General features: G+C 43.0%; 1 protein-coding gene across 1 annotated transcript; it reads right to left on the bottom strand.

Annotated features, from left to right (window-relative positions):
* Positions 1-2458: 2458 nt before the first annotated feature.
* Positions 2459-29318, bottom strand: TTL (tubulin tyrosine ligase). Its single transcript, XM_090281730.1, has 7 exons — positions 29018-29318; positions 25821-25899; positions 20086-20318; positions 17381-17516; positions 16176-16445; positions 7712-7855; positions 2459-5654 (listed from the first exon to the last, which is right to left on the bottom strand). The coding sequence occupies exons 1-7, from the start codon at positions 29172-29174 to the stop codon at positions 5540-5542; spliced, it is 1134 nt and encodes a 377-aa protein (XP_090137856.1). The 5' UTR covers positions 29175-29318; the 3' UTR covers positions 2459-5539.
* Between the last annotated feature and the right edge of the window lie 42771 nt (positions 29319-72089).

Genomic DNA, 72089 nt, shown 5'->3' on the forward strand with positions numbered 1-72089 from the left:
ATGGGCCTGGAGAGCATTATGCTGAGTGAAATAAGCCAGTCAGAGAAAGACAAATGCCACATGATTTCACTCATATGTGGAATCTAATGAACAAACTGAACTAACAAGCAAAGTAGAGACAGACTCAGAGAGAGCAGGTTAACTGTTCTTGGGGGGTGAGGCTAGGTGGGGTGGTGGTGGAGGGATTGAGCCAAAAAGAGAAAGAAAAAATGCATAGACACAGACAACAGCATGGTGATTGCCATAGGGAGGGGGTAGAGGGAAGTGGAGGAGGATATCAGGGGATAAATGGTGAATGACGAAGACTTGACTTGGGGTGGTGAACACACAATACAGTGTACAGGAGATGTGTTGTAGAATTGTGCACCTGAAACTTGTATAATTTTGTTAACCAGTGTCACTCCAATAAGCTCAATAAAAAGGAAATTTAAAAAAAATGTCTTCTGCCTGTAGTAGCAACTTTGTTTCTTAAAGCCTATTTTGTCTAATGTTACTATGGACACTCAAGCTCTCTTTGAGTTACTATTTGCACAGTACATCTTTTTCCATCCTTTTACTTTCACCTATTTGTCTTTAGTAGATTGCATAGAGGTAGATCATGGTAGTTTTGCTTTTCTTTTTTAATCCATTTTACCATCCGTGCCTTTTTCCCCTCTCACCAGAGGACATTCTTCCATTGCTTTTTAGAGAGATGAAGGGAGAGAGAGAGGCACTGATGTGAGAGAAACATCGATCAGTTGCCATCCATATATGCTCCAACCCAAGATTGAACCTGCAACCTAGGTATGTGCCCCAACTGAAAATCAAATCCATGACCTATTGGTGTATGTGACGATGCTCCAACCAAGCCACACTGGCCAGGGTGTCATCTGCGCCTTTTGATGGAAGTGTTTAATCCATTTACATTTAATGAAACTACTGATAAGGTAGGATTTTTATCTGCCATTTTGATATTTGTTTTCTATTTGTCTTTATCTCCCCTCATTTCTTCATTACTGCTTTCACTTTTGTTAAAGTTATTTCCTAGTGTAGCATTTTAGTTCCCATGTCTTTTTTACTATACATATTGAAGTGATTTTCTTAGTGATTATTGTATATTGGTGTGGATCTCTTTGAGCATATCCTACTTAGTTTGCTGGATTTCTCACATGCATTTTAAATGTTTTTCATCAAAGTGGGTAACTTTTTGGCCACTATTTCTTCCAATGTTTCCTTCCCCTACTTTTCTAGGACCCCCTGTTATGTATATGTGGGTATACATACATGCCTCTGGACAGATCTATGTTCTTCTCCTCCTCCTCCTCCCCTTCCTTCTTCTTTTTGTTCCAGACTGGATACTCTCAACTAACTTCAGATTCACTGATTCCTTCTTTTGCCGGCTCAAACCTGCTTTTGAACACCTCTACGGAATTTTTCATTTGTATCATTGTACTTTCAGTACCAAAATTTCTACTTGGTTCTATTTAAAACACGACTTCTATTTCTTTAATGATATTCTATCTTTGGTGACACATCATTCTCAGTCTTGTTTAGTTCTTTAAACACATGTCAAATAGCTGAGTTAAAGTGTTTGTGTAATAACTCCAATGCCTGGACTTCCTCAGGTGCCATTTCGATTGACTGCCTTTCCCCTCATGGGCCATACTTTCTTTTTCCTTTGCACACCCCATAATTTGTGTTGAAACTGGAAAATTTTAACAATATAAGGGGGCAACTTTGGAAACCACATACTCCCTCCTCTCCAGGACTTATTGTTGTAGCTCTAACTAATCCTGTAAAATGTGTATTCTTTGTTATGTGTGGCCACTGAAGTCTCTGCTCAGTTAACTTAGTGGTCATTTGATTTAATAGAGATTTCCTTAAATGCCTGGAACCACTAAGTCCCCTAGTCTTTGCCAAGAGACTGTGTGTGTGTGTGTGTGTGCACGCACGCACATGTGTGTGGCATGGCTTCATGCTCAGGAAGGAGGTTACAGCTAGCTCTGCCTTAGTCTTCACTTCTTGCTTGTGAAGATCCTCCTGGTCAGACAGAGGTGAAAGCTGAGGGAATTCAGGTCTTCCCTGAGCACACACAGAGCCCTACACGTGTGGCCTTCTATATTCTTAAGCAATATGTTGAAGGTTTTCAAAAACCTATGTACGTCTTAGTCATGAGGGAACCTCTATGGCTTCCATATTGGATGACACGCTGGATTCAGCCAACAATGGCCACACATCTGGCCTATTTTTGTATAGCTTTTGAGCTAAGAATGTTTTATATATTTCTTGAGTTGGGGGAAAAAAAGAAGAAAATGCATCTAAGACCCTTTATGGCTTGCAGAGCCTAGAATATTTACTATCTGGCCCTTTACAGAAAGTTTGCCTACCTCTGGGTAACCGAATCATGGATTCAGACAGCCAGTGATATCCTAGGACAGCCAACACCAACAATAAGATGATAGAACCAAAGGGGACAAAAACATTTGAAATACTATTACTTTACTTTAATGCTCCAGGCATTTTAAATATTCATAAAATCATCTCATTTCAGAAGTCATTTCCTCTTCAGTACAGAGTCTGTGTCTGGGATCAGAGACAAGAATATCACTGAATTTTCTTTACAGCATCCACATGCTGTAGGAATCATTCTGGTGTCTTGTCTTCTCTAGTAGTCCCCACCACATGCACAGCAAGGCTGGACCTACCCCACCTGCCACAACCTCAATGGTTAAACACATTCCGTAGCTTCACTGCCCCGTGGGTTCTATGGATCCCATACCTTTCCAGCACTGCTTCCTACTCCAGGTCTGTGATAAATGTCTACGGTGCTAGGGAAACATCATGTCAGTTGCAAGCAGGCTGGCACCTGCTCTGCCAAACCATGAAGACATGGAGGCACTTGAATGTTCTGGTTAAAACTGAGTTTCTAAATAGCACAGGAGTTAAGTGTGAGGAAAGGGGCTTTTCTCTCAATAATTAATTAATTACCTTAATGCATATTTAGCAGATCTATAAATTCCTGTCTGTTTACACTTGTTGCTAAGGCTTCACAAACAGTTTCAGTAGATGAAGTCATGTTAGACAAGAAGCAAAGAGAGAACCTGCTTAGACGCCACTTACCTGTAGCATGAATATGCACATCAACACCTGGTCATTCTTAAATAAATGCCTATTTTTCCAAAAGGAAGTTTTTAAAAGCCCTAGGCTTTGATTTTTCCAAGGTAATAATAATGTGTTTATCCTTTCTTCTCAAGCAGTGGTTCACAGCACTGCAAGCACACTGCTGTCTGAGGCTCTGATTCAGTTGTCAGGGGTGGAGAGGGGGGACCATGTGGACCCCAACACTGAGAAGCTTCCCAAGTGGTTCCAGCATACAGCCAGCTTTGGGAATCTTGGTACTGAAGGCTCTTGAGTCTTCCTAATCTCAGTTGTCCTCCGCTAAAGCCTGTGAGGTAGTCCTGGGTCAGGCAACAATCTCTTCTGTGAGGCAAGAAACTAAGGCACAGAGGGGTTATGGCTCATCTGACCCTGAGCAGCCAACGACAGAGCCAGGACTGGAGTGGACATCTCCAATGAATAACACCTCCTCCCCAGCAAGCAGCGACACAGACATGGACACATGTAGGAAGACTGACCGTCTGTGCAAGGGGAGCATGGACAAGCATGGAACAGTTCTGAGCCAACCACCCCCTCATTGGAAATAAACACATAAAATAGATATTTATTGAAAACACGTGAGGAAGGAGGGATCACTTTCTTTATAGAGCCTCACTTCCCTCGCATATATAGTATTGACTCAGGTTTGTTAGAAAATCTATCAAGATATACAGAGTTGCTAACATCTGAATTCTTAATTCTGTCACTGTGGCATCTGGAAAACCCTCAAACATTCCTGTGATTTATTTAGGTCTGAAAATTCATTACACATCTTGTTTGTGTGGGTTAGCCCTATGAACACCTCCATGCCTTCCCCTTTACCAGCCCCCCAAGACATCCTAAGGACCCAGTACCCTACACTTTCTAAATCAGTGTGCACCCAGCCATGGTCTGGTAAGTCCCCAAATAGCAACCCAGCAGCTATACTGGTCTCCAGGAGCGACTTTAGTCACTGACAGTTTTGCTGTGCTCTGCACAACGTCCCCATCTGTACTCTGGGCCACCAGGACTTTACTTTGTAATTCCAGATGCCCATCCATGCAAGCCAACCCAGCTGGGCCTTTCTCCACTTCACCTGACACCACACCTTCACATCCTATTCCCACATTTAAGCTCCCACATTTCAACATATCTCAGGAACTGTTGCTTCTTCCTCTCTTTTTGAAAAGTCTCCCCAACTGCAGCACTGTCCTTTTTGTTCAAGGAGAATGACTAATGGATACACACATCACGGGCTACGTGGTCGATGGAACTACTCTGAAAAGGGCCTGTTCACTCAGCTCACTGAACTCAAATGGATCTCGTTCTTGGAGGCCTACTGAAAAGTCTGCAGAATATTCACTGATCCAGTAAGCGAAAACCACACATAACAGGACACATCTGTTGACCTCCAAGATGCTGTGTGAAGCTCTAAAACCACATCTCTCTCGTTTGGGAAGACTCTTATTCAGGTGAGACACTCACTGAGAGTCTCTCCCTGAGACAGATGCTCCTCTATGGAACAAAATCTGCCTCTCCAGCTCCCACAGCAGGTGCTTGGAGAGAACCCTGTGTTGGGGCAAGGCCACCTGGGGGAGGGGCCTTCTACCTTCTGCTTACTCCCAGAGGGATTTTCACAAAGGTGAAAACCAAAAAAAGAGTGAACAGCAGGGAACTTTGCACAAGTGAATAAAGAATTCTGGTTAAAACAGATAACAGAGTCATCATATTTTAAGGATACCCAAGTATTAAGTAAAGCAAGACATCATCTTTTCTCTCTCTCATGCTTATTTGATGCTTACAAGTTTGTGACAAACTTGCTGCTCGGTTTCTAAAACATGCAAGGAGCAGACTGAGAGCAGCGTTTGGTGTGTTGGTGCCCAGCCCACACCAACCCTGACAAGTGACCTACCCAGTGCCATCAGGACCTGGAGAGGGACGGCGCCCGGCCCTGTGAGGTGGCGGAGAGCATGAAACTGAGGGCCGCCAGTGCGTGCCTGCCCACCCAGATTCCACAGGCAGAGTGTCATGGGGGGACGAGGAGGGACACATGGCAACCTCTAACATCCAATCCTCGTGCAGACAGAGGTTGCAGCTGGGCACAGGGCTAAGGCACAAAGGCTGCAGCACATGGAGACACCAAGCAGAGGTCCAGTGGTCCCCGGGGAGAAGAGGCGCTGCGTACAACACTACCTTAGGATAAAAATCCGACCCTTAGAAGAACATTCTGCTCTCCTCTTGGGGAATTTGCTGCAGTTTTCAAATCTCTGCAGTAGTGCAGAGAGCTCCACCTGGAAGCTCCGTGGGGAGTCAGTCACCTTTGCTCATCACATTTTTGTGAACTGCCTCTTTCTCATTTTCGTGTCACGTGGAGCGATCAGATGTCTTTCCTTCCCCTGGAGCAGGACCCCAAGCTTCTCCCTCCTCACAGCTTGATGAACGCCAGTGGCTGGCTCTGCTGTGACTCGGTGTTGGGGAGCGGGAAGACGCTGGATATGGCTATGTCCACGATACCTTGGCACAGTTCTGCGTACAGCTTCCTAAAACATGTTTAAAAATATGTTATCGAAGAAATTCATCAAAGTGCAAGCAAGAAACCAAAAGTTTTTCACCAGGATCTGCTGTAGAAAGTCCATCCCATGACCACATTTATACAACTGGCTTCTGCTGTCTATGCAAATACCGCAGGAGGCCCAGTGGGAAGATGAAGCGTCTCCTTAACACATGTCTCTGGAAGGCCTCGCAGGTCAAAAGAGAACACCTGCTCTGACATGAACTGAAGGGAAAATGGGCAACTCCAGTAGACCACCCTGGTATCTGTAGTAGGAACATATAGACGGGCAGACCTCCCCACAGAAAGCACTCACTCTGTGTGGTTGAGGGGACTTTAGGCAAGACTCCCTGTGAGTGACAGCTAAGCTGAGGCCAGGGGAATGAATGAAGTCAGACAGAGAATGGAGGACAGTGCAGAAAAGAGGAAGAAGGAGAGCAAAGACAGACACAAAGACAACAAAGGACGGAGGCAGGGAGAGAGCGAGTGAGTTGGGGAGGGGAGAACAGGGAAGCACAATGAAAGGGAAGTGGATCAGTGCAGGCTGAGGCTGCAGACAAGGCACCAGCCTGGCCACGTAGAGCCCAGACAATGGAGGCATGAAAGCAGAAAGGCTAAGGAGGAAAACTTCCCATCTAGTATCTTCAGAAGAGCCACACGGCCCTCCATCTCCCATGGCCACTCTTCCCTGTAAAATTTCTTCCTGTTTCCTGGGGCAACTCATGGGACCCAAGACTTCCCCTCAGGACTGACTCCAGTGCAAGGTAAAACCAGAGATGTGTGGTCCAGAGAACAAACCCACACCTAGTTTATGCGCTGGGCCACCCACCCGATGTGCTCAATGCACGTTTGGAATCCAGGTGGCTGGAACCAAAGGCAAGTGCCCAGGCCACCCCAATCTCGAAAAACAGAGGTTTTACTGCCCTGCTTTCCAATCCGGTTCCCACCCTCCCAGTGCAATGGCAGATCCCTGTTGTCACCCTCCCCATCACAGGACCTTCTCCCCCATCCCTACCCAGCCCCCAAGTCCCTTTTTACTGCCCTGAGGCTGGTGCTTCCATGTTTTAAACCACTCAGTCTCCCACTTATAAGGGCCGTTGACAGGAGGCCGTGAGGCAGTGTGGATGGTGACTAAAACTGGGACTTAGCTCACCAACTGCCCCTTGCCTCTCAGTTGGCCCAGGTCCCTCTTGCCTTTCTAGGCCACCTCACTGTAAGCTCCCCACCCAGTCCAGAAGTCCTCCCCTCTCAAAATCATATACCTGAAACAGAATCTATTTTCTTAGATTTGTAACAGCATGAGTCATACAATAATTAAGCAGGCCATGATCTGTGTGTCTCCTCCAGCGGACCTCCTTGAGGATGCTCATCTTTATGCTACTTCCTCCTAAGTTTCTCCAGGATGTGGTTATGGAAAAAAAGGCGAAAGTGAATCTCAGGAGAATCAGCAGCCTTGAAGGATCCTTCCTCCTTCATACTGATACCAGGCAGCAGGCAGGTTTCTCCCAAGAGGAGCAGAAGCTCCCTGAGGGTGGGCAGGTTCTGCTCACCTGTGCTCCTTGAAAAGCCTGACAATGAGCAAGGTCCCACTGGATGCTGTGTTCCCTTCCTGAAAGCTCTCCCGCCTCCCCCAGCCCCTGTCCCACTCCTCTCACGTCCCAGCTCCAGCTTTACTGCATCTCTGATGCCTCTCAGACCACTTCCTGCCCACGGAGCCCTGACCACTTTGGTCATCACTGTCTCCCTACTCCAGGACCCTGCTCAGTCAACTCATCACACACGAGCATCTCCTCTGGCAGTTACTAGCTTTGTTTGAAACTCTCACAGCAACAACCACCAACCTAAGTGGTCTCACTGCTCAACACACATGGGAAAGGAAACGCCTCAGCAAAGCCCCTGCTAGCAGGTCCTCTCCCAGGACTCCTGTCCTATCACTTCCTCTCTGACAGCGTTTAGAGTCACATGAGTGCACCACCTTGTTGAGACAGGTCATTCCAACTGTGGAACCAGCTTCCACTTGTTACAACCCAGTGGCGTTAGGCTTACTGAGCACAAGCAGGGGCGCCGTTGACCTCAATAAGCCAGACCTTCAACTCCTCATCCACCATGAAGTCAAAGCCAAAGAGCTGGAAGCTCTGGTAAGGGAGGTGCCGGGTGCTGATGGCGGGCTCCACGCTCATGAGGCAGCTCCTGCAGGGCAGAGGGGAGAGTGAGCTGAGAGCGGGGTGCGAGGGAGGAAAAGCACAGGAGAGGGGCCTGGATGACCGTACATCCAAGGGGCTAACATAAATCAGCCTTGACTTAATTCTCTCTTTTAAAGTTATTACCAATAGATTATTCAAGACAAGGCTCCTTATTAAGCAACTTGTTAGAAGACTCAGCAGCCATGCATGTCTTCAGAAGTAGAGGCTGCTTTCCCAACTCAGCGCTGTCACCGTGGCCCCATAAAGGCAGGTCCCACCCACAGGACGGCTGCTGCCACATTTGTTTGTAATAAATAAAACAGTTCCGTGTATTTTTTACATATACAAGAAATGGATCACCAATCAGTGAGGAGCAGGATTTGCACTAAGAATATTGGCCTCATTCACCTCTTTTGCTTATTCTTGTTCTATTGCCAAATTGTTACTAATTAAAAGATTGAAGAGCTACATATATTGAAACTAAACGTTGAACCAGAATAATTATTAACATCAACTATTGTTTGGAAAACATGGAAAAACACAGAAAAATTGACAATGCAATACATAAAAACTTGAAAAACAAAATATAAAAGTTGAATCTCAGAAACACAGTGATAAGTAAGCGAGGTCAAAGGTCAGACTGCTGAGGCCAGAATCTTGATTAGTGTTTTAACCTCTTTGAGCCAAGCTTTGATTTCCATTAAGTTGAGGGTAAAATAATACCTACTTTTGGTGCTGAGATGGCTCAATGAGGTACTTATATAAGGAATTTATGAATAATAAATCACTGTTCTCTAGTACAGCCATCCCACAATACTTAGGCCATTTCTGTTTTATGAAGATTTTCCCTGATTTTTCCCTAACAGAGTGTTGGGGCAAATACCTATCTTAGTAATAAAATATGTTATGATGACTCTAAGATTATCAGAGATAGCTGTCCTTCTATTCAACTGTACTGTTAGAAGGAAAAATATGCAGGCTTCCATGTGACTAACTCTAGGACGTGTCCATGTAAGTAGATTTCGACTCATGAGTTTAAAGACCTGCAACCTCTGTGAATATGAGGCCAGTATATTGCTCTTCCAAGCTCTCTCCACCACTCCTCTCACTCCAAATATCAATTTCCTTTATTCATTTTTTAAAAAATTTTAAATCTTCATCTGAGGATATGTTTATTGATTTTAGAGAGAAAGGAGGGGTGGGGGGAGAAAGAGAAAGAGAGAAAGAGAGAGAGTGAGAGTTGGAACCCATAACCCTTTGGTGCATGAGACCAATGTTCCAACCAACTGAGCCACCCAGCCAAGGCTCCTTTTATTTTATTTTTTTCCCCAAAAGGAGAGTATTTCTATATGTATGTTTAACCCTTTAAAAATAATTTTAGAGCCCTGACTGTTGTGGATCAGTTGGCTGGGCATCATCCTGCAAAGTGAAAGGTCACCAATTTGATTCCTGGTCAGGGCACATGCCTGGGTTGTGGGTTCAGTCTCCAGTTGGGGCATGTATGAGATACAACCGATTGATGTTTCGCTCCCTCTCTTTCCCTCTCCCTTCCTGTCTCTAAAAATAAATAAATAAATAATTTAAAATAATAATAATAATTTTGACAGTTAGCCATTTAAGAACGAATTGGAATAAGAATTTCTTCTTCCACTTACCTTTAACCTGCACTAGCAAGCCACATATCACATTGTTTTTCTATATCCTATCTCTATGCTATAAAATACCTTAACTTTTGTTTTAATTAAAACATTATAATTAAGAAAAAAATATTTAATTTAATAGATGCTCATGGCAAAAAAAAAAAAAATAACAGAGAAAGAGAGAGAGAAAAGAAAAAAATACTGAAGAAAAAAAAGTGAAAAGAACATTATTCTCCAGCACAAAGAGTAAAAACTGAGAGCCAGAACCAAGTCAAAACGAAGTATTACTTTTTAGCTGTTGGAAGCTCAAGATTAATAATTTACTTTCGCAAAGGTTTTTCATGGTCAGAGAGTTTATACAGACTCTTTGTTCAGCTGGAGTGGGAGGTTTGGGTGAGTAGTGGGGTAAATAGTTTGAGAGCAGTGAGAAAACTCACAGCACGAAAGCAGCAACATTCTGTACAGAAGGAGGGGCCGGTGGGGGGGGGGGTGATGTAGCGAATATCCAACAAATGTTCTGCCTAAAAGAGGAATTCTTTCTTCAGCATACTTGATTTATTTGGTATCAGAATTCTAACCATTTACAATCCCTTAAGAAATGGAACTCTGAGCCTTGTAGTGATTCTGCTGGCCTCTATCTAAAAATATTTAAGGAAAAATCCTCAGGCATCATGACAGGGTGGTAATGGCAGAGCAGATAAACAGCCTAATAAGACAGACGGAATGCCCAGGAACAGAGCCTCACATAAATGGCGACCTGATTTGTAACAAAGGCACCGGAAATGCAGTGGGGATACAGCAGCCTTATGTACAAGTGGCCCCATGTCAATGAAAAATCCATGTGAAAAACATGAAACCTGACACATAACAATGCAGATACATTACAGGTCTAAAATATAAGAGATAAAACCCAAAGGTCAATCAACTGCAGTGGGATAAACTGTACAATATTCACACAATGGAATGTTATATAGCAATAAAAAGGATAAACTGCTGGTATGTGCAACAATATGGATGAACCCCATAAGCACCATATTGAAAAAGTAGAACACAAAACAAGGAAATACAGTATAATTTCCTTTACATAAAGTTTAAGAACAAGTGAAGGAATCTATACCAATAAAAGTCAAGAATAGCTGTCTTTGCCAGGGAGTACATATTCAGAAGTGGTGCAAAGGAGTCCTTTGGGGTACTCTGTTTTATATTCTGATTTGTGTTATGACTAGGTGAGTACATGCATCATTAAAGTTTCACTATGCTGTACATTTAAGATCTGTGGACTTTACTGTATGCATGTTACATCTCGGTTTAAAAAAAAATCTCTAGTGGATTTAGTAAGCTTTAATAAATGAATAATAACATTAAAAATTATTTCCAAGCATATTAAGAAACATGACCAGGAGATGAAACAGACAAGAGGTAACAACCTATAAGTCAGGGGTTGGCAAAAATTTTTAACATAGGGTCAGATAGTAATTATTTTAGGTTTTGCAGGATATAGCCTCTGTTGCATATTCTTCTATTTTTATTTTACAACCTTTTAAAATGTAAAAACCATTTTTAGTTCATAGTCATACAAAAATAGGCTAGAGGCCAGATTTGGCGCATAGGTAATCCAGATTTTGGAGTTGTCAGAAGAATGACGTTAAAGAACTGTCATTACTGTGTTCAAGAAAATATAAGACGAGTAGGAAAATTTCAAAAGAGAAGGGTCCTCTAAAAATAAGAGTCAAGTGGACATTTTAGAGTTGAAAGTATAACTAAAATCAAGCACTCAATAGGTGATTTTAACAACTTTAAACTGTTTAAACTTTTAAGACAGGTTTAATAACTGAAGAAAGATAAAATGATACAGAAAAACTATAGAAGAAATGCCACACAGTGAAAAGGATAAATATCCATGTAGTTATAGATGCAGAAGGAAAGGAAAATGGGACAAAAGCCATAATTAGAAAGATAATGACCATGAACATTCCAAAACAAATGAAAGATACCAAGCCACAGATTCAAGAAACACTACACAACCTGTGCAGGAATGTGTACAAAGAAGACTACACACATCACATAGTAAAATTTATAAAATCAACAAAAATAAATCTTAAAAACAGAGAAAAGAATCATCAAGAGCAATGCTAAGATTTCAGCTGACATCTCAACAGAAAAGATGAAAGCCAGAAGATAATGGTATGCCACCTTCAAAGTGCTAAAAAATATATTAACTGCTGATCTAGAAATCTGTTTCCAGAGCAAATGTCCTTTAAAAATGAAGACAAAATAAATATATCAGATAAATAAACACTGAGATAATTCATCATCAGCAGACATTACTTTATTTTTAAAAAGCACTAAAAATGAGTTTTTTGAAGAGTAAGAAAAATAATTCTAGACAAAAGCAAGAATAAGTATTCAAGAAAGACAAGTGAAATGAAGGGTTAAACTGTATGGGGAAATAAAAATGAATATTAACTGTACATACTAATAAAAAATGTCTTGTGAGTTTAAAATATATGGAGCATTAATGACCATTCGTGTACCCACACCCAGGAGTTTCAGGCTTCCTCCTTGGCTCCTCCCTGCCTAGTCTCTTAAGATAACCACTATTTTGAATTTTGTGTTTACTACTCCTTTGCTTCTCTCTTTATTTTTACCAAATATGTACTTTCCTCTAAATGATGTATTGCTAAGCTTTGCTTGTTTTTCAATTCATATGAATAGAATCAATCTGTATTTATCTTGTATACAGTGTTTTTTTTGTTGTTGTTAACTTTTTTGATTGACATTGTTTATATAACTCCAGTGAAACATCCTTCAGGAACAGACATTTTCAGATGATGAAAAATTAAGAGGAATTATCACAAGCAGAACTGCTCTTAAAAAAAAAAAAGGAAGAAAAGATGGAGTCTTACGGAAAACAATACCAGAGAGAAATCTGGAACCTCAGAACTAAAGGAAGAGCAAAAGAAAATGGCAAATATCAGGGTAAAAAATTTTTTTTCTTATTTTATATTTAAATATACTTCTTGTAGACAGCATACAGGTTAGCCTTGTATTTTTAAAAATTCAACCTATCTACATTAAAAAAATGTATATCACAGTTGATACCAAAAGTTCTAATATTATGTGGTAGTGATTTCAATGTATGTGGATATAATGCACATGGCAACTATAACATAAAGAAGAGTCAAGTGAATTATAAGGTTATAAGATTTTTGCCTTTTATTGGAAGTGGTGAATTATTAACTCTAAGAAGACTGTGAAATATTAGGTAGATATATTTTTTAATCCCTATAATCACCACTGAAATAGAGAAAGATAGATAGACAGAGATATAGCCAAATACTAAACAAAAATATTAAAATGGAACTCTAAAAAAATTCAAATAATTCAGAAGAGGTCAGGAAATAGAAACATGAAAGCAAATTAAGACAAAAAAGGGAATAGACCAAACAATAAAAAGGTAGACATAAATCCAACCAAACCAATAATTAATTAAATTTATATTATATAAACACACTAATTAAAAGACAGAGATTATCATACTGGATTCAAAACAAAACAAAACCCAACTCTATGTTATCTACCACAGCCCAGTAGAATAAGAAGTAAAAGGACAGAAAGAAAATACCATTAAGCAAAAGAAAGCTGGAATGGAATTTGGCATTCTCAAGAAGTAAGCAATGACATCAGGTTCTTTGCATAAAACTAATAAGATCAGTTGTTAATCAAGATTTTGTTGACCATGATTTTGACTGGAATGTCATGCCTAAAGGAGACATGCTTGGGTTCTGACTGTTACCAAAAAGCTCTGAGGAACTGGGATTGACTTTTAAAGGTAATAAAAGCCCATGAGAAAAAAGGCTTGGTACCTTGGTTGGTTATGTGGTTCATGGCAATCTTTCCAGGGAAGGAATGAAGGTTGCTTTCCTGAAAGATGGCTAGAAGGGACCTTAAGGCACAATGGAAAACCGAAGGATTTGGAAAAGACAGGTGTTTACAGGCAAGGCTGAATGGCAAGTATGTGGCTCAGCTTCTGTGTCCTGAAGAGCAAACTGAAGGTCACCCTAAAGGTTCCTTGTGTAAGTTCTAGCAAAACAGACATAAAAATCATATGTGATCATTTGCAGCTCTTGTTGTGTTTATGCAAACGAACAGGATAAATTAAAACTGGACTAAATGCAGTCCCTTTAATGACAAGGAGGGTAATCTTAAGGAGAAAAATCACGATTCAAGGAAAATCACAATGCTCAGTAGTAGACTATAAAGTAGTGCAGCTGTCTTTAAAGTTTATTTTCATTTAAAATTTGTTTTCATTTGAAAGTTGAACTAGGTCTGTGACATCATCAAAGATGCTTAATTTATAGGCAAGAAGAATGTCAAATGCCTTGCAAGTGAATGTCTTTCCAATAAGACAGCCTTGCAGATTTAGAAACTGGTTTGTAGGTTATGTTGCGTAAATTAACATGTGTGTTCTGTTTTCATAAGGCATAAGCCTATGATCTCATTACCTGAGTGACTGTCTGTACATATAGGCCTCACTTAATCCTATTTGCATTGCTGCCTCCTGAGACTCAATGGTTTGGCTGAACTAAGTGGCTGGGTTGGTGAAGCATGGGGTGATCTGTGGGCTTCACTTTAAAATTGGTTTCTCTTTTCTATCCAAATGGCTTGGACAGAAAGGGCCCAGAGGCCTGGGGGTTGGGGGGAACCTAAAATATTCCCCTCAGCCCAAACTTAGTGGACAAAAGGGTCTTGGACAGGTGTGACATGCCTTGCACACCTTCCTCCAAAGAAGTCTTTTTTTTCCCCTAATGTAGGACATTGAAAAATTAATCCCTGCCTTTTGTCATCTAGTGGTTATGGATTGAATGATGCCTTTTAACCCTGTTGCCAAATCTGTTGCCCCCAGAATACAACAAGGATGCCGGCTTGTTAAACCAAGCACGTCATTGTCCAGGGACAGCCAACTGACCTGGAGTTTGCACGATCCTTCCCCATGTGGGAAGGCCACTTTCCGCTCCATACCCCCACTCTTATTAGGGATTTCTGGACCCAAGGGTAGGTGGACGACGACCATGTCCAGCTTGAAGCAGCTAGAGGAGCACGAGACCTTCATCCATTGTCCTTTATGAGATTATAAAGGGTCTTAAGTCTGAGAGGGAGGGAATTGTTATTTTTTTGTTATAAAAAATTAAGTATTTTTTAAAAAAGAATAATATAGGAAAGGGTGAAACCAAGGAACTTATATGCATGACCCATGGACATGAACTAAGGGGGGTGGGATTGCTGGGGGAAGGAGGATACTGGGCAGAGGGGAGCAAAAGGGAAAAAATTGGAACTATTATAACAACATAATCAATAAAATATATTTAAAAAAGATTAGTAACAAGGTAAAAAAAGAAAGTTGGAATGGCTATATTAATATTAAAAAATCAACTTCAAAATAAGAAATATTATGACAGATAAAGACAGATTATAAAGTGGTCAAATTCCCCCAAAAGAGACAATAATTCTAAATGTATACGCACAGATTCTTCAAAATATATGAAACAAGAACTGATAAAACTAAAAAGAGACAGAGAGCAATCCTAATTGTACCTGGAGACTTCTCAATAATGAACAGGTAGAACAGAAAATCAGCAAGGATATAAAAGACTTACACAACACTAGCAACCACCTTCACCAAATTCACATTTATAGCACATTCTGCCTGAGCAGAGCAAGGCAAATGCTATTCTTAGTGCATATGGAACATTCACCAAGATGGACCACATTCTGGGATATGAAACAAACTAACAAATTTTAAAGACACAAAACCATGCAAACTATGTTCTCTGACTACAATGGAATTAAAGTAGAAATCAATAACAGAAAGATATCTGGAGAAATCCACTAATATTTGAAAAGTAAGCAAAAATTTCTAATAACACATAAGTCAAATAGGAAGTCACAAGAGAAAATGGAAACTTTTAATAAAATAAAAATAAAAACACAACATAGCAAAATCTGGAAGAATGGCTAACAATTGCTTAGGGGGAAATTGATAGCATTACGTTCTTAAAGTTTTAAAAAATGAAGTCTCTCAAATCAATGATTTAACCTTTCACAAGGAAAATATAAAAAGAACAAATTAAACACCACCAAAAAACAGAAAGTAGAAAATAATAAATAGCATAAATCAAAGAAATAAAAAACAAAAACAACAGAGAAAATCAATCAAGCCAAAAGCTTTTTAAAAATTAATAAAATACTGTGAGCCAAGTGTCGCTGGTTCGATTCCCAGTCAGGGCACGTGACTAGGTTGCACGTCAGGTCCCCAGTTGGGGGCGCGAGTGAGAGGCAACCACACGGTGATGTTTCTCTCCCTCTCTTTCTCCTTTCCCCCCTCTCTAAAAATAAATAAATAAAAATAAACAAACAAATTAATTAATTAATTTAAAAAAGAATAATAAAATAGATAAAACTTTAGCCAATTCACCCAAGAAAAATAGACAATATACAAATTACCAATATAAAGAAAGAAAGCAGTGACATTATTAGAGATCCTAGAAACATCAAAAGGATGATAAAAAAAACGACAAAATTTTTGTCTTTAAAAGTAGACAACTTAAGTGGAATAACTCCCTGAAAGGCTCAAACTCCCAAGGCTCCTTCAAGACACATGTAACCAAAAAGATACAATTCAGTTACCTAATGATATGCTTGATTTGTAGTAAGATACTGCTCTCCAGGGTAATGTTCAATGCACTTGTCAGGTACTGATTGAACTCCTCAAAGAACATTTCATTTCCTTCTTCATACTTCCCATAGTTCTTAGAATATTCCTTTTGAATGCAGTGATTGGTCAAATGGCAGGTTTTGTCTTGGAAATTATCAACATGATATGGTTCTGAGGCAGTCCGCAGCACACCCTCTCGGTAGAGGTAGATATTATACTGGTGATCCACCAAGACCCAGCTCCTGCAAGTCAACGAAAGCAGTTTTACCCAAGTCCTCCAAAGTTCCTTCATATAAGATACATATGCATCATCCTCATATCCTGATGTTCTTGGTGGGAGGTAAAGGAAGAAGGTAGGTTCTAAAAGTATACAAGGCAAGCCACAGCAATGAGCTAAGAAAGGAAACTATCACAGTAATGCTCAAATAAAACATTTTGCCAACAATGACCAGGAGACTTTGACCCATTCAAAAGATACAGCATTTTAAAGACATCTGGTGATGGGTTTGTTTTAAAGGCTCATCTATGAAACCTCCATTTGCCTTTTTTGGTGATTTTAAGTAATTTTAAGAGAAAGACTGTTCTTTCTGAAGCTGGTCCAATATAGAATAGCTGATCTGACATAAAGGCAGCAGAGACCAAGCCCTTTCTGAGGAGCCTACAGCAAGGCTAAGGGCAGGCTGGGCTGAGGGCCGTTCAGCTTTAGAAAGCAATGCACCTCTTCTCCTTGCCAGGTCCTTTGCACAGAAAGTTGATGAAATCCTTAAAAAGTGGGACACAAATAAAGTCAGGACATATTATTTGTCAGGGTCATGTGATGTTTTATGTCTGAATTATGTGTTCCATGTATATCTCTCTGCTTCTTTCATGAGTAAGGCTCATATATTTACACCCCTCTCTTTGAATCCACAAGTCATTTTCATTAAAGAGAATAGAAGGAAGGAAGGAAAGGAGAGAGGGAGGGAAAAAAAAGAAAAAAAAAGAAAAGAAAAAAGAAAGAATATCAAAAGAAAATAGAGAATTATGTATGGAAGCTCAGTTCCATTCAACTGTGCTCAATTTTAGTAACTAAATACAGTCAAACACTTCCTCACATTCCATGTCACCCTCCTCATCAAACAATACACCACTGCATTTTTTTCAGAATAGTGGAATAAACAAGACTTGGATTCATTACCGAATGTCAAACTTGCGATGACCAGGCTCCAGAAGAAGAGGGCGCTCAAGGTATTTCTGGATCACATGTACCTGGCCCTGGTTGTCTATGAAATCCAGAAGTTCCACAGCATCGGATGAGATGAGGATGCCTTCACCTAGCAGGGGCAAAATCAAAATGAAAATTAGCGCAGTTCATCCCTAGAGGAATGCTCTCTGCAGATCCAGAAAGTCAACACTGACAGCAGGAAACACAGAAAGGTGGCTCTTCCTGGCCTTCTCACTCTTCTATCTCCACCCTTCCCTCTTCCAATCACTCACACTCTCCCCTCCACCCACCAAAGCACCAGGACCATTCATTCAACTTTTGCTACATAGAGGGTTGTAAACACTGTCTTGGCAAGCTCTGACCATGAAGTTTCATTTTAAAAGACACCCCAAATGTCTAAGCACACTAAATAAATGCCACTCTCCTGTTGATCACTGGCTATAATAAAACAAGATGTATGTACTGCCTGTGACCACTTTTAACTCTGTATCTTATGGAAATACCAGGAAGATTAGGTTATAGATACAAATGTACATGTGGATTCCCTGAAGCTTTGTAACAGAAAAAAAATTGGCTACATTCAAAGTATCCATCAACATTTAATAACCTTAACAGCTTCACTAAGGTATATTTTACATGCCATAAAATCCACCCTTTTAAAGTGCACAATTCACCCTGGCTGGTGTGACTCAGTGGACTAAGTGCCGGCCTGAGAACTAAAGGGTTGCTGGTTCAATTCCCAGTCATGGCACATGCCTGGGCTGCAGGTTAGGTCCCCTCTTGGGGGCGTGCGAGAGGCAACCACACATTGATGTTTCTCTCCCTTTCTCCCTCCCTTCTCTCTCTAAAAATAAATAAAATATTAAAAAAAAATAAAGTGTGCAATTCAATGGTTTTAGTGTATTCCAGCAATTATCACTACAATCTCATTTTTGAATATTTTCATCACCTCCAAAAACACTCCATATCCATTAGCGGTCACTCCCCACTCCTTCCTTACCCTAGCCACTGTCAAACAGTAACCTACTACAGGTTTGCCTGTTCTAGATGTTTCATACAAATGGAATCATCCAATATGTAGCCTTTTCGTGTCTGGCTTCTTTCACTGAGCATCATATTTTCAAGTCTCATCCATGATGTAGCCTGTGTCAGTGCTGCATTCCACTCTATGACAGAATATTATTTCACTCTATGGATAGATCACATTTTGCTCAACCATTCACCAATTAATTGATGGACATTTAGGTTATTTCTGAATAACCTAGATGTAACCTGCTGTCTGGCTCTTATGAATAATGCTGTTATGAAAATTTGCATAGAAGTTTTGTGTGCACGTTTCCAATTCTTTGGGGAATACACATAGGAGTAGAATAATATGGTAACTTTATGTTTAACTTTTTGAGAGACTACCAAACTGCTTTCCAAAACTGATGCACCATCTTACATTCCCTCAATATAAGAGTTCCAATTTTTCATTCTTGCCAACAATTGCTATTATCCATTTTTGTGATTTTAGCCATTATAGCTATCTTAGTGGGTGTGAAGTGGTATCTCCTTGTGACTTTGATTTGCATTTTCCTAACAACTAATAATATGAGCATGTTTTCATGTGCTTATTGGCTGTCTTATTTGTATGTTTTCTTTGGAAAAAATTCTATTCAGATTCTTTGCTCACTCCTTAATTGGGTTATTTGTCTTAAAAAAGTTCTTTATACATTCTGGATGCAGGTGTCTTATAAGAGATATGATTTGCAAGCATCTTCTCCCATTCTAAACAGTTCCTTTATTGCATGGATTCCTCATGTTGCTCTTTTAGAGCCGCAACTGCCCCCCTCCCCACACCACCTTCCTGACAACTACTAATCTGTTCTTCATTTCTATAGTTTTGTCATTCCAGAAATGTCATATAAATAGAATTACATGGTATGTGATCTTTGGGGATTGGTTTTTTCACACAGCATAATTCCCTGGAGATGCATCCAAGTTGCTGCTTTTAGCAATAGTTCATTCCCTTCTATTGCCGAATAGTATTCTGTGGTGTCAGTTCACCAAAGTTTGCTTAATCATTCACCTTTTGAAGGAATTTGAGTTGTTTCCAGTTTGGGGCTATTATGAATAAAGTTGCTTTGAACAATCACATACAGGTTTTGTGTAGACATGTTTTCATTTCTCTGGGACAAATGTCCAGAAGTGTGCAACTGGATCTGGAGCTTACAGGGAAAGACCTCGCTGGAGATGTACATGTATGGTGATGTGGAGATGTATATACATGGAGATGTACATGTATGGAAATGTATGTGTGTAAGTCATCAGTATGTAGATAAATATTTAAGACTATATAGCTGGATGTGCTATCTACCCTCAAGGATTCAGATTAGAAGAGTCACTCATTTAAATACACACTAGCCCTGGCTGAGTAGCTCAGCTGGTTAGAGCATCATCCCTATATTCCAAGGTTGCAGGTTTGATCCCTGGCAGTGCATATCATACAAGAATCAACTGATGAACGCATAAATAAGTATAACAGTAAATCAATGTTTCTCTCTCTCTCTTTCTCTCTCTCTCTCTTTCTCTTCCCCTTCCTCTCTTTTTAAAATCAATAAAGATAAATATATATCATTAAAAGCTAGTGTACAATTGCACAGAGACAGGAGAAGGGGACAACAATGCCAACTCACCTTTGGCACCAGCGGATGACTTTGCAATCCACACGTTGCCCTCTCCATCTTCCTTCTTTTTGTTATAAGAAGCCAGGAAGAATTCCCTTTCGTCCGTCCTCAAGTTAGAGATTGGTGGGTGGATTCCATTCTGTGCAGGAGCAGCTGGGGTCTTGAGATTAGTGGGATAAATCACATAAGATTCCGGAAACCATGTGCAAGACTCGGCCAGTTCTGGGCTTGTCTTGATTAGCCTGGCAGAAAACAGAGGGTCAATTTCCCTTCTTAGTACTTTGTTCCCCTATTCAAAAAAGCCAGTGCTACCTTCAGAGCTCACCAAGGAGGTGGGGTCTAACTTGGGGCCAGGGAGTGGTCTCCTTCTTATGCCAGTACATATGATCTTAAAGGCATGTGTCAGCAGGTTCAAAAGAGACCCAATATCCAGAACCTAGCTCTTTTCAAAATGCATCTCCGAGAAAACTTAACTTGAAATAATCCTAAGCCAACACCCTCCTGACTTCAAAACAGATAAAGGAGGAATCTTTCTAATGGGACACAGGATTCCAGTGGTCATAACTAAACGTACCTCCTTCCCCACAAATAACATGACACAACAGAAGATAAAGTCGGGCTCTGGGCAAGCCATTTAATAAACAGCAGGACTAATAAAGGGCTTCCCACCATGTCTACTCTCCAGCTGGTTCCCCACGGGGGAGGCATCAGCATCACATTTCATAGATTGGGCACCGGGTCATAAGAGAAGTAAGTACATTCCCCAACATCACACATGCAGTAAGACACAGGCAGGATGCAAGTCCCTAAACCCCAAGTCCTAACGCTATACTGACCCTCACTTTCTAAGAACCAGAGCCAGGGAAGAACCAAAGACACTCACAGGCCTTCCCTAAGCTGGGCTACCTCTTCTACAGACTGTTAATATCAAGTTTATGTTAAAGTTCACCTGCAAAAACGAGTCTATGTGCAAATGGTAGGAATAATGAAAATAAATTTAAAATTGAGAATTAAAATAAAGTTATTTTAAAGTTAAAGACAACATGATTTGAGTTACTTGAACTCAAAGGAACAAATAAATAAGTTTCAAATTAACTGAATGTTCAACTCTATCTGCACTGTCCAATAGGTTGACCACTAGCCACAAGTTGCTTCTGAGCACTTGAAATGTGGCCAATGTGACTCAGGAACTGAATTTTAAATTTAGTTTAGTTTCAATTTAAAAATCAAAACATTATACAATATTTCTCCATTAAGCACAACTTCACTGTTTTGGTAGGAGGACATTTCGCTTTAACCACTGCAGGACCTAAGACATATTTGCTAGATCACAGCGTGCACGTCAGGCACTTTTGTTGTTCCCAGTATTGCACATAAACACATCACTGTTCCACTCAGGGACAATAGATTGATTCAGTACATGTGGATTTTTTTCCATGCACTTAGGAAACATTATAATGTGATTTTTATGCATGAGTTACAGTGATAGCTAGGTAAATTATAATTGGTAACCAAAGTGAAATGTAGTTATTTTTCTAGTTAACAAATAAGTACAGAAAAATTTTCAAATTTAAAATAAAGGCATACTACTGATACAGAAGAACTGAATGGGGATGCAGAAGCTGGAATGACAACCAGAACAGTAACAGAGAAAAGCACTAGGAGAACGTATGTCACAACTTTTACGATGAGTGACAAACAATTGCAATTTGTTGTGGCAGAGTAAAACAAACTTCGCTAGGTGCAGGAGACATTTTCAGCAAATACATAATGAATTTGATAAGCATCTCCCTCTCAACAGTCAAAAAAGAATCAATAAAATTAGTGGTTGAAATCCAAATAAAATATTCAACAAAAAATGTAAACAAAATTTTAATAGAATCTGTGCCTGGAACTTTGGTCAGATATAAAAGGACTTGGATTCTACACACAAAAAAGAAAATCATTTTAGATGGAAATGTGGTAAAAGAAATTATTTTGAAGAAAAGACTAAAAAAATCTTTTTATAAAAAGTGAACAATGCTTAAGTAATTGCCCATAGAGTACAAAACATTTCTAACCGTACTAAAGATTTATTCAAAACTTGAAAATTAAAATAAATTTTGCATTAGATGAGTGGTGTGACATAAGAGATGCTGTCCAATAACTACTTTGGGTATGTTTTCCTCAATGGATTTACAAATATATGAAGAAACATCATCCAATTACAGCCTATAAAATAGCAAACTTACTATATAGCTAGTTTTTAATCTTTTACACCTGTCAAAGAAGAGTTTCACCTACATGCTTTGAAATTTCAGTTTCTATCACAACAGACAGTACTCCAGCCAGGTTGGGTTAAAATTGGATTTACTGGGATTTTTAAAGAGACTGATGTTTTCTTTATTGCTTCATTCTACTGTCTGATACATATTGGAAACATCTGCACTCAGTTTTCCGAAGCCCACCCCATGGAAAGTATCACGGATACAGTTGTTAAAATGGTTCAGTATATACTTGCGAATACAGAACTGCTGCAAGAAATGGAACACAGTGTTTGATGATGCTGCGTTCTTAGCCAAAGATAGTCAGATGGAGAGGTTTGCAAAGATTTAGTGTATAGTTAACTCCAATTCAGGATTTCTTGAAATAGAAGGAATGCTTGCCAAATCATTATTTTCAATAATTTATATCTCACTCAATAGTCGAAGATTGTACAGGACAGTGTAATTTTCACACTGCTATGAACAAGCTAATTCTAAAGCTCTGAGGAAGGGAAAAGAAGACCTTATTTATGACCTAGCCAAACAGGTATGAAAATTTATGTTCCAACTTTATAGAAGAAGTCAATAATAATGATTGTACATATTTTGTATAACATGACTTACTGTGCAGAAGATTTTAATTATAACAGACAGCAAATTTGCTGCAAAAACTAAGGAAAATTTTGAAGAACACTTGGTTGATGTTAATAAATTTAGAGTTTATTCAATATTCTTTTGAATTCAATAGTAATACTACTGAGTTAACACAAGAGTTGTGGATTTACTTAACTTGGATATAGTTTTGAAAATGATATGCTTTTGCTTTAAGCCAAGTCAATTATTTTAATAAAATGAACCTGTTTTGTCAATGTGCCTGTGATTATTAATGGGAAGTGGTTTTTGATATTCAATTAAGTTATTGAAAAATTTTTACATAGGTGGGAACAACTTGGTTATATAAATTTTGTTTTAAGCATAAATTTTTATGAACCCTAAATACAGAATAAGGGGGTTGCAATGAAAATTTAGTGTCTATAAATATAAAATCCATACCAGATTCTGAACACTCAGAATTTTTTAAAAAATCTGGAATATATAATTTGTTTATATTAGTTACATGTCAAAATTATATTTTTGATTATTTGGTTAAATAAAATATATGATTAAAATAAATTGCACCTGTTTCTTTGTACTAATTTTAATGTGGCTACTAGGAAATTTAAAATCACACATGTGGCTAGTATTCTATTTCTGTCAGATGGCACTGGCCTGCAGGATAACCTTAATTTGGAAGCCTTCATTTCCCGTACAAAATCAAGACCAGTTTCTACAAAAGTCCCTTGCATTTGTCCCATTTCCTCATAAGCCCATTTGGAAAGAAATCGTGAATGGAGGTTTATTTACGTCTACAAGGGGGGAAATGCTCCTGAGTGGAAAAAAAGTCTCCAACCAGAGCCAGAAGAAAAGCCCTTGGGCTCTCAGTCTAGGGCCTCAGGGCCTCAGTGAATTTCTGACACCCCTTGAAGGGACAGCAGGAAGGTGCCTGCTATACAGGGTCCAGTATAGGGTCTTATCAGATCCCTCTGGGGGACGCCCAGCCACATTGCCCATGGTCTTTTGTGTAGTCTGGAACTGTCCTGAAATCCTGACTCAACACTTAACTGCCATGGCCCTGGGCAATCCAGCTGCCCTTTGTGAGCTGCCATTTAATATGACCTTTTTTTTTTTTAAACTTTCTGAGCCATTTTGAGCCATGCAAAATTATGGGAAGGAGACAAAATGACAAAGGCAACCATCACCTTCTGAAATTACTACAGTCCCTCTCAGGATCCCTGAGAGAATAAAGGACATTTGGGAAGGTGAGGACAACCCCAGCCTGGGAAAGTCAAGACACCACACACTGTCGCATGCCACCACCAAGAGGTAAAGAGCAGGCGTGATCACCACCATCCCCATTTTACAGATGGGATGCTGGCAGTCAGGATGGTGCTGTGCAAGGTCCCAGAGACCAGACACCTTCTCACACCTGGTCATGGCTCCAGTCCTGTACTGTACTCACTGGACCTCAGTATAGCTGCTAAATATGCAAATACATAGAATATATTTTACAGCATCCTCTGTTACTACTTACAAAAGCAAAATTCTACTTTTATCTTTAAGAAAAAAATCACAGTAGGAAGAAGATTGAATAAACATTTACAGTAATCTCTAAATGAATAATCTGAATAAACAATCATGCCTCACTTCTAGTTCTAGTGAAGAAAACTTCTGCATCTAATATATAATAAATGTGTAATCAGAAGACTTCAGGATGCCTAGGTCTCCTTTAGGGGTAGCTGGCAAATCAGGAAAACCCATCACTGAGAGAAGTGGATACAAAGTTACTGGGGCCAGTGAGTCTGGACAAAAAGTGGGACATATTCCTATGACTACTCCACCTTGTAAATGTCTAGTCCAGAATGAAATGTGAGTTGGGACACAGCACATGCGCGGAGTCATGTCTTCCAGTGTCCTCTGACTGGTTTGGCTGCACACATCTGTTCAGTAGTTATCATGGAAAAGACAATGGAGACCTGCTATCCTCGTGATTTTAGGGGCTATACCCACCTTCCCTATTGAAATGATGATAACAGCAGTGATTATTATAATAACAGTAATAACAGTAAGATCTTTCACTTACACAGTGTGAACTATCAAGCAGGCATTATTCAAAGCCTTTACATAAATTAACTCAACCCTGACAACAACCCCAAGGCCTTTACTATTATTATTCCCATTTTACAGAGAAGGAAACAAAGGCTAAAAGTCAAATGCTCACTATAAATCCCTGTGCCGCACACTTCACATGCATATCCTTATTCCATCCTCACAACCACCTAGGAGGGACAGACTGAGGTTTAGAGGGATGAGAAAATTTGCCTAAACTAATAAGAAGAGGAGCTGGGATTACAAGACCAGCAGGTAGTATAGCTTCCTCTACCTTAGAATCTTGTTGTTATGACAACTGCCAGAACATAACTTCGCAGAGAGGTGCAGTACAGCAGATGCAGTTATGCCTTGCCAGGTGTCCTTTCTGAGGGGACTCTGGCTGCTGTGAGACTGGCTGCCAAGGGCTTGTGCATGCCCCTTCTCCAGGGACCAGCTGTGCCCAGAAATGTCCTACTTCTCACCACAGCCAGTGGATGACGGATGCTGGAGTGCAAAACACATCCCCAATACATCACTCACACAAGAAACCTGTCTCAGGCTCTGCTTTTGGGAGTCTGACCTCAGGCATTCGTCAAGTGCAAGATGGAAGAGTTCTGGACTACAATCAAAGTAACTCAGAGGAAGCTCCAAAAGTGGTATGTGTAGGCTTGTTAAGTATAAGTATTTGTGCCCTTTAGAAATAACCCCACATTTTTCCTTATGTGCTTCACAGTGAAAGCTAACACCACTTATGTAAAAAGAAACAAAAAACAAGAAAAAACAAACCAAGAACGGGTTTCAAAGAACACTTACTTCACTAAAGAAGCTTTGCGACACAGTTTGTCAGCCCCCCTGTAGTAATTCACCAACTGCACCAGCCCAGGCTCGTGACCTGTGAACAAAAGAGAGGCTCAGAAGAGGGCCAGAAGCAGTCAGCACCCATGCACAGGAGAGGGAACAGCTGTGCCATGCCCAGCTTTCTCTCTCCCTTCCAGGACTGCTGGTTAGAAAAGGAATAACTTTGCTGCCTTGCACCTGTACTACCCCTTGCCTCAGCATCCCACTGGTGCGCTCAGTCTCCCCATAGTGGACATTATAATATCAACATCATAGAGCTGTCTGAGGCCTCTGCTGCCTTTGTTTGTTCTTAATGTTGTTAGAAACAAGGACATAGTGACTCTCAAACCAGTGAAAAGTCATTAGTAACAAAGGGCAAATGTAATTAAAGGGTCTTAAGGGCAAATGTAATTAGAGGGTCTCTGAGAAGGGAGCTGACATCACTGGCATATCTACAAACCACAGAAGGGGCATTTAGATAACCGTGTTAGATTGTAACTCCGGAGTAACCAGTAATGGAGAAACGGGGAAGAAGGAGCGGGGAGGGGGAGCTAATTGCGTTAGGGTGGGGAAGCTAATCGCTCTCACTTTAGGGCAAAGAAGATAATCACTTTAGGGTGGCAATTTCAGGATGGAAAAGATAATCACTTTAGGGTGGCAATTTCAGGGTGGGGAAGCTAAGACTATAAAACCAGTTTCCTTTGTCTACTTGGGGCGCACATTCTCCTGGCTGTGAGGGTGCGCCCGGCTCTGCAGACTCGTGAATAAAGGCCTCGTTTTACTGCTCAAGTCCTGTGTCCCAGTTTTTATTGTGAGCGTTTCTCACAATGTGAAGGGCTACTTTCTATTTCACCTCTCTCGGGTCCCCACTGCACCCCTCCCTGGCTTAATACACTGACTTGTGAGTTATCGCTGTACAGTTAGGACTTCAGCAGAGTCACGCTTCTCACCTCCCTAGCCTTGTTCCCTATATCCATAAAGGAAGCAGCAGAACCGGTGCTCCTTGTTCTCCAGCATATTTGCCTTTGCAGACTTGTAAGAAAGCCATCAGAAGGTGAAGGGAGGCAGTGGACTTTCTTCTGTGTGTCACCCCACGAGAAAACTCATTTTCAATAGATCTTACGGCAAGTTCCCTCCTCCATAAAATTAGAACAGAAAAGATACAAATAAAATCAAATGTCTAAATTTTTATTTAAAATCCTAACAAAATACATTGAGTTTCCAGCAACAAAAACACAAGTAAGGCCAAACAAAGGGGGTTTGAATGGAAGCTGCCAGAGGTAAGAATAATTGATCTGAGAACAGCAGACAATCAGATAAAAAGTTTCAGGCACTACCTGGCTGTCACCAGCTTCCTGGCTCATACCTGGGTTACCTACATTTTCACTCGTGGCCCCAGCATCCTGAGCCTTTACCTGATTTCTCTTTGGGGATCCTGTGGTGCACTTTAAGCAAAAGGCAAATATATATGCGGTGAAGGCATAAAACCATTTTGGTTGTGGGATGAGGCTTCCTTTCCCACAAACACCAGATGCTTATTGCTCATCTGCCGACTTTGTGGGGCCTGTTTAGGTTTGGACCTGCTGGGTAGTTTCTACTCCTCCTTCCTAGTCCTGAGCACGGCAGCCATGCTGTCTACCCTGGCAGAGCCATTTCTCTGCTTTTAGTGCTAGGATGCCATCTAAGCTTTTACAGCCAGACATTGCAAAGACGAAGGAAGTCAGGTAGGCGGCGAAGTGGACAGAGAAAGGAGGAAATAAACATTTCCATTGTAAGCAGATTTTCTTCTTTGAGGGAAGGTGTTCTCTCTGGAGAGGGCTTCTTAGGGAAACAGTTAACAAAAGGGGATCTTGGGCAAATTCCTGGCATTCCAAGACTTCTGGGGGGTTATTACCAACCCCATCGTACATCATAACCTTGTATAACCATAAAAAGTGGTTCATGTTACCATTCCAAAGAACAAATTCCAGTAAGGCCGTGCTGCCACACCCTTCACTTCCCAAACCATCCCGAGTGCACATGGTCCCCATTCAAAGGCTCTAAGCTCACAGTAGCCAGTTGGTTTTCAGTTTCTACCCCTTCAACCTCTCCAGGCCTGACCACACCTATTTCTAGAAACTGTTTCCTCTCCTAGACACAGAACACTGCTCTGTCTGGTTGCCCTCAAAGGCAGAGAAGGCTTTTTTTCATGATCGATTCTCTGCCTGGGTCTTTGGCTTACGATTTGGCCCACACCCCAGGGAATTCTGGCAGGGAACATGGTTACCAGGGCAGAGGCTGCACATCCTGGTGACAGTGCAGCGAGGAGACGCCACGAGGCTACACTCAGGTCAGTGGGACGTGAGTTGAAGCCCCTGCACAACTTCTGGATTACGTCATCTACAGAGGAGTGTGGACGGTCTGCACCCCCAACACCTTCTGCACCTGGCCACTGTACCTGGTGGTGCCAAGCCAGCGCCAACCATGAACCCAGCGCCCTGTAAACTCTGCATGCAACGCCCCTTGGTAAACCCACAGTTGTGAACACAGTTCCCTTGGTGAAGCTAAAGAATGGTCTGAAATCACAAGTCCCCAGCCCTTTTGAACCTCCTGCTTTTGGAATCCAGGTCTTTTCCAAATCCCCTGGCGGTTTATCTGAGCCTTGGGGGAGCTGAATCCTTGGGGTTCTCACCACACACAAGTGCCCCTCCCGCATACACACCAGGCCAGAAGCAATCCTCCAGCCAGAAGTCAGTCATCCGGGCTCGGTGGAGCCTCTCCTCTCCACCCCGCGCTCAGCCTGCGGACCTGCCTCATTGGGGCGTCGGCCAGGCGAGGCGGGCATCAGGCCTGGGGGCGGGGATGCAGAGAGGGGGCACCGGGCTGTGGGATTGGAGAGGGCGGTGTGTTCGGCCCGAGGATACGGGCATCGGCCCCGGGGATGTGGGGTCGGGCGGCCTATGCCCCCTGGGCTGCAGGATGGGCCACTGGTGGGGCGGCGGCGGAGCGGTGACTCGGGTCAGAATCCGAAGACCAGAGACATTAAGAACGATGGTTTAGACCTTTAGGGATCCGTGCCTTATCTGCCCATGGGGTGACTGACGGGGGAAAGATCTCTGGCCTTAACACAAAAGCGCTGGCTCTAGCGGGCCTCAGGGGCGGGGTTCGGACGGGGACGGGAACCGGACGCTCACCCAGTCTTCCGAAGGGCAGCCGGTTCCGCTCTCCCAGCATCAGGTTGAACCTGGGGTTGTCCCGCCGCAGCCTTTTCCAGTGGCCGGAGGCGACCAGAAGCCGGGAGACCTCGGCGTAGACGCTGCTGTTCTCATCGCGAACCACGAAGGTGAACATGGTGAGGCCCCCTGCGCCGGGTGCGGGGACTAGACCAGAGGGTCCTCGTGGAATCTGCCGCCAAGATACAGAGGCCCCGGTCTCTGCGTCCCCGCCCCGTCACCAGGGTCCCCTTCGGAACTCTGGCCACACCCCTCCTCCGCGCCTCCCACCTCCCCCTTCCCCAGGGTCCCCTTCTCGCCGTGTCCCCGCCTCCGAGCGTTGCCAATTGCCCAGCGCCCCGGCGCACAGGCCCGCGCCCCGCCCTCGAGCGTCACTGCAGTCCCCGCCCCGCGTTCCGTCCCGGCCCTGGAGTGTCCGGGGTCCCGGCTCGGCCGGGCCCTTCCCGGTGGTCCTGCTGCTGGAAGGGCAAGGCACTGCGAACCCCCTGCAGAGGCTGCAAGGGGCGTTGGGAGGTGCGTTGGAGAGGGACCCGGGCCTCGGTCACAGCTGGCGGCAGAGGGGAGTAGTCAAACAGAAGAGGGATTTTCCACTTACTATTTTAAAGGGACGTTTTCTGGATTAAAACAAAAAAAAATTGGAGGCCCCCAAGCTGTGTCCAAGATGCGCTTCCTTTCTTCTCCTGCTTTAGGACCACGGAGAACCCGCAGCGTTCTAGGGGCTGTGGTTCATTGGGGTCTAGGAGCCCGCGACCTCCTGTGCACCCCGCCACCGGCAGGCGTTGGACCGTCGCTTTCCCTTCTTCGGACTTTGATTTCCCCTTCTGAGTGGGGAACTGGTTCTTTATTATTATTATTTTTTATCGTTCTCTATTACAGATGTGCCCCATTTTCCCCAACTTTTCCCTCCTAAACCCAGCCCCCTCCCCGCCTTTACCACATTGTTGTCTGTGCCCATGGACTAAGCATATATATATGCATGTATGTTCTTCGGCTAGTCTCTTCCTGTCTCTGTACCCCAACACCCTCCCCTCTGAGCTCTGTCCATCTGTCCCATGTATCTATGCCTCTGCTTTTGTTTTGTTCCTCAGTGGTTTCTTAACATCCCTTCGAATGTTTGGTGCGTTTGAGGGACAAAGAAACTTTCTACCCTCCCTCATAAATCAATCAGCCACAACAGGCAGGCGCCTCACCTCTTTACAGAAAAAAACACTGGTACCTCTCCGCGTCCTCCTGAGCCTCCTTTATGCAGTATCTACCTCGAATATTGTGAAGGCGCCCTACTCGCTCCCATTTCTGCCTGTGTTCCCTGGGGCGGGCAGGTATCAGTTTTGCACAGGGGCTTCCAGCTCTACCATCACCTGAAGGCATACACTGGTTGTGGGAAACTTGTTGGAGAAGAAAGGGGGACGGCTCAGAAGTGGTGGGGTGCTTACATGCTCCAGCCTGGCAGCCATCCATCCAGTAGGGATAACAGTTGGAAGACAGTACTGGGCTTCTTCCCGCCTCCAGTGGATCTGTGGGAACTAGGCTAGTCTCAACAGGGCTACCCATCTCTTGTGCCATTTGATTGGTTTAATATAGAAAAATGATCTGAATCTGGCAAATCTAATTTTCTTTGGAATTTTTCTGCCAGAGTTATGGAAAGAGACTCCCCCCCCCCCAACTGGAGTTCTTAGCTGGAAGAGTGTGTGGGACACCCTGCAGATCTCTTGAAATCTTACAGAGGGAAGGCCCTGTAAGAATTCAGCTTGCCATCCCCTTTGCATTAGACCTTGCCATGTGGGCATATATATTCTTGTCAACAGAATGTAAACAAAGTGATGTACATCTCTACCTAGTCTGGACGTTAGAATTTGAGCATGCCTTCTCTTTCTCCTCTGGAGGCAAGTCATACATCCAATAGTGGAACCAGAGGATGTAAGAAATTTAACAAGACTCTTTATATGCTGGCTCACAAAGAAAGCCTTAACAAATTTCAAAGGATAGAAATCATTTTGAATACTATCTCTGACCTCAGTGAAATTAAGCTGTTTGGAAATTAAGTAATACACCTTTTAAAACTGAGATATACTTGACATATTTCATTATATTCATTTCAGGTGTACAACATGTTGATTGGCTAATGAAAACTGTGCAATTCCTACACTGAAAACTACAAAATATAATTGAGAGAAGTTTTTAAAGCACAAAATAAATGGAAGACTGTACCATGTTCATAATGGGAAGACTCAGAATTGTTAAGCTGTCAACTGTTGCAAAATTGACTGATAGAGCCAATGCAATCCCAAGCAAAATGTCCGTAGGACTATTTATGGAAATTGACATGGCAATCCAAAAGTTATACAGAAAAGCAAAGGAACAATAATAGCAAAGGCATTCTTGAAGAAGAAGGTTGGAGGACTCACACAATCAGATATCCAGACCTATAAAACATAGTATTTAACTACTATGCCATAGTAATTGAGAAAGTATGGTTTTGACACGAGGAGAGACAAATAGACCAATGAAAAGAGACCCACATATATAGTCACTTGGTTCACAATAGAGGTGACATCAATGGGAGGAAAAAAAAGAACTTTTTGATAAATGGAGCTGGGTCAATAAATACGCATTGGAAGACAAAATTAATCTCAACCTTTACCACACACAAAATCAGTAGCATTCATTATAATCTAATGCCTCTAAATGTGAAAGGCAAAGCAATAAAGCTTTTAAGAGAAAACATGAGGAAAACCTTTATGATCTTACATGAGGTAAATATTTGTTAAAAAGAACACAAAATCTATAGGAATAAAGGGAAAAAAACCCTGATAAATAGGCAACTTTAAAATGAAGAACTTTCACTTATCAAAAGACACCATCAAGAGAATAAAAAAGAGCCCTGACCTCTGTAGCTCAGTTGGGCATTGCTGTAGATCAGTTGGGCATTGTCCTGCAAAGTGAAATGTTACCCGTCTGATTCTCAGTCAGGGCACATGCCTGGGTTCTAGACCAGATCTCTGTTTGGGGCACATGTGAGAGGCAACTGATTGGTGTATCTCTCTCACATTGATGTTTCTGTCCCTCTTTCTCTCTCCCTTTCACCCTCTCTAAAAATAAATAAAATCTTAAAAATAAAAGGTATAACCAAGCCAACAGGCTGCTAACTAAAATGTTTATCTTACTACCTTACACAATACATGTTTATAAGGATGACCTGGAAGCCAGGATCTTTAGGATTCTTAGACTCATAGAAAGTCCATGCCCGAACCTGGTAATACTGGAAGACATGGCCCCAACCTCTGCTCAGGACTCAACCCCAGTTCCTTCCCACCTCTGACTCCATCCTGCACTGTGAGGGGTTGTGCATGTCTGCATGGGGACATTGCAGCTAGGAAGCTCAAACTTATCCACAAACAGCTGCTCTTTGGCTGCCACCCAGGCCCAGGGGTGTACACACCAGCAATGTCATTGACCCTTGAAGAATGGGCCCAAGGAAGAAGCCTGTGCAGCCCAGGACATGGGCTGGGCTATTTAGACGATGAATTCTGGTTCTCAGATACCTAGCATAGTCTAGAAAGGGGTGGCTATATCATTGACATCACAAATGTCTCACCTGTGGGGAAGGTCATGGCTAGGGCAAGGCCAGACCGGGAGCCTCTAAAGCTGGGACCTTTCCCACATGGGCCCAAGGGTCATGCTGCTAAGAAACAAGTGTCAGAATCCTTATCTCCCCGCCCCCTCTCTCTGGTCTTTGTGTCCTATACTTGGACACCAAAACAATCGCAAATTGTATTTCCCTTACGGTTCCTGACATCACCACAATCACTTGATGCCTCCCAGCCCTTTTTGCTTTAGCCTCTTTACCTCTCCAGGCTTTGTGAACATCATGACCAAGTCAATATTTCCAAAACAGATTTCATCACGTCTATCTGTGCCTCAAAATGGCCATGATCACTGAAGCAGTGTCCTCAGTTTCAAATTCACAGCCTTCCATTGAGTCTTCTTCCCACTGTGTCTCTCCTGCTGCACTGACTGCTCTCTTTCATCCAAAGTCTTAGAAGTGCCCTGGTCATCATAAAGGTCAAATGAAAGTCTGTAGGATGTAGTCCCAGATGGATCATAAAGTTTCTATTAAAACCTTTAATTAGCCGGCAATTTCTGTATCGCAATCACACCAAGTAAAATATGAGTTACCTTTCTTCAGCCTGAGGTCTTGGTTACTTTTTAGTACTTTGGGGGTGGAACTGCCCCACCCTTCAACGGAGCCTTTGAGCCCCTCCCTGAGAAGAGCACCCACTCACTCTGTCCAACTCCAGGGAACTGTCAAGATCAAAGACCCTGTCGGTTCAGTTCTACATTTCAGACTCTCACATAAAGCCTGTCCATGATAGGTAAAACTTTGAAGAAACAAAACTTCACAAAAACTTTCTGAAGGGAAAAAAAGATTCTAATTGTGAAAAGTGATAAGAATTTATTTTTGTTTTACAATCAGGAAGTTAAACAATAAAATGAAAAGCTCTCACGAAAAGGAAGAGTTTAATTGAAAATGCTCTTTCTGCCCTGACTGCTATGGCTTGGGCATAATTCTGCAAGCTAAAAAGTCACCAGTTCAATTTCTGGTCAGGGTCCGGGCACATTCTTGGGCTGCGGGTCAGGTCTCTGGTTGAGGCGTGAGAGAGGCAATCACTCATGTTCCTCTCACACATCGATGTTTCGCTTCCTCTTTTTCTCCCTCCCTTTCCCTCACTCTATACATAAATAAATAAATAAATAAATAAATAAATAAATTTTTAAAAAGAGGAAGAAAATGCTCCTCTGCCTTTCTCTGACAGATCGATTTCAGCAGGCTCTTCTTGCATATCATGCTGTACAACTGTTTATGGACGATATAGGTCTTTTTTTCTATGAGGTTTCTCCATGAGCTCTCCCATTCCAGTTTGTACATCCAAGTGCTGCTTATTTTTCCAGAAAAGTAGATTTGGGTCTGAGTTGAAAAACCAGTTTTCCCTCCTGTGTTTCTCTTGTGAGTCTGTCTCCATTACTACTCGCACAGAAGACTTCACTGTGACACCAACTGTTGGGGCAGTTTCCCCACCAGCAATTCTTTGTGACTCTAGCTGGGTATCCTTCAATTCAACTCAATCCTGCCTGAATTACAATCCCTCCCAACATTTTTGTCATTAATTCCTTGAATCAAGTTCGCTTTTTCTGCAATACATCCAGTGGCTTCTGTCTTCCTGACCAGACACAACTCCAACACTGTAGTGTTTAGGAACTTAATGCAAGTCAAGGAATGGATGATAATTTGAAGAGGAAATAATTCTCAGAGGTGTGGCACCATTCATACATCCCCATATTTGGTTCCTGCAATTGTAAAGTAAAGTTATTAATACCTAATTAAATTGTTCTATGGAATAAGTGAGATGATGTAGGGAAAAAACCTGGGACACAGCTCATACCTAATCCATCTCTAAGTCTACTTTCCATTCAATTTTAGCCCCTATTTCTTTTATTGTTCCCAAGAGACAGCAGCTTAAATATTCACTCACAAACCAAATTCCTGTGAAAATTCACAAGAAGGAACTAGAAAGAAGCCAAGTCAGTTAAACTGCTTAGTTATTCATCACCTGGTCTTCATTGGCCCCAGTGCCTAATTTCCTTTCAATTCCCCACAACAGAACTTTTGGAGACCCATAGTTAAGTGTTATTTTTAGACTGTATGGAGTAAAATATTTAACTTTTTTCTCATGCTCTAAGCTAGTTCTTATTCCTGTAGATAAGCAGGACTTTCAACGGTGCAGAAACAGCAGATCTTCGGTAGGTCCATGCATAAGTTATGATGTTTGCTTGTTACCAATACCACCTGTGACGTCAGCAGCAGCAGCAGCTAACAGGTGTTGGAGATGCCATTGCCTTGACCTGCAGCGTGGATGTAAATAGATTCCTCCTGCTGGTTAGACAAAGCAAACTGGATTTCTTACATTTAAAGTAAATCCTGTCATCTGCTCTTTGGCTTTGAGTGTGGAAAGTGTCTTCCCATCAAGGTAAGCAAAAATGTCATGTTCCTCTTGTTGGTTCTGAGTAGAGGGCTATACTCTCATGATTGTCAGTCAACTCATACTCTTGGCAAAAGATGGGGCTGGCTGATTTTTGGCGTATTCAGAAGCAGGATAATTACATCTTCCTTTTCTTACGTGTGAAGCTCTTTGTTATCTGGACTAGTTTGCTTTATAATAATTTTGGTGTTTAAAATGTTTCATTAACAGAGTTCATACTAAATACATTGTGTGAGTTATCCACTAAAAAATGAGAAGCCCAGATCTACTAAGGTAAAAAAAAAATAATACTAGACACAACGACCTTTTTTTTTTTTTTTTTTTTTGGATAATTCAGACAGTGGGCCAGTATTGTGTAGCTCCTCCCTTCACCTCTGTAAGCAGGACTTTTGACCACCTGTAGCTATAAAGACTGGAGCAGGAGAGGAGGATTCCCAGGTGTACCTGCAAGGCCTCTGAAACCCAGTCAAAATGGTTTTAGCAAAACAAAAGAGTGTGTTGGAGGACAACTTTTTGCCTGACTCCAAGGGTTTAAGCAACACCTTCAGGCCTTGTTCACACCACCTGCATCCCTCCCATAGCTGTATGCACAGGCTGCCCCCATTATGGGGGCAAAACGGCTGCCGGAGGCTCCAGGCACAGAGCCTGGCTCTCCACAGGTGTGGGTGGGGCTTGGCCCTAACTGGACAGACTGAGGAGGGGTCGTAGCTTGCTTCTCTAGAAGCAGTAACTGGGACAGTGGTTTGGGGCATATGATGGAAGACACTCCCTTCAGGAAAAGCCTGTAGGGCAGGAAAGGAGGCAAGAATGTGGCAGCCCATGGGCCCCACAGCACCCACCACCTTACATTTAGTGGGACTCTTCCTGTGTGCCCCACACGCGCATCCCTGCTTTGGGAATGAGAGCTTCCAGACTCTCAGAATCTAGAGTTGACAAGAAAAAAAAGCACAAATCCCCCACAGTGGGATGGTGAGAAAATTCACTCTTATCTTTACTACCAAGTCCTGATACCAGTTTGGGAACACCACATATCCATGGCTGTTTGTTTAAGGAGTGTACCACATCTTGAAGAAAAGTGTCTTATTTTCACAGGGTGCTATGTCCAGATTGCTATCTCAGTTCCATTTTTAAAAATCCTCACCAAGGGTATGTTTGTTAATTTTAAAGAGAGAGGAAGTAGGGCAGAGAAGAGGAGAGGGCAGAGGAGAGAGAGAGGGGGGAAAAGAGAGAGGGAGAGAGAGAGATATCATTTGGTTGCATCCCATACACGAACCCACAACCTGGGTATGTTTCACTCTCTAAAATCAATAAACATATCATATCCCTGGGTGAGGATTGAGAGAGGGAGAGAGGAGACACAATGTCTCTCTCTCCAACATGTGAGGACACAACAAGAAGGCAGCCATCTGCGAACAAGAAGAGAGTCCTCATGAGACACCTGCCACCACCTGGATCTTAGACTTTTAGCCTCTAGAATTGTGAGAAAGAAATACTCCTTGTTTAAGAATCCAGGTGGTGGTATTTTGTTATAGAGGCCTGAACTAAGACACGGTGGTACAAAATGCTGGCCCCTCTCTTAGAGAGAGCAACTTTGCAACATGGTTTATGCTTTAGAGCTCCCTCTGTATCAGGCCAAGGCACTGCTTTTCTCTGTCCCAGTCCCTATTGTCTTTGTTTCCTTGGGCTGCTCTAACAGAATGCAGTAGACAGGGTGGCTTATAAACAACAGAACTTGATTTCCTTGGCGGCCAGAAAGTGAAGGTCAAAGCATCCGCAGATTCAGTGTCTGGTGAGGGCCTGATTCCTGGATCACAGGTGGCTGTTTTCTCTGGTGTCCTCACAGGGTGGAAGGGGCAAGAGAGCTCTCTGGGGCCTTTTATAAGGACACAGATTCCATTCACTAGGGCTCCAACCCTCATGATGTAATCACTTCCCAAATGTTCTACCTTTAACTACTCTTACACTGGGGGTTAGGTTTCAGCATGCACATTTTAGGGGACACAACATTTAGACTGTAGCACTGCCTTGCTTCACTCAGTGACTCCTGTCACCCAGACCCCTGTATCCTGACACACTATGCTTCAGGGGGTCCAACCTGAGAAAGTCACCACCAGGAAAGGTCCTGGGAAGCAGACACGGAGGACAGGACTCTGCAACTGGGTCACTCATCAGCCAGCTGGCAACGAGTATGCCATCCTTACTCTAAGTGGAGTGTTGATCAAACTGTCATAATTTTTAAATTTTGTCTTAATTTCTCAGTTACAGTTGACATGCAATATTAAATTAGTTTCAGGAGTACAGCATAGTGATTAGATATATTATGTAACTCACACAGTAATCACCCTGATAAGTCTAGTACCCATCTGACACCATATAAAACTATCTTAACTGAGCTGAGCAGTTACTAAAACATTTACTTGTGGTGAATTGAGACAAGAAAAAGCCACAAGGGAGGCACTTCCTCATGCAGTACTGCTGGTTTTTAGAGGTTCAGGAGAAATAGTAACTAAGGGATAATAGACTTGTTTGATGTTATTGAATATCACTGATTCTTGGAAGACAGAAGATGACTGTCTCAGAGCAACCAAATCCCAATTAAAGCCAAGTGTAGAGTTCCAGGGCATCCTGCATGATGTGCAGACCCCTCTCTCTTGAAGCTGGGGTCCACAGAGATGAAGACTGGGCACAGCACTTGTTCTAAGAGCCATGAACCTTCAGAGTCAAGCCTTCACTATCCTGGGCTCTTGCTGAGAGGCTGAGGAACAAGCTCTTAAGCTTCCCAGAGGCCTTACTGTTTCATTGAGAGGATCTGAGGCAGACACACTTCATGGCTCTAAAGGGACCTTGTGTTACTGAATAAGACTCTGGCCCTTTGATTTTCCTGAGGTTTTGACATAAGATTATACCGACACAGATAATTTAATACTGCTCCTTTAAAGACAGCATGCCTTCTTTCTCTGGATGCTTTAAGATTTTTCTCTTTGTGTTCAATTTTTAACAATTGAATTTTGTAGTGTTTCTAGGTATGGGGTTATTTTATTATAAACGGTTTTTAAAATTTGTTTCCCCTGGCACAGGGCTTTTGGTTGGTCCAGGCCCTATTCCTCAGCCTCTGCCCAGATTAACAAATGCCCCTAAGAAAATAAACTGTCTTTGATACTAACTCATGTCTGAAAGAGTCTCCCCTCTGGAATTTCAGTCCATCTCATGATTCTTGCTTCCACAGCGATCTTGTATATTCTGGAATATAATGTGTCTAATATATCTGAGTTTTCTAGATGTTATGGTAGGCCCACTGACCTCTTGTAATCTATTTTATCCTAACTAGAAGGGCAAGTCTGCAGTTCCTCTTTTCATCTCCATTTGAGGGAAATTTTTAACAAGAGAATAAAATTGAACCAGTCACAGAATTTCAGCATTAGAAATTTGTCTGTCCACCCACACAATGTTTGAAATTTTTGTATAATACCCTTGAGTTGTCATCCAGCCTCACCAACTGCCTGGGGAAGGAAGTTTATTAACCCTCAAGTCATAGGGCTCCTAGGATCTTTGAGAATTTTGCTGTGAGATGCCCATTCAAGCTGGAGGAACACCTTCTCCTGCCACATGGCTTTCACCCTCATTCTGAGGAGCTTCAGAGTAAAAGTTGAGCAAAATATGTTCCTTCTACAAATGCAGTGCTACAGATAATGAAGACCTCATTCATGTTTCATAATTAACCATTATACTTCTTTTCACAGACAAAAAGAGATGGAGTGTTTTGTCTTAGAAGATATAGGCTCGATGATTCAGAACGAGGCCATCAAGAGACTCCTCTCGCCAATGATGGTCCAGCTTTGCCACCTGATCATCTCCACAGAGAGGAATGACATGCAGAGTGAGATATTCGCCTCTCTGGAGAAGCCTGCAGAGGAATTGGCTCAGGCTAGTGAAGAGTTTGTGCAAATTGCTAAAAGGTAATGATTTCAGAAACCTATATGATCGCATTAACCAATGTTACCCTAGTAAATTTAATTTAAAAAGGTAATGATTTCAAAAAATTTGAGCCCTTTACACTGACATGTTTACAGAAGAGGAGAAACTAGAGCCTTATTATAGTTAAGTCAGGTGTGAAATATAAATTGATAAAACAGAAAGCAAACTTACTTAATATATTAGTTGGGTGTAGTTTTGATATACAAACATTTCAGAATTAGTTGGGCAGGTTTTCTACTAAGAAGCAGTTGTATTCCCATCGAAAGATTCATAGATTCATTTCTATTCCACAGATTGTTGTTATTACAGAGATAAGAATAAGAATTCTCAGTGTTGTCTAAACATCGTTTTCATGCCTGCCATTCAGTGCATCAGGCCTGCTTCCTTCAGTAAACCTGCATGCAAATTATTTCTATATTGAATTCCAATCCCAAGGTTAATAGAAAAGGGCCTCATTATAACAACAAAACTGAATTCTATAAATGAAAGTTGAATACAACTTACGTGTTATAACAAACGTGTTACATTTTTACTGTCCAAAACTTAATGTACATGGGTGAAGCCCCACCCCCCAAAAACCTGGAATTTATTTATTAAAAATTGTGTATTTATTCTTACATGTTTAAACATCAGTTATCTTCAAAGTACTCTTCATCTGATGCAATACACCTATCGAGATGTGTTTTTCCAATGCTCAAAACAGTTTTTGAACTTGTCCTTTTTGATGCCTTTTAGTGTTTCTGCCGGGTTTTTAAAAACTTAATCTTTATTGTATTTTTTTCCCATTACCATTTAGTCCCCTTATACCTCTCTCCCCAGCAATCACCACACTGTTGTCCATGAGTTCTTTTTCCATTTTGCTCAATCCCTCCACCCCCTAGCTTCTGCTGTTTTCTGTTTCACCTCTTCCATATTGACAAAATGGTTCCCTTTGAGGACTTTTTAAATTCGGGGGGGGGGGGTGCTGTAAAAAGTCACTCTGGCAAGATTGGGTGAATAGGGAAGGTGGGGTATGGGGTTCATGCTGTTTTGGGTCAAAAACTACTGAACTCTCAGCATAGTGGGAGCAGGTGCACTTGTAAATAACCCATCGTGAAATGGGCAAATGCGCTGAAAGTGTCTTCAAAAAAAAAAAAAAATTCACTGAAGCCAAATGCAGCCTCTCACAACAATGCCAGCTGGTACATTGATACAGATGGGTTCCTAGAATACTCACCTAGTGGGGGAAGCCAGTGCTACAAGGAGCCCACCCTCTTGGAGATAATTCCAGTTTTTTGGGGGGGTCCCCTCTCCTAGACACTGGAGGTAGATTTCCTGTGTTTGAGTCCCACCCCAACACTTCCTAATTGTCTGGCTAAGTCCAGAAACCTGTCTGTGCCTCATCTGTCGAGGAAGATGTAATAACCAAACATCCCTCACAGGACTGTCATCAGGGCATGAGAAATAGTCCACACAAAGTACAGGTACCTGGAGTATGATAGCAATGAATGATTACTTCAGATATATCTTTAAAATAGAAAGAGTCTCATAAGTATGCCTCTCTTTCATTCAACAGTATGTACTGACCACCTACTAAGATGTCAGACACTATTCTCCATACTGAAATATGGCAGTGACAGGCCCTGCCCTCAGGAGCAGAGGAGCAAACAGAGAAGAAAACATGTAGCTATACCCACACGGAAAAATCAAACACTTATTTCTGCTGTAACAAGTTATCACAAAATTAGGAACCTGAAGCAACACATATTCATTATCTTAGTTTTGTAGGTTAAAAGCCAATGGGTTTGGCTGGTTTCTTTGTTTTGGGTCTCACAGGCCAAAATCAGGGTGTCTGCAGGCTTGACTCTTACACAGAGCCTCTGGGAAGAATTTGTGTTCAGGTTCTTTTGGGTTGTTGGAAAAATCCTGTTCCTTGTGGTCACAGACTGAGAAATCCCTTTCTTACTGGCCGTCAGTTAGAGGCTGGTCTGTGCTCTTCAAGGCTGCCTACAGTCCATGTGGGCACTCCAGTCATGGCAGGTCGAGCTCCCCTCAAGCTTCAAACCTCCCTGCCATCTCCTTCTGCCTGCCTCTTCTGCTTTTAAGGGTTAGTCCAGAGTCCTCTCCCTATTTTAAGGTCAGCTGATTATTACTTTAATCCTATCTGCAGAGTCCCTTCCCAGTAGGACCAGATTAAGATTTGATTGACTAACCAGGAGATGGGAATTTTGAGGTGGGGGTATCTTTGGAACTGCTCACCACAGGACTTAATTAAATGTAATGCATGTTCTCAGATTGGGGACAATTAGCAAAATTTGAATATTGACTTTGGATTAGATAATAACATTGTGTCAGTGTTTAATGTGATTTTGATTATTATTCCGTGGCTATGAAAATGAATGTCCTTTCCACAAGAAATCCACATTGAATTATTTTGGGGTAAAGAAGCATCATATCTAGAACTTTCTACACACACACACACACACACACACACATCCGTGGACACACGCATGCATGCATGAACACACATCCACATTTATACACATGCATAGATAGAAAGAGAATACTAAAGTAAATGTGGCAAAATGAGAACAATTGGTGAATCTGGCTGAAGGACATATCAGAGTTTCTTATATTAATTTTGCAACTTTTTTTAAAGTTTGAAATTATATACGAATAAAAGTTACAAAAAAAATGTTGAAAATAACCATGTTCAAAAGTTAACTAAATTGGAAACAAAGAGGATTCAAAACTGTATGAGTTCTCAAAAAATTAACAATAGAATCACCGTATGATCCAACAATACCACTTCTGGACATACAGTATTCCCTCAGTTATCACAGGTATTACATTCTAGACGCCCCCCCCCCCCCGCGATAGGTGAAAATCCATGAAATTGGAACCTTACATTTATTTTAGTATTTATATATATTTTAAGGCTTTATAAGCTCTTCCTACACACTTATAAACCATTCCCACTCCCTTATTAACCTTTTCCACACTTTTATAAACACTACTTATGTTCTTAAACATATTCTACACTCTTAAACCAATGTAACTTTAACAACATATGTATACAGTACCACAAAATCTCATAATATAGCAAAAAATCCACAATAAATAATTAAACATAATATTTTTATAAAATTCCACGATATAGTGAGGCCATGATAAGTGACCACAATATAGAGAGTGACTACTGTATATGCAAAAGAAGTGAAGCAGGGACTTGAAAAGATATTTGCACAGAGAAGTTCATAGCAGTATGATTCACAACAGCTGAAAGGTGGGAACAACCCAAGTGTCTATCCACAACAAAAAGGATAAACAAAATGTGTTCTATACATAGGAATATTACACAAGGGAATAATTTTTAACAAAATTTCTGTTGAGTTCGATATTTCAGCTGTTTTAGACTTAAATAGGCATGCTGATTTCAAATCTGCAGTTGGTTTTCTTCTATCACGTCAAGTTTTTTTCTGTACAGCTTATCTTAATGCAACAACTCTAGATTGGATCAAGCTTGGATTGAGGGAAGCACTAGTGCTCTCCTATTAGCTGGGAGGAAACTTCGCTTGAGTGGGGAGGGGTGGGGGATGACCTTGGAGACCAGCAACAGGTTCATACTTGTCTAGGCTATTCAGTTACCCATGAGACAGTGTTGTGAGAGGTTGTGTGCTGCTCTATATAGTGAATCATATTCTGAAGTGTAGTCTGAGTTCTTGTCTATATAAAAGGAGTTAGTAGAATTTATTTTTTAATTTACATATGTACTTATTTCCTTTTCTTAAGATCATGTCTGTCTCTGCTATTTCTCGTCGTAAGTGCCTAAACAACCCTGATTCATTTTGTTATATCTGCGGCAGTTTCACCATTCCCAGTCAAAGGACAAACATCAGCACATTTGTCAGGCAAGCCTATTTTGCATAGTTTAAAGTAAAACTTGGTGATCAAGATAAGTCTTGGGCCCCTCACAAGGTGTGCAAACAGTGTATCAAGGGTTTATAAATGTGGACGAAGGGAACATGTGATAAATTGCCATTTGGTATACCTATGGTTTGGCAGAGTCCAGAGATCATTCAGTGACTGTTACTTTTGTACAGTGAAAATGCCAGTCTATAACAAGAAAAATAAATGTAAAATAGACTATCCTAGTCTACCATCAGCTATACACCCAGTGCCTCATTCAGCTGAAATCCCAGTGCCAGTTTTCATTGAACTACCCTCTTTCAAAAAACAGGAGTATGCTGAAGAACCAAGTGAGAGCAACGATGGAAATTTTGAAATTGAAGATGACTCAGTTCGTAAGGGATTTAATCAACATGAGTTGAATGATTTGGCACGAGATTTGGGACTATCCAAAAAAGGTTCAGAACTCCTAGCATCAAGACTACACGAGAAAAATTTGCTTGAAAAAGGAGCGAAGACATCCTACTTTTGATCAAGAGAAAGTGCATTTCTGCAGTACTTTTGAAGTGGTGGTGGCTTTGTGTATTGCCATAACATACTTGGTTTAAAGGAGGAATTGGGAATTCCAATCTATAATGCAACTGAATGGCAACTGTTCATCGATAGCTCAAAGTGGAGCTTGAAGTGTGTCCTCCACCACAATGGCAATTTATTTGGTGCAGTCCCAACTGGCCATTCAGTTTGTTTTCATGAAGAATATGAAGACATAAAGAGAGTCATTGATCTGTTGCAATATCACAAGCACAATTGGATCATCTGTGTTGACCTTAAAACGGTCTGCTTCCTTCTTGGTCAGCAACGCAGATACACCAAGTATCCCTGTTTTCTGTGTATGTGGGACAGCAGAGCTCGTGAGAAGCAGTGGGTGGAGTCGAACTGGCCTCCAAGAACTGACCTCAAACCTGGTGATCCAAACATTCTACATGAGCCACTTGTTGACAGAAAGAACATTATATTCCCACCTCTGCACATAAAACTGGATCTCATGAAGCAATTTGTGAAAGCTTTGCCAACTGAAAGAGACTGTTTCAAGTATCTCATTTTGGCATTCCCTAGCCTGTCATTTGAAAAGATAAAATATCTTAATATGCATGTTTGGTAGCAGAACTTTACTACTTGTACACAATTTGACTTACAGTAACAATATATAACCTTTATATGAATAAAATATGTCTAAATAAATAGTATAATCAGGTAGTTTTTTCTTTATTTTCTTTTGTATGATTTTGGGGACAAATGGAGGGTATCCTGTATCTTAAAAAGTTGATGTGATAGAGAAAAAATGGGGTCATTTTTAGATTCAGATGTCAAAAGTTAGTCAAAAACAAGGGTTATATCTAACTCAATGAAAATTGTGTTTCCCAGTGTTATTCAATCTTTAAAAAAAGGAAATTCTGGCACATGCTACAACTTAGATGAGCCTTGAAAACTTAATAGTAAATGAAATAAGCCAGTCATAAAAAGAAAAATATACTCTGTGATCCAATATGAAGTTTCTAGAGTAGTCAAATACATAGACAGAGAGTAGGTACCACAGGTGTGGTGGTGGGGAATACAGGGGGAGATGAGGAGTTATTATTGTTTAGTGGAAACAGAGTTTCGGTTCAGGAAGATGAAAACTGTTCTGAAGATGGATGGATTGTGAATGTGTTTAATGCCACTGAACTGTACATTTTAAAATGGGTAAGATGGACTTCTGGCCAAGATGGAAGTGTGGGTAGATATGCTTCACCTCCCTCCACAACCATAAGAAGAAATACAGCTTCCTCAAAACTAAAAACAACCAGAACTACCAGAAAACTGAACTTCATGGAACATCAACAAACACAAATATAAAGAAGTAATACTCATCCAGATAGGTAGGAGGGACAGAACTGGGATGAAGAGGATGCAGTATGGTAGTTGTGGCAGCAGCAAGGCAGTGGCTATGGCCAGCGGGAAGTCCAGTCACACATTATAAAAGTTGGGAGGAACACCTGGGGAGTACTCTCAGCCACAGACCAGACCAAGAAGTTCATGGTTCCAGTGCTAGGGAAAATAAAGCCTTATTGCTTCTGACTGTGAAAACCAGTGGGGGTTGGGGCGGTGGAAGAAACTGCTAGTCTCTTAGCAGAGTCTGTTTGTTTAGAGGGCCCCCCTGGTCCTAGAACATCCACAAACCCACACACTCTGGGAACCATCACCAGGACAACAGCTAGAGGGGAGCCAGGCCCATACGGGAAGCAGGTGAAATGCCTGGAAAAGAAAAGGGGCAAGTGCTGGGCAAGTGGCATTGTTCTTCCTCAGACCCCTCCCCCACATACAGTGCCACAATGTGGGGAAATGGATCACCCCACACTGACAAATACCTAAGGCTCTCCCCTTTACAATGTAACAGGTGTGACAGCTCTGCCTAAGACACAGAGGCAAACACAGGTGGCTTTCAAGTTGAGGAGACAAAAGAGTATGACCCAAAAGAGGGAACACATCAAGGTTCCAGAGGGAGAACTAAACAACAAGGAGATACCAACCTAACAGATGTAGAGTTCAAAACACTGGTGGTAATGATGCTCACAGACTTGACAGACATGCTTGAGTATGGCAAACACATAAGGGAAGAAGTAAAGGCTATCCTAAGTGAAATGAAAGAAAATCCACATGAAATCAATGGTGAAGAAAAGGAAGCCAGGGTTCAAATCAATGACTTGGAACACAAGGAAGAAATAAATAGTCAACCAGGACAAAATGAAGAAACAAGAATTGAAAAAAATGAGGAGAGGCTTAGGAACCTCTGGGACAACTTTAAATGTACCAACATCCGAATCATAGCAGTGCCAGAAGGAGAAGAGAAAGAGAAAGAAATTGAAAACATACTTGAAAAACATAATGAAGAAAAACTTCCCTAATTTGGAAGTACAGAGAGTCCCAAACAAGCTAGACCCAAAGAGGACCACACCAAGACACATCATAATTAAAATGCTAAAGGTTAAAGATAAAGAGAGAATCTTAAAAGCAGCAAGAGAAAAGCAGAGAGTTACCTACAAAGGAGTTCCCTTAAGACTGTCAGCTGATTTCTCAAAAGAAACTTTGCAGGCAAGAAGAAAGTGGCAAGAAATATTCAAAATGATGAAAAGTAAGTGCCTACAACCAAGATTACTCTATCCAGCAAAGCTATCATTTAGAATGGAAGGGCAGAAGAAGAGCTTCCCAGACAACATAAAGCTAAAGGAGTTCATCATCACCAAGCCATTATTATATGAAATATTAAAGGGACTTATTTAAGAAAAAGAAGATCAAAACTATGAACACTGAAATGGCAACAAACTCACAACTATCAACAATTGAATCTAAAAAACAACAAAATCCAACTAAGCAAACCAGAATAGGAATAGAATCATAGGTGTGGAGATCATTTGGAGGGATCAGCTGGGAGGGAGAAAGGGGAAAATGGTGCAGGGATAAAGAAGCATAATTGGTAGATGCAAAATAGACAGGGGGATGTTAAGAATAGTACAGGAAAGGGTGAAGCCAAAGAACTTATATTGAAAAAAATGTGTAAGATAGTAATTTTTGAGTTATGTGTATTTTAACACACACATGAAAGATATGGAGCTTGGAGACTGTAGATGGCATAGCCCATTTATGTAAAATGAAAAAAATTAATGGAAAGAAACTTGCCATAATATTGATTTACTTACGGGTTTGAGAACATAGTGATTTTACACCAATTTCATACACTTTTGTACATTCTAAGTTTTCTAACACAACACATTTTGTAATCACTAAAAAAGATAACAATTTGAGAGAAATTAAATATTCTTTTTGTCTGTTCCAATATAAATGCCTTTGCTGTATTGTCTGTTTCAGGCAAGTAAATTATTATAAAGAGAATTTATCTGTGCTCATGACCATGGGAAATGGTCCATCCATCAGGGCAATACTGCAAATAATTCATATTCTGGCTTCTCCTGGTGCAGATCTCAGAAAGGGCCAAACAGAGCCACTCAGCACAGAGCATGCTAAGTGTTTGGCTGGCAAACTCCAGGGTTTTGCTCTGCTGAGTAAGCTCTCAGGAACCAGAAAGAACTCACCACATCAGCAGACCAGTGTTGGCAGCAAGCAGGGCTTCAGGAAGACCCTGTAAGAGAAGGCCAACACAAGCATATGCTTCTTTTTGCTCAAAAAGGTATCCTATGACACATATTTAGAAACTGCAAATGAAATGAAGAAGAAAAGAACTACTTACAAGCTTACACCCCAAAGATAACCACAATGAACATTGGGGTGTATATTTATTCCAGGTATTTTCCCTTTCTCTCTCTCCTTCCCACTCCCTTTTCCATCCTTTTTCTTCCCCATCCTTCCCTTTAAAAAAATTATAAAATAACTGTGTACATGTATTCCTACACATATAGACACATATGTATACATGGGTATGTGTATATAAATAGGTCTCACATATATACACATACACACTGGCATGGCCATGGCTATATAAAATTAGTCACACTGATTGGTAAACAGGGCAGGGCCCCTGGGTTGCCACTCCTAGGATGTACCATTTGCTCCAGATTCTCGGTGACTTTATAGGGCTTTGGGAGTGTCCCCTTCACAGCTAGCATGAGCATTCTAGCAGCAGCTCTGGGAAAGACAGTGCTGAACACATCTTCTCCCCACTTCACATCATCATCCATCTCTCCTGGACCATGAGGTTGGGGTTTTCTAGAAATCTTCTTCTGACTTCCAGTATAATTGCACTGTATGATTCTTTTAAAAATATTTTATTTATTTATTTTTAGACAGAGGGGAAGGGAGGGAGAAAGAGAGGGAGAGAAACATTAATGTGTGGTTGCCTCTTGTGTGCCCCCAACTGAGGATCTTGCTCACAACCCAGGAATGATTTTTGAGCCATGTTTCATAGCCCAGCATTTTGTCTATATTGGTAAATGTGCCATGTGCTCTTGAATAGACATGTGTTCTGTTACTGGGTGTAGTGTTCTATATATGTCATTTAGGTCAAATTCATATATTCAGATCTTCCATTCCTATGGATTTTTTTTTCCTGATTGAAGTGTAATAGAAAGCTCTCACTTTGATTGCATTTAATTGTCTCTCCTTAAGGTTTTCTAGTCTGTGCCTAAGGTTTTCTAGGCAGTGCTTCATTCTTTCTTTGTCTTTCATGACCCTGGCTCTGTGATAAGAGCCAGTCAGTTATTTTGTAGAATACCCATCAATTTAGGTTTGGCATATTTCTTTTCATGATTAGATTGAGGTTAGGTATTTGTGGGAAGAATACCACAGAAGTGTTGTTGTGTCTCTTGTTTATGCATTCTGTCATGTTGTTAATATGATTTAATACTGGCAATTTCAAACTTTATCATTAGGTTAAGGGGCTGTCTAATGAATATCTGCACTAGTTTTTCCTTTGTTATTGGTATTTTGAAGTAACCTCTGCAACTGTTATGTTTCTCTTCAAACTGTCATGCATCAACTCTAGTGTCCATTAGTGTATTTTGCCTGCAAAAATTGTTGCTGGTTCGATTCCCAGTCAGGGCACATGACTAGGTTGCACATCAGGTCCCCAGTTGGGGACGTGAGTGAGAGGCAACCACACAGTGATGTTTCTCCCCCTCTATTTCTCCTTTCTCCTCTCTCTAAAAATAAATAAATAAACAAACAAATAAATAAATTATTTTTTAAAAAATTGTTGCTGTGATATTTACCTAGTGATAATTTTACTTCCCTCATTCCTTCCACATTTATTAATTGGAATTCTTCTGTACAGAAAGGTTATCCTTTCTCTCCTGTTTATTCATTTATTCAATTATATTTATTTAATTATTCATACATTACAGACTGACATTTATTTATTTCATTTAATAGGGTTTAATCCAATACTACCATTATTTATTTTATTATTCAATTCATTCCTGCTTTGGTCACTGGGAGTTCCTTACATTGGCTTCTGCGTCCTTTAGACATATCTCCACTTTTTAAAGCACTTCCTTATTTTCCAGGCTCATCTTATATTTTCCCAGCCCAAGCTCTGGAATCAACCTCTCAGCCAAAGAGCCCTGGTCTTTTTATTGAAGAATAGTGTCTAGAAACCAATATGTGGGCTCTAAATATGCCCATGACTACAGGGCATCATTGCTCCTCAGGCCTCTCAGCAGACAGAACGAAGAAGATATGCATGTATGCCAACCCACGGACACACACTCCTTGATACTTACTTCTGTGTATCTGAGCACATGTTTATATATATATAGTCATACTGCTATCTTCCATTTCATTGCAATACCACAGTTTCTTTCTTACCATCCCCTCTCCATAGTTGTAGCATTTTTCTCCAGCAGTGGGAATCCTCGCTCACATGATACACAATAAATCTACTTACCTGTTCAATTCCAGCATACACATTAAGTTGCAGACTTCACCTGTAATGACCTGGAACAGAGACTTCATGAGGCTGTAGAACCAAGGCCCTGACATGTGGCCCTCTCTACAATGTGACAATTAGCTTCTTCAAGGTCAACAGTTGAGTGTCTCTTCAGGAAGGATCCACTTCCTCTGTTTAGGGTTCATCTGATTTGGTCAGTCCCACCCAGGATAATCTTTTGATTAACTCAAGCCAATTGGTTTGGAACCTTAATTGCATCTGAAAAAAATCCCTTTTTCATGTAACATAGCATAATAATAGAGTGACATCCAATCCAATTCACAGGTCTGACCCACAGACCAGGAGAGGCACAGGGTGTGCACACCAGGGGATGGGAACCTTGGGAACCATCTTTGAATTCTGCCATCTCTCATAACTAGTTAGAGGCATCTGTTACTTTTTGTAATTCATTTTGGGGTTTCCTTACATTCTGGGTATGTTTTCTCATATATTATTTCTTAGGTTAGTAGACTACAGATATTGTGCGCTTTCTTTCTTTTTTTTTTACTTTTATATCCTGGAAATAACACATATTATTTTATAAATATATCATTACTTTTCTATACAGTTGCATAATACTCCATTATGTGTATGAATACACAATAATTTATTCAACCACTCTTCCATCAAGGGGCATTTATGTTGCTTCCAGGATTTGAAATTATAAACAATGCTACACAAATAACCCTTCGCAAAGGTACTTTCAAATTGTTGGAGATGGTAGATTCCTAGTTGTGAGATTTCTGGGTTGAAATATATTATATATTAAATATGTATTAAGTTATTTGTACTTTGTAAAGCCCTGGCTGGTTTGGCTCAGTGGATTGAGCGTCGGCCTGCGAGCTAAGTGTCGCTGGTTCGATCTTCCAGTCAGGGCACATCAGAGAAGGAAAACTCTGACTCCAAAAAACCTCCGCTGCCTTGCGGCATACCTCTTCAGGGGAAAGGCTAAGGGAGTAAACCCCGACAGAAAATCCGGAGCCGGAGTCCCTAAGGCGGTTCGACGTTGTAGTCAACACCGGCAACTCCTGCGGCGCACCTGAAACCAAGCTGTATTGACTCCGTCTTTCCCTTGGACCCTTCAGCTGCGAAGAGAGGGGGGTCTGCTGCATGGGCAACAGCAGACCCTCCATATCACCCTGCCCAGGCTCTGTAGCTTCAGCTCCACTGGAGAGGACACTCCAGTGTCATCGCAAGATGTCGATTCAACACGGGAGGAGACAGATACCGTGTCACTCCCGAGTCGGACTGCACAGCCATTCTCGGCGGTGCAGATAGACTCTTAAGAAGCTACACCATCGTCTCTCGAGACGGATGGCTGCCGACGATATTTGTACTTTGTAGTATATGTTGGATTATATTATTAACCCAACACACACATATTAAGTGATAAAAGCAAAGTGTACAGTGCATAGTTATATTATCAGGTTTACAAATATTGAAATATATTATACATTAAGGTTATTAGTCCCTTCTCTGTCATATATTGCAGATATCTTCTCCTAGTTTACCATCTCTCTTCTGACTTCTCACATTTCTTTTGCCACTTAAATTTTAAAAATTTTCATGGAGTTAAGTTTATCTACCTATTCTTTTATAGTTTTTGGACTTTCACTCATAGTTACAAGGATTTCTCTACACCCAGTTTAAAGAGAAATTCACTCATCTTTTCTTATCTGGTTTTGATTTTACATTTAAATTCCCTAATCCATTTGGAGTTCAATCTTGTGTATGGACTGAGATAGAGAACTCACTTTATATTTTTCTGGATGGCTACTCAGTTGTCCCAACATTGTTTATTATAAAGTCTATCTTTACCTGAGTAATTCAAGATGCCTATTTCTAGTTTGTTCTCACTCCTAAGGTGTAGCATTTGTGGTCTCTACTGAAATCCTGGGGTGATCATCAGGTTCCCTCCATATTGACAAGACCCAGACCCTAATTCTTGTTTTCTCGGCACCATGAGACTTCTAAGGTCATGGTAGGTGTAGCGGCCACTTTTTACATGGCTGGCTTTTCCATTTCTTGGTCTATGTTATCAGGATTAAGTCCTGTTGCCTTGTTGTTCTCTAGAACCATAAAATATCTGGAATCTTTTTAGTATTTTATCTGTCCTTTGTGTGTCATTGGTAGAGAGGTTGGTCTGATACTCTCATGGCTTGAAACAGAAATGTGGGAATGCTTACTACTATGACTCAAGTTAGTGATTTCAAAGATCAAGCCAATAGTATCATTCAAGCCATGGATTAAAAGCAGAAAGATATAGAAATCATACATGAAAAAAATAGTAGACATGGAAGACAGAGCCAATTTTCAAATAATGGGACTTCTAGAAGGAGAAAAATGAAGACATTGAGAAGGGCAATAATTAAACAAATAATAGAAGAAAATTCCCCTGAGTCAATTAATGACTCAAATCTGCACATAAAAACTGCTTCCTGGGTTCTAGGTGAGACAGTAGAGGAAAGATATACATAAAGCATATGTTGATAAATTCTTAGTGCTTTCAAAAAACAAAACTACTTACAAAGGAAGTTCAGTTAGCCTGGTATCAGATAGACTGGCCTCAGAGTTTGCACCTGTAACTCTGGAGGCCAGAAGATGCTGGAATCAAATCTGTGGGCTGTGAGGGTACAGGCCTGCCACCAAGAATGTGCCATCCAGACAGCTTACCATTCAGCAGACCACTGGGAGAACATGAATGCAGACGTGCAAGGACTTAGTGACTATCTCTCTATGAACCCCAACTCAAGAAGCTAAGAAAAATATTGATAGACAACTCTAACCCACAAGTGGAAACCAGAGTCCTCAAGAGAAAGGAAGATGAAGAAGAAGAGAACTCTGGAAAGGACAATATGTATCCTTGAAAGAGAAGATGTTAGGCTAAGGGAAACTCTAATTGTCACTTCAAGTTAAAAACATTAAATCAACTCAGCCAAATCTCAAAGTAGCAATGGGAGTGAGGGAAAAAGAAAGACTGAAAAACATTCCAAAACTCTCAAGGAAGAGAGAGAGGAGAATGGGGAAGTTCAGCAGGCTGTCAGAGGTTGTATCTTTCTGTGTGAAGTACCTTGTACTCAGGGTCATACTAGGACAGTCTTAAGTTGCCTGAACACTGGACTATACAATTTCACACATACAGTCATAATGCTTCGAAGCTGTGTTTCTCTCTTCCTTTAAAAAAAAAAAAATCCTCATTTGAGAATATGTTTATTGGTTTGAGAGAGAGAGAGAGAGAGAGAGAGAGAGAGAGACATGGATGTGAGAGAGAAACATCAATTGGCTGCCTTCCATGCACACCCTGACCAGGGATCAAAACTGCAACCTTTTGGTGTACGGGACAACACTCCAAACAACTGAGCCACCCAGCCAGGGTTCTTTTTCCTCCTTCTAATGCTGAGAAGTGAGAAAACCCAGGAAGTGAGGCTGTGTGGGTGAGGGCCCCACTCCACTAATGAACAGCTGTCAGGGTGTGGGGCTGTCATATTTATGGGCTGAGTGGCCTGATTGTCAGCTGCAGCTGTTGAGAAAATGTTCCACAAGCGGGTAAAAGTGAAATAAGGGGAGGAGACAACTGTTACACATTCTTCCCTCTCTGCTTTTCCCCCCCAGTCCCTCTTTGCCTCCCCTACCCCACAGTGTTTCAGCATTTTGCCATGCTGGGCTGCTTGGGTTGGTGTGACCCTGTGCACAGGAAACTCAGGGGACATTTTCACATGAGGGTAGCTAGGATGTTTGGGGCAGGAAAGGCAGGGGTGGGGGGCATTGAAATTGGCTGCCACTCATAAGAGACCACAAGTTGAGGGAAGCTTCTCAGTGACCACCTGAGTTGGCACTTCTATGTTCTCCCAGCCTACAGTTCCAAAGGCACAACCCCTCAGCCTTAGTCATAAGGAATAACCATTAAAAGGCTCCTGCCCGGTGGTTCAGTTGGTTGGAGTGTCATCCTGTGCACCAAAAAGTTACAGGTTCCATCCCTGATCGAGGAGGCAGGTACACAAGGCAACTGACCGATATTTCACTCACATCAATGTTTCTCTGCCTGCCTGTCTCTCTGTCTCTTCCTAAAATCAATATATACTCAGGTGAGGATTAAAAAAACAAGAATAACCATTATAAGGACAGGACAGAGAGAGTGAGACTTCTCTTGTTTTGTTTTGTGTGTTTAGAGATTATTATGAAAGAGGGATGTTTGCAATCACATGAACAAAACAGTTGCTGTGGAAAGTGGAGTTCATGGACACTGATTTTTGTTACATAAAACCTCTCCTCTTAACACACAAATTGAAATGAGATTCTACATATTTTTTCCTCAAAGAAGAGGCATACTGTTTTTTTGTAGTAATTACACATGTTTGGTGCAGAGAAAATGAAGGATATTCAAGAAGGAATAAAGCATGTTTTAAAACACTGAGGTAGAAAACCCATTTAATGACTATTCATCTGGCTGAGTGGTTCTCTATGTAGATCTGCACATAATTGAGAACAAGAGATCACGCCATACATGCTTGTCTATAATTTGATTTCATTTACTCAACACTACATCTTGGAGAGGCTTCTGTCATAATAAAAATAGACCCACGTCACCTTTTAAAAATTAATTAATTTTTAATTATACTTGACATGCAATTATATTAGTTTCAGGTGTACACCATAATGATTAGATGTTTATATACCTCATGATGTGTTCACCACAACAAGTCTAGTAACCATCTGACACCGTACAAAGTTATAACATTGACAATATTCCCTGTGCTCTACCTACATCCCTGTGGCTTATTTTAGGGTGAAGGGTATTAAGATCTCCATCACTATTTTAATGGCTTCATGGTGCTCTGTAACTTCTACATATCATAATTTCCTGATGGGTATGTGTGTTTCTTTGTTGTAACATTGCATGTTGGTAAATGCTGAGTGAGAACGTATTGCAGGCTGGCGGGGGACTCAGAGGAGGAGTGGCTCCAGGAGGAAATGGGGCCTGCTGCTGACTCTCTCATCATGTCTGGGAGGAACATCATGCTGGTAGCTCAGAAGCTCCGTCTTCAGCCAGAATGTCAGAGCCACCGGGAGGAGCTAGTGACTACAGCTCAGCAGATCTTGCTGGACACCATGAAGGTGAGGCTGATGTCAGAACTGGCTGGCTGGTTGTTCTGGGCAGAGAGCTCATTGCTAGGAGGCCTGGATGGGGCATGTCATTTCCACAGTGCACACCCTCCCAAGAGAGAAACTTTCCCAAGTTTCTGTCAAGATCCCAGGTACAGAGTTTTTGCCAATTCAATAAATGTTAAGGGCCGAAGCTGCCTTAGGGAGCTGGGTAGACATACTGAGCTAGGGTCTATAATCTTAAACTCATGTGAAGACCCTCAATCCCCACAATTATTCACCAACCCTAATAAAAAGGTGTCACTGAGGAGTTATGGGGAGAAGCTACAGAAATCTCTGCCCCTCTCAGCCTGTTTGGAAAACCTGACTCCAAAAGGAAAGTCCTGCTCATTGGCCTGCAGCTGGGAGGACCTTAGAGCCAGGACAACCCCTCAGCCTCCAAATGCTCCTCACTCTCCATCCTGATGACATTCCACCATCTGGCACAACTCTTCTTGGTTGGGACATGCTCCCTGTTTGAAAGTATATGCCATAAATATTATCATGTATTAATTATGACCATAATTAAAACTTTAGTAGTGTGGGTTACTGTGGAGAGTACTTGTAATTTAACAGAACCTCATTAAAGTAGGATGGAAATGAGGTGATGAGAGAAGCAGAGCCAGGGGGCTTGGGCACATGCTGGTGGAGAGGGAGAGGGAGGGCAGGCTCTTGGAATGCTGGGTACCAGCTCTGTGGAAGGGGAGGGACAGAGCTGGGCAGGGGCGGTCAAACTAGGAAAGATTCTCAGGGACGCTTCCTGGACAGGCCATCTCTCCAGCCCCCATCACCCTCATCCAAACAGTAAGTCCTCCTACACACTCTTTCCTTGGGTATGTGTTGGTTACCATGTTGACCGTTGATGGCCTCCTCTAATCTGGAGATAGACACTCAAACCCAGACTGGACCCCACATAAGAGGTAGTTCGAATTAAGGAGGCCTTATTTTTCAGTTACATCAAATATTTTTTTTAAACGTCACTCTTAGAGACTCTTCTTCAAATGTCTCTCTGAGGCGACTTGTTTTTGGCGGGGTGGGGAGGCGCTGAAAATCAGTTCTCTTTAGTTTGGGGCGTTTCTTTGTAAAACGGTGTGGGGTGGGCGGAGCTCACTAGAGTTCCAGAAACGTGCAAGGCTTTTCAAGCCCCCCCACCTCCCCTCCAACTATCCCAACAGGTACTGCTCCTGGAGGACGCGGCAGCAGCGAGGGCCACGGCTCGGGCAGCCGGCCGGTGCCTGACCTGCCTGGACGCACTGGAGAAGGCAGGCGCGGGCCTGCCCCGCGGACCCTGTACCGATCTGGCCAGCGCGCTGCTGAGCCTGGGCCGCCTTGGCGCGCGCGGGCCCGCTGGACGCCTACTGCGGGGCCGGGTCCCCGCGCTGCTCGCTGACATCTGCGCCCATCCCACGCGCCAGCCCCTGGCCGCCAGCCGGCGCCACTTGTTCGCTCAGGCCCGGGAGATTCTGGGTGAGCTGCTGGAGCGGCTGGAGCTTGGCGCTCTAGCGACCCCTGCCTGTGCGCCTGGAGCACTGCCCCGGCACCTGTCGCAGCTGCACACCCTGCTGGCCGCGCCCGTGACTGAGCATCTGAGGAGCCGGCTGGACCCGCTGTTGGCTGCGGTGCTCTGGCCCTGCATGAGCCTGGCAGCCGGTGCCGCACCGCCTGAGAGGATGCGCCTGGTGGCCCCCTGCCGCCGGCTGCTACAGCTGCGGGGCCTTGGGCCTGAGGAAGAACGCGCGGCCCTGCGGGCCGCCACCGAGGCTCTCTCCCAGGGGGTGCGTGCCGGGCTGCTGCATCAGATCCTGAGCACGTTCACTGACACGCAGAGTCCCCTGCAGAGGCTGATCCAAGTCGCCTTGGCGACAGCACCAGTTAGCTCCCGGTGCGCCAGCGAGGCTGTGTCTGAGAATCTCCAGCTTCTTTTTGCTGCTTTCCATGAGCAGGCCCAGCAGATGCTCCGGGTGGGCCACTTGGTCTTGGTTTGCTCTCCCCGACGACAAACTGGCAGAGACTTGGAGGCCACCATGGTAGGCCTCTGGGGGCTTGTGGTCACAGTGCAGCAGCTTTTCTTACAAGGTCCACAGGGGTCCGGCCTGACCTGGAGCCCCTCAGCACTGCAGGCCTTGCTGCAGGGGTGGGCCAGGGTCTCTGACCACCTGTTGGCATGTTTCGATGATGTTCTCAGTATTCCTGAGTTCCTGAGTGTATCCATTCAGGAAATGACCAAGCGCTTGGAATTCTTCAGCTTGGCTATGAGAAGTGGAGATTCCCGAGAGTTTCCCAGACTTGTGGCATACTTACAAGGCCGGGCCACACACATAGTGCAGGTGATGAATAGGTACGTGGACCAACATCGAGACCCCATTTTCCGGAACGGTCTGAGAGTCTTGATCTGGCAGGTGGAGCAATCCTCCCTGGTCCTGAGTGCAGCTGCTGAGTGCTGTGCACGTGGGTACAGCTCTCAGGACACAGATGCATTTCTAACCGTGGCAAAACATCTCATCTGTGCAGTTCAAAGCCTCCAAGAGGGGCTGGATGGGACTAACCACCCCAATATCCTTAGCCCCCTTCGGGACCAAGTCCAAAGGTTTGCCATGGTAAAGAGACAGCCTTGTGTCCTCCCCAGCCTCCAAGACTTCCCAGCTCCAGAACTGACACATGAGAGGGGGCCTGGGTTGGGGAAAAGTGACCTAGGCACCTCCTACCCACCCAGGGACCATCTTTCTAGTCCCTTGATTCCTGACACCTGTACACAGAGTGGGGACCCTCTGCTCCCCACCATCAGCAAACTCAGCCTTGCTGGAGAGAGCTTTAATGACCAGACAGTGTCCTCAGGTAGCACCAACCCTCAGGAGTGGTGTGTAGCTGTGGATGAAGCTCAAGAGTTCCTGTCTGGGGAGGGACCACTGGGGTCAGAGAGGATGAATGGACTCCAAGAAATCCCAACACTGCTACCTTCTGTCACTGACCTAGCAGGAAAGGCAGCACTTTGCACAGCTGCTGGAACCAACAGGCTTCTGAAATTGTCTCTCCAGCTGTCTCACAGAGCCAGTGACAACAAGCAGGGTTTGGTAGCTATGGCTGGTGACTGGTACCCTTTGTGTCAACAGCTATTTTGTCACAGTCCAGCAGATGACCTTCCAGGGAGCACAGCAGTGTTCATGGAGCTTCAGCAGAATTTAGTTTCAATGGCCCAACTAATAGCCACAAATGGGCCCATGGATTTGGGTAAGAAGGTCCCTGACTCAGCTGGGCATCCAGAAGCACTTTTACAAGTGCAGGACAGATTGGAGGAGGCAGAAACCCATGCTAAACAGCTGCTGGACATGGTTCTGGCCTCTGATGGTCTCCAAGCCCCCATTTTGTGGGAGGAGAGCTTTGAAGACAGATGCCTTCTGTGGTCAGTGGCTGTCCAAGACCTGCTCCAGTGCATGGAAAGGCTCAACAGGAGACAAGGGTGGTTCCTATGGCCACTGCGAGAGGCTGTGAAGAACCAGCAGGGGCTGCAGGAAGGGGTGGCACTGGCAGCAGATGTTTCTCAGAGGCTACAGGAGGCTGCCAGGCTGTCTAGGCTACTATGTGGGGATGAGAAGGTAAAGGGTGAGGTCTCCTTTCTGTGCAGGGAAGTTCATGTGCTCACAGAGGCTCTGCTGGATGTGGCGCAGATCCTAGCTTCCTCTTCCAGACCATCTCCCAGCCTGTCCACACGTTTCGAACTTCTCTGCTTGGAGCTCACTCTTAGAGCCAAGGCCCTGACTGGCCACCTCAGCAGCATCAATGCAGACTATGCACAGGCCCTCCAAGATGCTCTTTGCCCAAGGCTGTCTGCCTGCAAAGACCCCAAGACCCCAGACCTCAAGCACTGCAGGCCAGAAAACTCCCTAGAAAGAATGGTGTCTGGTATCCAAGCTGTGCAGGCGATCGTGGCAGGAGGCCAGGAGTCTGGGCCTTGCCAGGAAGACCTTCTTATGGCTCTAGAGGGCATTCTTGTCCTTACCAGGGAGGTGGCCCAGAGAGTCCTTGTGCTCCAAGAACATCCAGAGGAGGGGGGAATGCACATCCTGGACTGGCTTCAGTGGGAGTGGGCGGCCAAGGCCCACCATGCCGTGTTCCAGCTCCAAGCCTGGAAAGGTGGTCACTCCAACGCCTGGAGACTCCTGGTGAAGTACTTGAAACCCAGTGATGACCAACATCCTGCCCAGCCCCAGCTCCACCATGGGGAAGGCATCTCAGGAGCTGCTGCAGTGGGCACTGTGGATTCTCAGGGTGCTGTCCCAAGGGACACCCCAGGGAGCTCAGCAGGGACCTGCACTGCCAGTCCAGTCATCACTGGGACTACTGCAGCAGATCTGGACATGGTAGGATAGTCAGCACCATTTCTTCCCGGCCCCCTCAGCCCACTTTCTAGTAACTGAAACCCACTACCAAGTGCCAGAAAAAGTGGTCCCAGTGCCCACATTTATAGTTCACATCTGGTTGGCAGCACAGACAGCCTTTGCGAGCCCAGGGTTTGGAACCAGAGTGCCTGGGCTGCGCCTGCCTCTGCCATTTCTCAGCTCTAGACCACAGAGAAGCTTTTCAGGTCTTTTGACCTCAAGACTATGGTCTAGAAAATAGGAGCATTGACACCTTCCTGACAGAGTTTCATGAAAGCATCCACGTAAAATACTTGCACTTGCCTGGCACACAGTGTCTGGTGCCTAGTGGCCATAATTATTGACCTCTAGGAAGTTTTCCCAGTTGCTCCCATTGGAGTGAGTCCCCTTGCTGTGGCTGACAGCTGTCCCGTGGCTCTGGCTCCTCACGCTGCCTTTACCGCCCCACTCCTATAAAGGTTCTTTTGCTTGCAAGTGACAGGGGTCCATGTTGATTCAGCATAGGCAAAAAATGACTTGTTGGGACGGTGCTGGCAGTCATTTCTTCCCAGGGCAACAGACAGGACAGTTGGACATCATGGATCCCAAACATTTGATTGACTTACATTGACTGTGATCAAAGTCAGCAGGAGACACTGTGGGTTGGCGGTGCTCGAGAAGTTCCTAGCAGATGGCTCACCCAGCGTTTTATGCACAACCGGCTCTGTCCCCTTTTCCACCTTGTGCTTGGCTGCCCAGACCCTCCCAACCCTCCCCTGGGTCCTCTCCCGAGATAAAGCTGACTAGGTTACATACTTTTCAACTCCATTGCTCTTTAGTTCCTTTTTCTCACCAAAATGTCATTACCTTAAGAAGGGACCCTGTTCCCAAAGTGGCTGCAAGGAGGGCAGACAGTTCCCTTTTCCCTGCGGCCTGAGTCCCCTCTGCTCAGACACCACTTCTTCTAGGCTCTCCTTGCCCCACAGCCCCTGGGCCCATCAGTTCAGATGCCCTGTGGGCACCTCCTTTTCTATTTCTCCACAGGGTCTTTCTGACACATACTTGATGCAACTGATTTCACTAACACATTCTGTGTCTATCAGGTCACCTGACACATACCCCTTCACATCAAAGCAGACAGGAGCACATTGCACCACTGCCACTGCCCAGCTCAGTGGCACTGGGATGGAGACCACAGCAAGCTCCTTGGGCCCCATCCCCTCTCCTGTTTTAGGCTGCCTTCCTCTGGTGGAGCATAGACCTCACGCTTTGTTTCTTTCCCAGGAGGCACCCTCCTCCACACGGAGCTCCAGTTTGCAAACAGGGACAAGACCTCTGCCCCAGGGCTCTCCTGTGAAGGCACAAAGGGCAGGGAAAGGAGATTCACCATCTGTGGTGTGTCTGCCCCACTCTCCTACTGGCTGGGGGTCCTGGGGGGCAGAGTCATCCCCTCCATACAGCCCAGAACAGCCCTCCAAACTGCGAGTACCTGTCAGAACCTGCTGAGGGGGATGCAGTTTGATAAGGAGGTTTTGTGCATCTTCTGGGCACTTGTAAGTCACAACCTGGAAATTATCTATTTCTAGCAAATAATCAAAGCAGTTACACGGTCTTCAACACAGTCCTAAGCCTCTTCTTCACAGAAGAGACCGGAGACTTTTCTAGCTTTGTAAGCATAAGGTCCCTGACAGTTCAATGAGACACAAGTGGAAAAGAACATTTCCTACTTTCCTAACCCTTAACTCAAGGGCCATCAAATCACATACTTGTCGTTTTCTCCCTGTTTTCAGTCACTGTAGTTGAGTTGTAGTCCCAGTTCTGTCCCCTTCCTCTCACCTACTCAGGCACATTGGGGAGCCTGCTGGCTCTCAGTGTCATTTGGTCCCTCTCCACAAAAGGCTTCCTTCCACCCACCCTTCTAGCATCCAGGTGGCATCTCACTTGTCTGGAACAAGCCCAGTACACAGGCTTCAGAAGGTGGGGGATGATTTAATTGAAGAAGCCAACTCAAAAAAAAAAAAAAAAAAATGATAGCAAAGCCAGGCAACTTCTCAGCGTGTGGTGAAGTTCAGGGACCCCATTGTACCCGTCTTTAGATCCTTCATGCCAAGCATAGTATCTGGGCATCACAGGTGCACAGTAAGTGATTTTGATTGCTTGCCAGGATGCTGAAGACAGCCGAGAAGTGCAGAAGAGGTTCAGATTTGGGCCATGACCTTGGGGTGGGGGTGGAGCAGGTGTTCTATAGGTGGAGGAAAGCAGCCTGCAGCCATGTGGACACCTAGCCCCACCTCCTGTCACCCACCTGCTGGTTGCTGTTCTGACATCTTGACAACTTCTGAGTTGAAATTGAGTTGTCAGGACTCTTCCCACACGCCTGTTTGTTCCTGGGCCAACTTGAGGACAAGCACCCTAATGTGGATCCCACACCCCAGGGTGGGTCACCTACACCCCAGCCTCTGAGGTCTCCTGGCCCCTGACCCACATACATCACCTCATCTGCTACATGGCAACTGCTCACTGAAACACCTGCCTGAGCTCTACAGCTATAGGCTATGGCTCACCCCACCCCTCCTTGGGTGAACCGTCTCCTGACGCCACACGGTAGCTGCAGCGCCTTCCCATGTGATGGGAGCATGACAAACATCGGACACAGCCCACCCATGGGGGCAGGGGTGGGAGGATGCAGGCCATATGCAGGTGTGTCCACAGCCCTGGAGCAGCTACCTTTTGATTTCCATTCCTTTCTTGGACCAAGTAGGATCATGAACTTAAATCTCCCAATTTAGATGGAATTTGCTATCATGTTTGCAACTTCATGCCTTTCCAACAGCTGAGTCGTATCCCTCTGAGGCGTTAGTGTGCTGTGTGTGATGCTGGGGAGGTGGGGTAAGCTGGGAGGTTGCTTCCCTCTTGCCCTTATGCCCACTTGAACTGGGGCACAGCCCCCACCCTCAGAGCCACATCTGATCTTTGTCACTAGATTTACCATTAAGTGCAGAACAGCTATGTGGATCTCAGGAGTCTGAAGGAGGCTCTGGGGAGGCCCCTCCCAGGGCCCAGCTGGGAGTGAGTGTACCACTGGCTTCTGGATGTTGGGCCTGCCCTTTTCCTTGCTAGGAAAAAACAAGGTAATGGGGGGATCATAATTACTCATAGCAGAACTCTAAAGTTCTTCCATGGAGAACAACTGATGTGCAAGTATTTGGGGTCCCAAAGTTGGAACGTTCAGGGATTCCTAAATTTCTCCAAGAAACTATAAATTCTAGTCCCTTCTCCCAGGAAAGGCCCAAAAGTCCACTGAGGGAAAGAAACTGGGATCTGAGTATGCCAGGTTCCAGTTTATGCAAAATTTTGATGAGTGGCCCTGAGTGACAGGGGCTCACTGTCCCTCTTCTAACTATTTTGGACAAGGTGCTAAGAGCGGCTGGCATGTGGGGAGTCGGGAAGCCCTCTTGGTTCCCTCTCTTCTTTAAAACATGACAAAAAGGCCATTAACTTCCCCATGGTAGTTGGGGTGTCCAGGTATCAGGAATCTCACTAGCTCTGTCTCCTTCCTACAGCGGCCACCCTGCAGCACTGCTTCCTGTGTCCCTGGCAGCCCGGCTTGGTCACCTGCTGAGCTGGGCCAGCCTCTCCAAGACCACAGCGCAGACGGTGGGAACAGAATCACCCAAATGGCCCAGGAGATGGCCAAGGAGGTGCTGCTGATGGCTCAGAGTCTGAGGAGGAGAGGATGCCTCTTGGTACTTGGCCCTCAGGGGCTGCGGGGTGGGAAGACTGGGCACCATGCGGGAAACCAGACCCAGGCAGCTTCCAGGACAGTAGGGCCGCACTCAGCCGGCTGCTCAGCACTTCGCATTTTTCATGCACTTTTCTTTCTCTGGGGTATCATAAATGTCACTTCGCTTCTCCCTTCCTCTCCTCTTTTGGGCTCAATTACTACAGTGTTGTCTTATTCTACCAAGGAAGATCATTTGTCAGAACTGCAGTTTACTAAAATCAAGGACTCATTTGCATCCTGGAAGGATGAACTAAGGGAGCCATTTACAACCTTTAAAATTCCCCCAAATAGAGGTAACAGGGTGACAGCCAGTCAGGGCCAGCATAGCCTGGAGGGGAAGGGACTGCTTTCCTCTGGTGGGGGCATGGGGCGGGCAAACTCCATCCTGCATGACCTATCCTCATTCTTTCTGGTCCTCATCTTGGTTCAGTTTAGTTAAAGCATTGCTTAACATCAACACACCAACACCGGAAAAAAAAAAAAAGTTTATTTACAGAGTAGGGACCAGAAGGAATAGTTAGAATGGCATCAAAACCATTTAGAAAACTCCTTCCACGTAGGTACAAATGACTCCAAAACCCATGGCCAGGCTCTGTGGGGCCCCATTTCTCATTCTGAGAGAGGGGTCCAGATGAGGAGGCTGGATGTTGGGGTGCCCCCTGACCAGGTGACTGCCAAGCGAAACCCAGCAGCCCCACCACACCCATCACTCAGCCCTGTTTTGTCCCATCCCTCCTCCCAACCCCCGTCCCCTCAACTAGCCAATTTTCTACTGGAACAGTGACCCCAAGGCCATTAGGTCAGACCTGGCAGTGGTTACCTCTTTTTGCTGACTCCCATTCTCTTTCCAATCATCTCTGATACCCTAATGTATACAGGACTTGGGTGCTGGCTGAGGGGCCAGGAATATGCAAACCTTGCACCCCATGGACTTCCCTGGGAAATGGCACCTAAAGAAAAACCAAAGGATAATTTTAATAGTAAGGCTTGTGCCTGGTAAGATGGGGTGACATGAAGCATTCTCCCCAGAACCCCAAATTCTCATCTTCCTATCAACCGTATTTTAAAGCACCAAAGTGCCTGGTGCTCTTGAGTAAAACAAAAGCATCTGAGATGGCAGTTAGGGGGCAACAGGCTGCACAGGGGCAAGGGGCCCTGCAGTCCTGACACAGAGCAGGGAGATTCTGTGACATTCACCATGCACCTACTGTGTAGACTCGTCAGCCCTGAGGCTGGGGTGTAGATGGAGGAAGACGGGAAGATCAGAGAGTGTCCCTTGGAGAGGCTGAAAGTCAAGCATCTCCTGTCTTGGCAGAGATCTATACCAGACTACTCTCTTGTGCTCTGAGTTTTCTCTGGCCCCTTTGAGACCTGGGTTATGAATTCTGGAATATTGCAGCTTGATCTCCTCAGTTGAACCCTTCTTCACACTGAAAACTTTCCACAAGATCGTGATTTGTTTGTTCAACAAATACTTGTTGAAATTCAGACAGCTTCATGATAGAAGGAGGAAAGGGAGCCCGGAAGTGGTTCCCAACAAGAGTCAGGCATCGTGGCAAGAAAGGGGCCAGGAAAGTTACATTCCTCATGGTGTTGAGGGATCCCTCAACTGGCAGGAGCAGTAAAAAGTCCAACTTCATTTTAAATGTTTGCTGACTGCTTCAAAACCCACCTATTCCTTCCCTTTCCCCTGTCACCCCACATTTGGGCAAGCTGATCAGAAAGCCCAGGTCTGCTTCCTTGGTTGTCTTGGGAAGTTCAGTGCACATGTGCCCTGGCTGATGTGTGGAAACCCTTCTCCAGGCTTGTCCCCAACCACAGTAAAAGCCAGGCCATTCTCCTTTTTCGCTGTCCATACCTGGGTGGGAGCCTGCTCTGCTCTTCCCCAGAAAACTCATTATGTGAGTAATAAACATCACATACCACCTTGGTCCATGGGTGGCATCATCTGTCTGGACTTCTCAACCAAATGTTGAGAGGAGGGGTCCATCCTGTCTTTGCCAGGGGTATTGTAACAGAGGACTTGTGGCCTTTCCTGGGTTTTCCTCTTTCAACCGATATCCACTTTCCTGTGAACTATTGAAAGGCCACTGTTACCTGTTCATCCCATACAAGCTGGTGAGAGCAGCACATCTTCTCTCAATATGAACCATTATATTTAAGATTGTATTTGAATAAATAATTCTGTGACTTAAAAAATGAAAGATATGAATGGAAAAAGGTTCTCTTTTTAAATGAAGAAAAATATGGCCTACAAAGATAAAATTTCAAGTCAGCTTCTGCCACCAGTCCATTTAACTATCAGTCCTCTTCTGGGACGCTCTACATGTGACTCTCCTCCTTCACACCTTTGCTCAAGCCAAGACCCCCTTCAACCAGATGTTTCCCATGTCTAGACCTTTTTAGAGACCTCATTTCTGCTCTGGACCTGCTGAAAACTGACCCTGAGCCCAGTGCAGGCCTCAGCTCCTTCGATAAACGGCTAGGTCATGACTGGGGGGCTGGCCACCTTGCCCTCAGCATCCTCCACAGATAGATGGGCCCAGACCACCTCATCCTGCTGGGTTTCAGGACAATAAGCTTCTTACCAACCCAGAAGTGGCTGCTCTTGATGCCTCTGCAGAAGGTTCAGGACCAAGTTAAACTATGTTCATTATAGGGCTGAAGTAAGTTGTGCCAGGCACATTTTGAATGCTTTACAATTTTCCACTGATTCTTAGGGAAAACTGTGAAGGCATTGTTCACCTACTTCTCATTCTGTCGTTTCTTTTGATATAGACAAAAGAGCAGCTCATCGCATCTGCTAGGAAAGTTGCTACTTCTGGACAAAATTTCACCAGACTTATCCGCATCATTGCCAGGAACTGCATAGACCAAAGGTGTTCACAGGAGCTTCTGTGTGTCGTGGAGCAGATCCAAACCATGAGCAACCAGCTCCGCATCATCTCCAGGTAGAAACGCTGTGGTGGGAATGGCTGTCGGGAGACAGCTGTGCTTGCTGTCTCAGGACCCAGGGGGAGAGTTCAGGGTGGGGAGGAAGTTCCTTTTTTTGCATACTCCTTTTAATGTCTTATCCTCCAAGAGCCTACATTAATTTGGGGAACTTAAATATTGAAAATCTAGAGAATTAATACAGAGAACCAAAAATACATTTAAGCCACTGCTGGTTCTCATTTTATCACAAATGTATCGGATAATATACATTAGAAAGAAAGAAAAAGACTTAACATGGAAAATTTGTTCCTGAGTAGATGCAAACAAAAGTAACCATAAGGATTTTTAGAAATCGGCACTGATGATTCCCACCTCCCTTTGCAACACCACACACACACATGAGTGTTCACATGTCATCTACAGACAAAAGTGACTGATCTCTGCTATATAAACATGTTTAAATATTTTAAATATATTTTACTGATTATGGTATTACAGTAGTCCTGATTCCCCCTCCTTTTTCCCCCCTCCACCCAGTACCCCATTCCCACCCCTTTTTAGTTCATGTCCATGGGTCATGCATATAAGTTCTTTAGCTTCTCCATTTCCTTTACTGTTCTTAACATCTCCCTGTCTATTTTGTATCTCCCAATTACACTTCTTAATCCCTGCACCATTTCCCCATTCTCCCCCATCCCCCTCCCCGCTGATAACCCTCCACATGATTATCCATGTTGATGACTCTGTTCCTGTTCTAGTTGTTTGCTTAGTTTGTTTTTTAATTTCAATTGTTGATAGTTGTGCATTTATTGCTATTTTAATGTTCATAGTTTTGATCTCTCCTTCTTATATAGTTCCCTTTAACATTTCATATAATAATGGTTTGATGATGGTGAACTCCTTTAGCTTTACCTTGTCTGGGAAGCACTTTATCTGTCCTTTCATTCTAAATGATAGCTTTGCTGGATAGAATAATCTTGATTGTAGACCCTTGCTTTTCATCACTTTGGATACTTCTTGCCAGTCCCTTCTAACCTACAAAGTTTCTTTTGAGAAATCAGCTGACAGTCTTATGGGAACTACTTTGTAGGGAACTCCTTTGTAGGGAACTCTGTGCTTTTCTCTTTCTGCTTTTAAGATTCTTTCTTTATCTTTAAACTTTGGCATTTTAGTTATGATGTGTCTTGATGCAGTCTTCTTTGTGTCCAACTTGTTTGGGACTCTGTGCTTCCTGGACTTGTATGTCTATCTCCTTTGCCAAATTAGGGAAGTTTTCTTTTATTATTTTTTAAAATAAGTTTTCAATTTCTTGCTCTATCTATTCTCCTCTGGCACCACTATAATTCAGATGTTGATATGTTTGGAGATGTCCCAGAGGTTCCTTATTTTATTCTCCTTTGTTAAAATTCTTTTTTCTTCTTGCTGTTCTGATTGCTTTTTTCTACTTCATGTCCCCAAATCATTGATTTGAATCTCGGCTTTATCCCCTTCACTGTTGGTTCCCTGTGGATTTTTCTTTATTTTACTAATACAACCTTCATTTCTGCCTGGGTCTTTTTTGTGCTGTTGAAGTACCTAATGATTTCTTCAAGTATCCTGATAACCAGTGTTTTGAACTCTACATCCAATAGGTTGATTACCTCCTTTTCATTTACTTCTTTTTCTGGAGTTTTGTTCTGTTCTTCCATTTGGGCCACATTTCTTTGTCTCCTCAATTTGGCAGCCTTCCTGTGTTTGTTTCTGTGTATTAGGCAGAGCTGCTTTGACCTCCTGTCTTAGTAGCATGGCCCGTTGTAGAAAAGGCACCTATAAATTATGTGGGGCAGAGCCTTAGGTAGTCACCAGGGCAGGGCAACCCATTTCACCTTTTGTGGCTCTGTGTGGAGGAGGGCTCAGAGAAGGGACAATGCTGCTGCCTGGCCTCTGGAGATTGCCCGAGAGGAAGCTGTTTCTCCAGCACTTGCCCTCTCACCAGTCATTTTACTGCCTCCCCTCTTCCTGGTAAGCCACTTGTGTCCTTCCAGCTGTTGCCCTAGTGCTGAATCCCAGAGGGGTTAGGTCTATGTGAGTCTTAAGTCCATTGTGGGCCCTTTAGAGAAGTCTCTTGAGAATCTCGCTGTTTTTTCACTGCCTGCAACCCCACTGGTTTTTGCAGCCAGAAGTTATGGGGACTTATCTTCCTGGCACTGGAACCCCTGGCTGGGTGGTCATGTCTGGTCTGGGGATGGACTCACCTGCTCTCAAGGTATCCATCCTGATTTTTATTCATCACACATGAATGTGGGACTGCCCATTCCACTGCCTCTCTGTGCCCCTCTGTGTCTCCGCCCCTCCTGCTCATCTGGATGAATGTAGCTTCTTTAAATCCTTGGTTGTTGGATTTCCATACAGCTCAATTTTCTGATGGATCTGGGTGAAATTTGTTTTGTAGTCTAGTTGTAATTTTTGCTGTGGTTGTGCTTGGAGGCAAAGGATGTTTACCCGTACCTCCGTCTTGGCTGGAAGTCTCTATAATCATGTTTAAATTTTGACCATTAGTTCTCTATTTGTTTATATACTAATCATATCTAACCAAAAAAAGCCTGTTATTTCTAAAAATACATTAATTGAAAAGTGGAATCATTTTCAGTGTCACCTGCCCAAGAAAAACTATGGCAGTATATAGCTTATGTTAAGATGAATTCATTTAATGTGCCTAGATTCTGGAGTTTAGCAGTTTTTGCTGTCTCCTTACTGCTGCATTCATGTTGATAATATAGAACATCATAATATAAATATGGACTGGTCTCATTTCAACATGAGTGCCTTAATACCAGCAGTGCACATTTATTAGTAACAAACTTCTGTTAGTAATATTCTGATATTATGGAAAAGCTAATAGTTAAAACTGTTATCAGTTATTGTGAGGCATAAAAATAATATTGCCAAGATCAGGGTACATAAATTGTTTTTAAACTCAAAATAAAACCTGGTTACTATTCTCTAGGACAGCGATTTTCAACTGTTGTGCCGTAAGAATTTCTAAAATGTTTAGTCAGGGGCACTGACCTCTTTTCCCTTAGGTTGTCACATTTAAAAATGGCAGCAGCCAACACAACAATAGCTGTCCAATGTGAATGAATCAAAATTATACCTATATATATTTTTGTCAGATAGGCAAAAAATAATATATTTTTTGGTGTGTTGCAGAATTTTAGTGATTAGTTTATGTGTGTCATGAGATGAAAAAGGTTGAACATCACTGATCTAGCTAGGAAATATTTCAGGCACATAATCATCTCAAGATTAGGTACTGAAATTTCTCTGCTTAAACTACAGGAACTGAAATTAATTTTAGCATTTCAAATACAGGCATTGTTGTAAGGGTACACGGGATTTGTTTAAATCACGTATGGTAAAGCATAAACATGGAAATGACTATCATAAAGGAAGAAGACCCCTCACAGGTCCTTAGAAACAGGACGCCGCCGGGGCCATGCAGGGTTGGTCAAAAGCAGGAGTGAGGGGAAACAGGATTATGGTGGCTTTCATCGGAAGGAATAGGCAAGGGAGGGTGAGCAGGCTAAGTGGGTCTAGGATTGGCAAGTTTGAATAATTTCAGCAGGCTCTGCAGTACAGAGGCTATCCCTTGTCAGATAACCGCCCTAGTGTGATCAGGGCAGGGAACAGTGGCCCAGAGTGGAAGAGCTCCCCAGGGAGGTGGTGGGGTGTGGGGTTTGAGCTGGTTAGTTTGCATATGAAAGGTGCACTTGCAGGTGAATCATTCACTACCTCCAGGAATTGGATACCCTTGGGAGGGGCAGTCTTTCCAAGGTCAGCAAGTCCCTAATATGTCAGTGCATCAGAATACAGAAGATAAAAGGGCTGCTTCATACAAGTGTATTTGTCAAGCTTTCAATTGTGTAAAGGATCTGAAAGCCCTGAGATCAGGTCAAATTTCGTTACCTAGGTTTCACAGTGTCTTCATTTTCAATGGTGAAAAAACAACTTGTCTCACAGTTACATTGAGTTTTCAAAAATATCACCGTGGTATGTAATTCAGTCAGGAAGTACCATCTTCCATTAGAACTTTTAAGTCCTGAATACAATTCTATACAAAATGTCTTGTGCCCTTTTATTATATTATGGATGTTGGTATTTGTTCCGTACTACTCTTCAGTTTTCATTTAAAACACTTCTTGTTAATTTAGAGATATTATATGGGTTGCACTTTTTTAGTATCCAAATGTACATTTTTATTTTAAATGTCAAATTACACCATTAGAACAGTCTTTCTCTGAGTAGTCCCCACAAAGGCACATGTGGCAAATGTTCCGGTACTTGGTTGAGATTGCACCTCTTAAACAGTGTAATATTAGCTGTTTTCCTCCTGTAAACCCCAGTGTAAAGGCCTCCCTGGCAAGAAGCAAGTCCTCTGAAGAGCTCCTGCTGGGAAATGCACAGCAGCTCCTTCATGCTGTCTCCAAGACCGTGAGGGCTGCGGAGGCCGCGAGTCTCAGGGTAAGTGCTTATCCCAAGAGCAGGCGCTGGGCACAGAGCTCATGTGTGTAGCACTGACTCTAGCCACAGCCTGACAGGAACATAATAAACTTCACACATTCATGATGAAACTCTACCTTCTTCTTAGTTGCTAAATTCAACCTGATTCCGTCCCCCAAACCTGCCACCTGGTTTCCTGTGTTTCAGTTTGGCTGATTTCTATCAACCTGCTTCTGGCTGATTTCTGTCAACCTCCCTTCAGCTTCACTGATTCTTTCTTCGGCTGCTGATGAGACTGTCAAAGTATTCTTCATATTTTACCATGTTTTTTTTTCTTATTTTTAGCATTTTTCATTCAATTATTTTAAATAGTTTTTGTCTCTCTGCTAAAAATTCTCCATCTGTTCATGTATTTTTTAAAAATTTTTAACAAGGTTACTTTATTTTTATTTTGTTATTTTTATTATTTTATTTTATTTATCTTTTTTAGAGAGAGGGCAAAGGAGAAAGAGAGGGAGAAAAACATCAATGTACGGTTGCGTCTCACGTGCCCCCAGCTGGGGATCTGGCGTGCAACCTAGTCATGTGCCCTGACTGTGTTGAACCAGCGACACTTGGCTCGCAGGCCGACGCTCAATCCACTGAGCCACAGCAGCCAGGATTTGTTCATGCATTTTTATCTACTTTTTCCACTAAAGTGATTAGTATATTAATCATGGTCATTTTTAACTTCCTATCTGACAGTTTCAACAGGTAGCTCATGTCTGAGTCTGGGTTGTTTAATTCCTTATCTCTTGACAGTGAATTGTTTTTCCTTTTTTCTTTTTTGCGTGTCTCATAATTTTCCATTGAAAACTTGACTTTATGTGTAGACTGGTAGAGATAAATTGAATAATTTGCTTGCCTGAAAATGGGCACCATCTTCTTCTATGCATTTTGTGTGGGGGTGAGTCAGTACAGTCAGGATTTGAGCTGAGCGTGGCTGTTATTGTTATAGTTGCCCTTGATGCACCATCAGCTCCAAATTTTCTAGCATTACTTTTGTGTGTAGTTGGGGTTTGGGTTTTATAAATATTCCAGCTTCACTCTCAGCTTGCAGCTTGCCTCATTCGTGTGCACCTAAGAGCTGTTCTCCGGGTTCTTGCCTCTCCCATAGCTTGTCACTTGTGACTCAGTGCCTGGAGAGGAGGTGGTGGCATTCGTTGTTGTATTCATTCAGCTTCAACTGTAGGCAGGTCCAGTGTCCCAGGTCTAGGGGTTGGGGCTTTCTCAGTGATCCTGCTCCTCCCCCAGCAATAGGAAACTTTTCCTAGTATGAATTCAGGACAGTTTTCTGCTTCTCCCCCAGGGGTAGAGGCCTGTATTCTGTCCCTTTCTCCACTTTCAATGGTCTTGACCTGTGCCCTAGGAATGACAGGGTTGGCTGTCCTTCCCTCAGTGACTTTGGGCTTTTGTTCCATAAGGAGACAATGTGGGCAGGGCTTCATGCCTCTGTCACAGTGGTGGCTGCCCCCATTCCCACTACAAGGGAGCCTTTCCAACGTCCTGTCCGGTTCCAGACCATTCTCATGATCCCAGAGGATGTCCAAGAGGAAGCCCAAGAACAGGTGGCTTCCTCTCAGACCGAGGATTGTTCTTGGCTTGTGGCTCTCGTGGGTCCTGTACATTCACACTAGTGTACACTTGGCCATTAGCAATTTGTTAACAATTTTAGCTGAAGTCTTCTTATGCCAGTCTCAGGTAGTCCATCTTTTTCCTGTGCTCTGTCCTAAAGAAGCTGGTGCTGTTTCCCTGTCTTTACTTGGAAGTGTTTATCTTTTCTTAGATTTCAGGCTAGTTAAATGTCCTTCAATCTCAGTTCTCTAATGCATTCAAAAAAAGTTATGATATAGTGAATCATTTGATTTTCATGTTGTTAGGGTGAGAGTAACACTCTTTCCAGCTTTCTACATCCTAAGTA

Source organism: Furipterus horrens, unplaced genomic scaffold (genome assembly GCF_987537825.1).
Source record: "Furipterus horrens unplaced genomic scaffold, mFurHor1.1.pri manual_scaffold_6, whole genome shotgun sequence".
Taxonomy (NCBI): domain Eukaryota; kingdom Metazoa; phylum Chordata; class Mammalia; order Chiroptera; family Furipteridae; genus Furipterus; species Furipterus horrens.

Coding starts and splice junctions, on each gene's coding strand:
- TTL (XM_090281730.1), bottom strand. CDS start 29,174: ATGTTCACCTTCGTGGTTCGCGATGAGAACAGCAGCGTCTACGCCGAG. Junction 20,319..25,820: donor CGCAAAGCTTCTTTAGTGAA/GTAAGTGTTCTT, acceptor GTTTTCTGCCAG/GCTAATCAAGACAAGCCCAG. Junction 5,655..7,711: donor GGCGCCCCTGCTTGTGCTCA/GTAAGCCTAACG, acceptor AACATGTTTTAG/GAAGCTGTACGCAGAACTGT.